The 71,482-nt window shown below is 44.3% G+C and overlaps 7 protein-coding genes across 7 annotated transcripts; 6 read left to right on the forward strand and 1 right to left on the reverse strand.

Moving 5' to 3' along the window:
* The first annotated feature begins 13,084 nt into the window (after nt 1-13,084).
* LOC123347849 (olfactory receptor 5-like) lies at nt 13,085-14,053 on the forward strand. Its single transcript, XM_044985038.1, has one exon. The coding sequence runs from the start codon at nt 13,085-13,087 to the stop codon at nt 14,051-14,053; it is 969 nt and encodes a 322-aa protein (XP_044840973.1).
* A 10,825-nt stretch (nt 14,054-24,878) lies between these two features.
* LOC123347850 (olfactory receptor 11A1-like) lies at nt 24,879-25,847 on the forward strand. Its single transcript, XM_044985040.1, has one exon. It carries the CDS (start codon nt 24,879-24,881, stop codon nt 25,845-25,847), a length of 969 nt encoding a protein of 322 aa, XP_044840975.1.
* Nucleotides 25,848-27,954: 2,107 nt separating this feature from the next.
* Nucleotides 27,955-28,731, forward strand: LOC123347851 (olfactory receptor 5-like). Its single transcript, XM_044985041.1, has one exon. The coding sequence runs from the start codon at nt 27,955-27,957 to the stop codon at nt 28,729-28,731; it is 777 nt and encodes a 258-aa protein (XP_044840976.1).
* A 14,008-nt stretch (nt 28,732-42,739) lies between these two features.
* LOC123347852 (olfactory receptor 5-like) lies at nt 42,740-43,573 on the forward strand. The gene has a single exon (XM_044985042.1). It carries the CDS (start codon nt 42,740-42,742, stop codon nt 43,571-43,573), a length of 834 nt encoding a protein of 277 aa, XP_044840977.1.
* A 7,434-nt stretch (nt 43,574-51,007) lies between these two features.
* Nucleotides 51,008-51,970, forward strand: LOC123347853 (olfactory receptor 2AP1-like). The gene has a single exon (XM_044985043.1). It carries the CDS (start codon nt 51,008-51,010, stop codon nt 51,968-51,970), a length of 963 nt encoding a protein of 320 aa, XP_044840978.1.
* A 4,459-nt stretch (nt 51,971-56,429) lies between these two features.
* Nucleotides 56,430-57,422, forward strand: LOC123347854 (olfactory receptor 6N1-like). Its single transcript, XM_044985044.1, has one exon. It carries the CDS (start codon nt 56,430-56,432, stop codon nt 57,420-57,422), a length of 993 nt encoding a protein of 330 aa, XP_044840979.1.
* An 8,469-nt stretch (nt 57,423-65,891) lies between these two features.
* On the reverse strand, nt 65,892-66,833 carry LOC123348841 (olfactory receptor 12D3-like). The gene has a single exon (XM_044986503.1). It carries the CDS (start codon nt 66,831-66,833, stop codon nt 65,892-65,894), a length of 942 nt encoding a protein of 313 aa, XP_044842438.1.
* Nucleotides 66,834-71,482: the final 4,649 nt, after the last annotated feature.

A 71,482-nucleotide genomic window follows, 5' to 3' on the forward strand; every position in this document is an offset into this window, starting at 1 on the left:
TGTCCAACCTTCTCAGTATGGAATCCCCAATCACATAGACCTGCCTTTGCCTGGTGACAGTGCGGTCTGCTAACCTATCCCCTGTTCCCTCTGGTTGCAAGCTCCTTCCATTCCTATCATCCCTTGTAGACCCCCTTAAGCCATCCTGCATCCTCCTGGGGCCCAAAGTTGGTGCTGTCTCCATCGACTCCTCCCCTCTTTCTATCGGACTAGCCGCTCTTCTCTTCCTCCTTGCCCTCCCACCGTCAGCTACCACCTGCTGTACCCCTTCCTCATTCTCCAAACCTTCAAACCTGTTCCTTAGCTCTATTTCTCCCTCACTGGCCCTCCTTTTCCCCTGCCTGCTTCTCACGGTCACATGCTTCCACTGCCCATGTTCCCCATCCAGCATTTCCCCCTCACAGGCCTTAGCCCCTGCTTCATAGAATCATAGAATCTCAGGGTTGGAAGGGACCTCAGGAGGTCATCTAGTCCAACCCCCTGCTCAAAGCAGGACCAAACCCAACTAAATCATCCCAGCCAGGGCTTTGTCAAGCCTGACCTTAAAAACCTCTAAGGAAGGAGATTCCACCACCTCCCTAGGTAACCCATTCCAGTTCTTCACCACCCTCCTAGTGAAAAAGTTTTTCCTAATGTCCAACCTAAACCTCCCCCTCTGCAACTTGAGACCATTACTCCTTGTTCTGTCATCTTCTACCACTGAGAACAGTCTAGATCCATCCTCTTTGGAACCCCCTTTCAGGTAGTTGAAAGCAGCTAACAAATCCCCCCTCATTCTTCTCTTCTGCAGGCTAAACAATCCCAGTTCCCTCAGCCTCTCCTCATAAGTCATGTGCTCCAGCCCCCTAATCATTTTTGTTGCCCTCCGCTGGACTCTCTCCAATTTATCCACATCCTTCTTGTACTGTGGGGCCCAAAACTGGACACAGTACTCCAAATGAGGCCTCACCAGTGCTGAATAGAGGGGAAAGATCACTTCCCCCGATCTGCTGGAAATGCCCCTACTTATACAACCCAAAATGCCATTAGCCTTCTTGGCAACAAGGGCACACTGTTGACTCATATTCAGCTTTTCGTCCACCATAACCCCTAGCTCCTTTTCTGCAGAACTGCTGCCCAGCCATTCGGTCCCTAGTCTGTAGCAGTGCATGGGATTCTTCCGTCCTAAGTGCAGGAGTCTGCACTTGTCCTTGTTGAACCTCATCATATTTCTTTTGGCCCAATCCTCTAATTTGTCTAGGTGCCTCTGTATCCTATCCCTACCCTCCAGTGTATCAACCACTCCTCCCAGTTTAGTGTCATCTGCAAACTTGCTTAGGGTGCAGTCCACACCATCCTCCAGATCGTTAATGAAGATATTGAACAAAACCGGCCCCAGCACCGACCCTTGGGGCACTCCACTTGATACCGGCTGCCAACTAGACATGGAACCATTGATCACTACCCGTTGAGCCCGACCATCTAGCCAGTTTTCTATCCACCTTACCGTCCATTCATCCAGCCCAGACTTCTTTAACTTGCTGGCAAGAATACTGTGGGACACTGTATCTAAAGCTTTGCTAAAGTCCAGAAATAGCACATCCACTGCTTTCCCCTCATCCACAGAACCGGTTATCTCATCATAGAAGGCAATTAGGTTAGTCAGGCATGACTTGCCCTTGGTGAATCCATGCTGACTGTTCCTGATCACTTTCCCCTCCTTTAAGTGGTACAGGATTGATTCCTTGAGGACCTGTTCCATGATTTTTCCAGGGACTGAGGTGAGACTGACTGGCCTGTAGTTCCCTGGATCTTCCTTCTTCCCTTTTTTAAAGATGGGCATTACATTAGCTTTTTTCCAGTCATCCGGGACCTCCCCCAATTGCCATGATTTTTGAAAGATAATGGCCAATGGCTCTGCAATCTCATTGGCCAACTCCTTTAGCACCCTCGGATGCAGCGCATCCGGCCCCATGGACTTGTGCTCGTCCAGCTTTTCTAAATAGTCCCGAAATACTTCTTTCTCCACAGAGAGCTGGTCACCTCCTCCCCATACCGTGCTGTAGAGTGCAGCTGTCTGGGAGCTGACCTTGTCTGTGAAGACAGAGGCAAAAAAAGCATTGGCTACACTAGCTTTCTCCACATCCTCTGTCACTAGGTTCCCTCCCTCATTCAGCAAGGCACCCACACTTTCCTTGACTTTCTTCTTGTTGCTAACATACCTGAAGAAACCCTTCTTGTTACTCCTAACATCTCCGGCTAGCTGCAACTCCAAACGTGATTTGGCCTTCCTAATTTCACTCCTGCATGCCTGAGCAATGCTTTTATACTCCTCCCTGGTTATTTGTCCAATCTTCCACTTGTAAGCTTTTTTTTGTGTTTAAGACGAGCAAGGATTTCACTGTTATGCCAAGCTGGTCGCCTGCCATATTTACTTTTCTTCCTACACATCGGGATGGTTTGTTCCTGCAACCTCAATAAGGATTCTTTAAAATACAGCCAGCTTTCCTCGACTCCTTCCCCCTGTACCTCTGAGCATTCCCCTTCAGCCACAGCTTGCCTTTACTCCATCAGCTGCTCAAGCCCCCTTCTAATCTCTGCCAGGGTTTCTACCTGCATCTCTAGACCTAGGATCTTTTCTTCCATCAGCTCTATTAGGCGGCACTTCATGCATAGATACCTCTGTTCCGGTGCCCCCACTAGGGCCATGTACATACCGCAGCTGCCGCATGCAATCATCCTCATTGTATCCTCTGCTGCTTGGTTCATGGCTGCTGTTGTCTCTGCCTCTATCAGACTTCTCACCTGAGGAACACAGCACACGCAGCACCGCGCCCCCTGCCCCTTCCAACTCCCCCTCTACATTCCCACTCAAACTCCCCTTTTAGCAGCCCTGTTCGCCGGCTCCCGTGCCGCTGCTCTCAGCTGTGCCGCTGCCTGGCTGGGCAGCCGCTTTTATAGGTCCCTCCTCAGCCTAGCTCCGCCCCCTACTCAGGGCTCGGCTGCCCGCTCAGCAGTCTGCCCCTACAGGCCTCTACAGATAGATACAAGCACTACAAAGACAGATGCAAATACAAATACCTGCTCCTCCAATGGGAACTCCCATTCAAACTCGCCTGTTAGCAGCCCTGTCCGCTGGCTCCATTAAACCTGTTTTGTGACGAAACCTGGGTTTTTGACAAAATGAAAATTGTCATGGAAACTATCTGGTTTTGACTTTACCTAAAGAAATCTGAAAATCAAAACCTTTTCAATTTTCTTGGGAAGGGGGGCGGAATTTTCCCCCACTAGCTCTAGCATTTGTTCCCTACAATCATTGATGGAGCTGTTTAAGCGCTTTTGTTTTAGCCCACAACATACATCATATAAACATACACAGAATGTATAATTGCATTGAAAAGAGCTTGTTTCTAAATCAAAATGCTTTGTAGAGGGGTCAGTCCAGCTATCATCAAAAATATTTGGAAGGTACCTGTCAAAATGACATATAACTACCACACCAGAATATATGTAGCGAGTAATCAACTACACTGTTGGGCCTGTTTCTCATTTACACTCAGGTCACTTGAAACCATTCTGGGGGTGTTAAGGGGCATTAAAATAGGAGAAGATTCTGTTTATGGTATAAAGGGGCCTCACTATAAATGCGAATCAGGATTCTTATGCATTGGCCTCACTTCTCAGATTCTCATATTGGCATTTTGCATTGTTCAAGACGAAAATGTGTGTCTATTGGTCTGTTGCTGCTATTCACATCACCTAATAACCAAAAATAATACACTGCATCATCCAAAGAATATGCCATATGTGCTGAGGTCAGGAGTCCTGGGTTCGATTCCTGCCTCTTAAACTGATCTCTTGTGTGGTGTTGGGCAAATCACTTCCCCTTCCAGTGTCTCAGTTTCCCCACCTTTACATGCCTGTGAGAAGTGCATTGAAAATTCTGGACTGAAACTGTACTGGTCAGAACAAGTATGTAAGTGACGGATGTGTATTTCTATGTGACGGAAATACAAAATGGTTGTGGCACAGAGCTTCACAATGTCTAAATTTTAGATGCCTCCAAAATACCTGGAACAACAATTGGATCCATAAAAGCTGAATTAGCCACCCAGGCTCCCTACGCAGTGTATGGGGCGAGAATAGAATTCACAAAAGCCAGCATGCTAGTCTGGGAGCTGCCTCAGTTGGCCAAATGACCAAAGTCTCACCCTTTCAGAAAATTCAGTGCCTAAGGCTATGTCTACACTACAGTCTATGTTGGCATAATTTATGTTGCTCAGGGGTGTGAATATTCCATAGCTTCTGCTGCTCACAGAGGTGGGTTTTTTTGTGCCGATGTGAGAGCTCTCTGCCCTTGGCATAGAGGGTCTTCACCAGAGGCGCCTCTCTCTGCTTATGAGAATGAGCTGGGCATCAGCCTAACTCCACACAAAATGGCTGGGGAAGGGATTGAGCACAAGGAGCCCCGTGTTTAGGGTACTCCTCTGTAGTGTAATAGATCCAGGTTCATTTTCTGTGTATGCAAAGCTAGGCAAAAGGATTTGAACAGGGATCTGCCACTTCTCAGGAGAGCAACCCAAGAAGAAGACCTAGGCCTGGTCTACACTACGATTTTAGCAGTGTTAAATCAATTTAACCCTAGACCCGTCCACATGACGAAGCCCTTTTTTTCAACTTAAAGGACTCTTTAAATCGATTTCTTTATTCTACCTCTGATGAGGGGATTAGCACTGAAAATGGCCTTGCCGGGTTGAATTTGGGGTAGTGTGGATGCAATTCGATGGTATTGGCCTCCGGGAGCTATCTCAGAGTGCTCCGTTGTGACCACTCTGGACATTGCTCTCAACTCAGATGCACTGGCCAGGTAGGCAGGAAAAGGCCCACAAACTTTTGAATTTGATTTCCTGCTTGTCCAGCGTGGCGAGCTGAGCAGCAGAGGTGACCATGGAGTCCCAGAATTACCAAAGAGCTCCAGCATGGACCAAACAGGAGGTACGGATCTGCTCACCCTATAGGGAGATGAATCCGTGCTAGCTGGACTCTCTTCCTCTAAACGAAATGCCAAAACATTTGAAAAAGTCTCCAAGGGCATGAAGGACAGGGACTCGCGGCAGTATGAAAATTAAGGAGCTCAGGCAAGTTTACCAAAAAAACAGAGAGGCAAACGGTCACTCCAGGTCACAGCCCTAAATATGCCGCTTCTATGATGAGCTGCATGCCAGACTAGGGGGTGCAGCCACCAGTACCCCAACCCTGTGCTTTGACTCCATCAGTGGAGTAGGACGCAACACAAAAGCGGGTTTGGGGGATGAGGAGGAGGAGGTTGAAGATAGCTCACAGCAAGGAAGTGGTTTCTCCAACAGCCAGGATCTGTTTCTCACCCTGGATCTGGAGCAAGTAAATTCTGAACCCAACCAAGGCTGCCTTCCGGACCTGCCAGGCAGAGAAGGGACCTCTTGTGAGTGTACCTTTGTAAATATTAGACATGCTTTAAAAGCAAGCATGTTTAATGATTAATTTGCTTTGGCATTTGTGGCCAGTACAGCTACTGGAAAAGTCTGTTAACATGTCTGGGGATGGAGCGGAAATCCTCCAGGGACATCTCCATAAAGCTCTCCTGGATGTACTCACAAAGCCCTTTGCAAAACTTTTCCGGAGAGGGCAACCTTATTCCATCCTCCACGGTACGACACTTTACCACACCAGCACAGCAGTACGTAGTCTGGAATGATTGCAGAACAAAGCATTACAGCGTATGCTCCCGGTGTTTGCTGGCATTCAAACAACATCCGTTCTTTATCTCTCTGTGTTATCCTCAGGAGAGTGTTATCACTCATGGTCACCTGGTTGAAATAGGGTGGTTTTATTAAGCGGACATTCAGAGGTGCCCATTCCTGCTGTGCTCTTTGTCTGTGGCTGAACAGAAATGTTCCCCGCTGTTAGCCACGTGGTGGGGGGAGGGGTCAAGCCATCAAAATGCGACCTTGTAACGAAAGCACATGTGCTATGTAATGTTAACAGCAAGGTTTATCATGAAAGAGTGTACCCATTGTTCTATAAAATGTGTCTTTTTAACTACCACTCCCTTTTTTTCCTCCACCAGCTACATACGTTTCTCCTTCCCAGAGGCTAGCGAAGATTAGAAGGTGAAAAAAAATGCACTCGGGATGAAATGTCCTCCCACACTGACAAAGCACAGCAGAATGCGAGGAGGCAGACAATGTCGGAGTGCAGGAAAGCACAATATGAACGCGAAGAGAGGTGGTGGGCTGAAGAGAGTAAGTGGCAGGCTGAAGATGATAGGTGGCGTCAGCTTGCTGACAGAAGGCAGGAGTCAATGCTCTGGCTCCAGCATATGGTTGAGCTGCAGGAAAGGCAGCAGGAACACAGACTGCTGCTACATCCCCTGTGTAACCAATCGCCCTCCTCCCCATGTTCCATAGCCTCCTCACCCAGATGCCCAAGAACGCTGTGGGGAGGCCTCCGGCCACCCAGCCACTCCACCCCAGAGGATTGCCCAAGCAACAGAAGGCTGGCATTCAATAAGTTTTGAAGCTTTAAAGTGCAGTGTGGCCTTGTCTTTCCTTCCTCCCCCATCCCTCCCGGGCTACCTTTGCAGTTATCCCTCTATATATGTGATGAATTAATAAAGAAGGCATGATTGTGAAGCCGCAATAACTTTATTGCCTCTGCAAGCGGTGATCGAAGCGGGGAGGGGAGGGTGGTTAGCTTACAGGGAAGTAGAGTGAACCAAGGTGGGAGGGGTTCCAGCAAGGAGAAACAAACAGAACTTTCACACTGTAGCCTGGCCAGTCATGAAACTGGTTTTCAAAGCTTCTCTGATGTGCACTGCGCCCTCCTGTACTCTTCTAACCACCCTGGTGTCTGGCTGCGCATAATCAGCGGCCAGGCAATTTGCCTCAACCTCCCACCCTGCCATAAATGTCTCCCCCTTACTCTCATAGATATTGTGGAGTGCACAGTAAACAGTAATAACAATGGGAATATTGGTTTCACTGAGGTCTATCCAAGTCAGTAAACTGTGCCACCGTGCTTTTAAACATCCAAATGCACATTCTACCACCATTCTGCACTTGCTCAGCCTATAGTTGAACAGCTCCTGACTACTGTCCAGGCTGCCTGGGTATGGCTTCATGAGCCATGGCATTAAAGGGTAGGCTGGGTCCCCAAGGATAGCTATAGGCATTTCAACATCCCCAACGGTTATTTTATGGTCTAGGAAGAAAGTCCCTTCCTGAAGCTTTTGAAACAGACCAGAGTTCCTGAAGATGTGAGCATCTTTCCCGACCATCCTACATTGATGTTGTTGAAACATCCCTTATGATCCACCAGGGCTTGCAGCACCATTGAAAAGTACCCCTTTTGGTTTATAAACTTGCTGGCTTGCTGCTCTGGTGCCAAGATAGGGATATGGGTTCCATCTATTGCCCCACCACAGTTAGGGAATCCCATTGCAGCAAAGCCATCCACTATGACCTGCACATTTCCCAGAGTCATTACCATGGATATCAGCAGCTCTTTGATTGCACTGGCTACTTGGACCACAGCAGCCCCCACAGAAGATTTGCCCACTCCAATTTGATGCCCGACTGACCGGTAGCTGTCTGGCAGTGCAAGCTTCCACACTTCTCAACTGTGAGGGCTGCTCTCATCTTTGTATTCTAGTGCTTCAGGGCAGGGGAAAGCAAGTCACAAAGTTCCATGAAAGTGCCCTTACACATGCGAAAGTTTCACAGCCACTGGGAATCGTCCCAGACCTGCAACACTATGCGGTCCCACCAGTCTGTGCTTGTTTCCCGGGCCCAGAATTGGTGTTCCACGGCATGAACCTGCCACATTAACACCATGATGTGCACATTGCCGGGGCCTGAACTTTGTGAGAAGTCTGTGTCCATGTCTATGTCCTCATCACTCTTATCACCACGCTGCCATTGCCTCCTCGCCTGGTTTTGCTTTGGCAGGTTCTGGTTCTGCATATACTCCAGGATAATGCATTTGGTGTTTACAGTGCTCATAATTGCCATGGTGATCTGAGTGGACTCCATGATCCCAGTGCTATGGCATCTGCGCTGACGGAGGGAGGGGTGACTGACAACATGGCTTACAGAGAATTAAAATCAAGAAAGGGGGAAGCTTTGCATCAAGGAGAAACACAAACAACCATCACACAGAATGGCCCCCTCAAGGATTGAACTCAAGCCTTGGTGTGAGCAGGCCATTGATTTCATGGAGCGGGGAGGGGGAGCAAATTAATACAAAACAAATCGGGTCTATTTCTTGTTTTGATCCACTCCATCTATCTTTTACATCTTAGACTGTCAGCAGGCAGTGCAGTACAACTGCTAGCCATTGTCATCTCCTGGTTGCTCACCAGAATAAGGTGCAGTATGACTGCTAGCTATCATCATTTCTTGGGTGCTCGGCAGAAGATGGGAATGACCTGGCTGAGTCACTCCCATGTCCGCCCAGGTGCCCCTGACCTATCTTACTGAGGTCAGCTAAAAGAGCACCCAGGAGTACGATGATGATGGCTACCAGTCGTAATGCACCGTCTGATGCCAAAAGGCAATGAGCTGCTGCTGTGTAGCAATGCAGTCCCATGTCTGCCAGCACCCAGGAGACTTACAGTGATGGTGAGCTGAGCAGGCTCCATGCATGCCATGGTATGGCATCTGCACAGGTAACCCAGGAAAAAATGCATGAAACGGTTGTCTGCCGTTTCTTTCACGGAGGGAGGGAGGAAGGGAAGGAGAGGGGTACCTGACAACATGTACCCAGAACCACCCACAACACTATTTTTGCCCCATCAGGCACTGGGATCTCAACCCAGAATTCAAATGGGCAGTGGAGACTGCGGGAACTGTGGGATAGATAGCCACAGTGCAATGCTCTGGAAGTCGATGCTGGCCTCAGTACTGTGGATGCAGTCCGCTGACGTAATGAACTTAGAGCATTTTGTGTGAGGACACACACAATCGACAGTACAAAAACGATTTCTAAAAAAATGACTTCTATAAATTCGACCTAATTTTGTAGTGTAGACATATCCCTAGAGTGGTTCTCACTTCTTTTTCTGGACCATTTAATATTTAGTTAAAGTGAAAAAACTTCAGTAGGTGACCTGAATAGACATAGTGCACCCCATTTCAGGGTATCATCTAGTCCACTGCCTAAGATACTCCGCTGACACCTGGGGAGCCTCTCCTCATCAGTCAGAAGGGGGAATTGAATCAAAATCTCCCACAGATGGGTCAGTACTCTCACCACTGGCCTAAAAGTTATTAAAAGGAAGGTCAGCTGCTTCCTCCTCCACTTTGTGTGTAGGTAGCCGTGCTCTGAGAACGCCTACTGGGTTAGACCCAAAGGCAAGATATCTTCCCCCAGTTTGAGAATTGTGTTAGAACTAAGGCATGGAGTAGGTGTCAGGACAACTAGAGTCAGCAGTGCCCATGTTCAGAGGCTGAAATGTAGGATCCTAAGGAACTTTTACAATGGACACTTAGGCACAGAGCGATGTTAGGAGGCTATAGGTTGGGCAGAAGCCAAAGAGGAGTTTTCTAGATCACATGGTGCTTAAATGTAGAACTTGGGTGCCTAAAATTGGGATTTGTAACGTTAAGTGTCTTCTGCGGTTCTGGGCTTTAGACTCTTAGAACAAAAGAGCTTCCATATTAGGTTAGACCATGGTCCATCTTGCCCAGTATCCTGTCTGTAAGAGTGGCCCATAATGGAGCTCCAGGGGTATGCTCAAAACAGGGCAGTTGCAATGGTCCAACACTGTCTTCCATTCACAGCTTCTGGCAGTCAGAGGTTTAGGGTTGCTCCTTCATGAGGTTACATGCCTGACCATCTTGGACAATAGCCATTTATGGACCTGTACTCCAGGAACTTATCCAGTTCTTTTTTGAACCCACTTACATTTCTGGCCATCACAATACCCCGTGACAATGAATTCCAGAGGTATGCTGGGAGGAAAAGTACTTCTTTTGATTTGTAAAAAGCCAGATGTCTATTAATTTAATGGGGTGACCCCTGGTTTTTTTATCATGTGACAGGGAAAATATCACTTCTCCATTCACTTTTCCTACACCACTCATGATTTTATAGGCCTCTATCATATCCCCCCTTCGTAGTAATCACTTTTCTAAGATGAACAACTCCAATCTTTAGTTTTTCCTTTGATGGAAGCCAATCCATACCTTTGATAATCTCCGTGGACCTTCTCTGAACCTTTTTTATTTCCATTTTATCCTTTATGGGATAGGCCAGCCAGAACTGGACCCAGTATTCAAGGTATCTTTTGGCACATACACACACAAGTCAAAACAAAAAAAGGAGATACCCTGGAGGTTTCAATGGGGATTGCATGGGACTTGATGTTTACACTGTTTTAACAAGCAACACGGGATTCGATTCTTCCATGATGGCAAGTTTAGTTGGGTTTGGTCCTGCTTTGAGCAGGGGGTTGGACTAGATGACCTCCTGAGGTCCCTTCCAACCCTGAGATTCTATGATTCTATGAAGTAGCCTCAAGGGAGATGCAAACAGCAGTCAGAGGCAGGATGAGGCTGCTGTCTCCTATAAACCATGTAAGAATCCAGAGCAGCCAGTACTAAGGTTCTGTGTATGTACACAGCAGAGTGCATCCAGCAGGAAAGCAAGAGCAGCTGCAGCAAAATGACGGTGTCTTTGCAGAGAGAGTGAGAGTGCATGAGACACTGAAGGGTGCAGAACAATGGTGAAATCCAGGTCCTGATCCCCAGACCCAGTCACCACTGATGGAGATGTCCCATTTCATGCTGGGGATTAAAGGTAAATCTGATAATTTCTGGGTGAAATCCTGAGGATTTTAGGGAGTAAAGGCTGCACCATTGGGAAGAAGAACAGCCTGAAATGTCTCTCTGGTAAACAATATGCTTGTGCATTTACCAATCTGTAACATTCCTTATTCTCCCCTTGATATGTCTAATATTGCTGAACCCAGACACTACAGAGAGTGTCTGTGAGTAATGCAGAACAGACTTTGCCTACAGTTCCCTGCCAACACACTCACACACACGAGCTGGGTTACAAAATGCAGATGGGGGTGGAATATGTCCCAGGGTTTGTTGGAGAGTCATTTAGGGGATAAGAGTGAGAGAGATCTGTGGAGTCTGCTCAGGAAGTTCCCTTTGTGCATGGGGCAGAGTCTTCTTCTCATCTGTGCTGTTGGTCAGTGTCACTGTGTAGTCTCAGGCACTAGCATGATGCCATCACATACATGTCCCTCGCTGGGGAAGCTCGTGAGTGTGACCCTCACCACCATCACAGCAAGTTTAGGGGTCAGAGTGGGCAAGGAACTCAACATGAGCTCCCTGTGTGCTGCTGGGACAGAAAGGGTTAATGGGATCCTGTGCTGTATAAACTGAGAAGTGGTGAGTAGAATTAGGAAGGTGATGTAACCCATATTAACCATCTGAGACCAAACTGTATCCAGTCTTTTTCTGTGTCCACAGTTTAAAAAGGACATTGAAAAACTGGACAGGGTGCAGGCAAAAGTCATAATAATATGGAGCGAGGATGGAGAAAATGCCTTACAATGAGAATGAAGGAACTGAAACATCATTACTTATCAGAAAGAAGATTGAGATGTGACTTGCTTACAGATGATGAGCACCTTCATGGGAAGAAAATACCAGGGCTGAAGGGCTCTTTAATCCAGGACAAAAAGTTAAAACAAAAACCAGAAATTTTTTTTTGAGGAATAAGGCACACATTATGAATGAGGAAGGTGGCTCACCATTGGAACAAAGTGCTGAGGTAAGTTGTGGATTATCAACCTCCTGATGTCTTCAAAATCAAGACTAGCAGCCATTCTGGAGGATTTGCTCTCATGCTCCATGGGTATGGCTTTCTGTACTTGAACCGTTGTCCACTACCTTGTGCCCAACCCTTTCAAGCGACAAGCCTGTGCTTTCACTTTCACTTTCCTTGGGTGAGATCCTGAGGTCCAACCATTCTTCTAAACCCCGGTTTGCCACCTTTTTAGTTCCACTTGCGTTACCGCAGCAGGTTTAACACTACTCTGGCCCTGCTATAGATTTTCCTCCCTGAGGTGGGACTGAATGAATTTGGACAAACACAGGATCAGCTTCTTCAGAACAAAGTAGTAGTTATTTCCTAAAGGGAACACAGCATTGAGGAAAATGAGTTCAAGCAAAAAGACTCCTAGATGCCTTTTTTCCTACATAAACTAAATTCCTCTGTCCATAGCTCAGGCTATTCCAGATCCCATTTCTGAGTCTGAGAAGTAGTTTTCATCCCCATACACTCTCTCTGTGCTGTACATTGAATCCTTTGCTTAGCCAGTTTCTTTTGATTTTCTTCTTCCCAGGCTTAGTAAAACAACTGCACAACTTTTCTGGCAAATGACCCGATTATTGTATATAAATGTTTGCTCGGAAACTCCTTATCTAGGTTATTGTTTTGCCTTTCCTGTCCAGTTCCCCCAGGAACCCATTTTAATCTTAACCACTTTCAAGCAGTCCATCCTAAAATTAACACACAGGACTATGCAGAGCACTGATACAAAATCATGCAGATATTTCAAGCTTGTTACATATGCTTAACTCAATGCCAAGGTAACTGGAGAAGAGCCATGGCTCATCATATCCAGGACCACAGCCTACATGATTACAGTATTCTCTTCTGGCTGCATTTCTAAATTATATGCTTAAATTAAAAAAGGAATGAATTCAAGGAAATTTTAAGGTCTAAACTACACTCTCCAAGTGACCTTTCCATCTATGCACATGTGAAAGAAAGAAGTTTGGGGCAGAAGAGTGATAAATAACCAGTGTAGCTGGCAAGTGGGGAATCTCTATTCCAAAACCTTGTGCAAAGTCTGGAGGTCAAGGGGGAAGCAGTGTCTGGCTCTCTGAAAGCTTATAAATCACACTCTTCTTACGCACATTGAACTTTTCTAGAATCAAATGGCTGGGAATTTACTGTGTTTGATTGCACAGTAAGCCTTTTCAATGCTCACGACTTTTTATCTGTCACTAGATAAATCTCATGGAAAACAGAGGAAGAGGCAATCTACATGCATGTCATGGGGAAAGGAGAAGGGGAAAATGAAACATATATCACACAATTCATCCTCCTGGGATTTGGGAATCACGCTGAACTGCAGCCCCTTCTCTTCCTGCTGTTTCTAGTGATCTACATTGTGACCATGGCTGGGAACATCCTCATCATTGCACTAGTTGTGACTGATCAGCACCTTCACACCCCCATGTACTTCTTCCTGGGGAACTTATCCTGCTTGGAGACCTGCTACACCTCAATCATCCTGCCCAGGGTGCTGGCCAGTCTCTTCACTGGCAACAGAAACATTTCTGTTACTGGCTGTATCACTCAGTTGTATTTCCTAGATCTTTTTGTGGGAGTTGAATGTTATCTCTTAGCACTTATGTCCTATGATCGGTACTTAGCAATATGCAAACCACTACACTACACAGCTCTTATGAATGGCAGAATCTGCCTGCAGTTAGCAGCTGTGTCCTGGATGAGTGGATTTATAATAATTACCATAATTACATGTTTAATGTCACAGTTACATTTCTGTGGCCCCAATGAAATCGACCATTTCCTTTGTGATTTTACCCCAGTGACTAAACTCTCCTGCAGTGACACCAGCCTGATCACACTGGTGACATTTATATTCTCTTCCATATACACCCTTCCCCTTTTTCTCTTAACCCTGGCATCCTACATTTCTATCATCTCCACCATCCTGAGAATCCCGTCCACAACCGGAAGGAGAAAGGCATTTTCCACTTGCTCCTCTCACCTCATTGTGGTGACAATATACTATGGGACTCTAATAGTTGTTTATATGTTTCCAGACACTGACACACTTAGAGACCTCAACAAAGTGTTCTCTTTCTTCTACACAGTCCTAACTCCCCTGGCCAATCCCTTCATATACAGCCTGAGAAACAAAGAGGTTAAGGCGGCCCTGAAAAAAGTCATCAGGATATGTATGGAGCTTATAGAAATTGAGAAGTAGTGATTGATATGGCAATGAATGAATCCAGAAGAGCTAGAAAGGGAGCATTAGCATTTAGGCTGTCCGTAGCTCATGACAATGGGAGCTTTCTTAGGGCACACAAGGACATGTTAATTTGGGGGATATCTGCGTTCCTGTTTTGTAAGAGTTGATGCTTGCTTCTCCCCTAGTTGGAATCTTAACTTTCCTGTTCTCTGCATTCAAGTGGAATTCAAGGTTTTACTTTAATTATTTTGTTTGCATCTTTGCTCTGAGTTTGGATGCAGGTAAGTGTCTAGGTGTATATGTAAATGTGGCCAGGCCTTAGACTCCTGGCCCACGTGCACACAGGGCATTACAAAAACGGAGATTCCCTGGATGTTTGGGTGGGGATTGCAATGGCCTTGATGTTTATGTTGTTTCAATAAACAAAATAGAATTTAATACCCTCCATGAGAGCTATTGACCAATGATCATTATCAGCAATATCAAAGGAGACACCAATAACAGCCAGGGTGAGTTACTGTTCCCTGTAGCCCATGTAAGAATCCACAGCAGGCAGCACTAAGGTTGGTTGTGATATATCCAAGCATGTTCATCAAGCAAGAAAGCAAGAGCAGTGCAGCCCAGCAGCAAACTATAGGTGTCTTTGCAGAGTGAATGGGATTGTCTGTGACACGGAGGACAGAAGAGCGATGGTGGAATACGGATCCCGATTCCAACACCTAGCCACCATCAATGGAGAAGTCGACACTTCATGCTGAGGATTAATGGTAAATCTGACCAATCCTGGGTCACATACTAGGGATCTGAGAGACCTGCTATATTGGGAAGCAGAACAGACTGAACTGCCTCTACAGTACACAGTTACTTGTGCATTTCAGTGATATATCATTCTGCATTGTCCCCTTGCTATGGCTTATCACATCTCTGAATATCATTGAACTGAGACCCTCCAGCGAGGGGCTTTCATTTCTGCAGCAGAGTCCTCCCACAGTTCCACCCCAGCAAATTCAAACATAAGATCTGGGTTATGTTGTGGCTTGGGGATGGAATGTGTCCCTGGGCTTGTTAGAGAGTCACTGATGTGATAAGAGTGAGTGGGATCTGTGGCGTTTGTTCATGTTATTCCCTTTGTGAATTGAGCGGAGTCATCTTCCCGTCTGTGCTTTCGGTCAGTGTCACTGTCTAGTCCCAGGCACTAGCATGATGCCATCACATTTTTGTCCCTCTCTGGGGAAGCTCATTTGTGTGATCCTCACCACCATCACAGCACGCTTGGGGGTCAGAGTGGACAAGTAACACAACATAAGCTCCTGGTGTGATACTGTGGAGCAAAGGACTAATGCAATCCTACAATGTATAAATAGAGGAGAGATGAATAGGAGTATGGAGGTGATCTGACCTCTATTAGGCATTGTCGAGACAGAATTGTATCCAGTCCTGGTCTATGTGCGCATTTAGAAAAGGATGTTGAACAATTGGAGAGGGTATAGAAAAGTGCCACAAAAATGTGGGGGAGGGGTGGTGCCCTTTGTAGTTACAGATAACAACTTTCTCCACCTTTTTTTCTGGTAGCCTATCAAGTATTTGAAGACCACTATTGTGTACCCCCTTAATCTCCTCTTTTCCAAACTAAACATACCGAGTTCCTTCAGCCTTTGCTCATATGGCCTGTATTCCGTCCCTTCGATTATCTTTGTTGTTCACAGGCAGATTCTGTACTGCAGTACTTTCAGTCACTATCTGTAGAGTGTCTGTTCAGCAACATAAGAAGCAGTAATGAGACATATCATGGAGAGAATGGGGAATGACAGACAGAAGGAAATGAACAAGCAAACTGTTTGCCTGAGAGACTTCAGGGTATTCGTCGTCCCAATATCACAGTGTTTTTCTCTCTAAGACTCTCACAATTTCACCTAGGAATGATCAGATTTAGGTTCCTCAGTTCCAAAAGCTTTCAAAGATATTTAGATTTGTAAGGGACCAATTTTGAAACATTCTAAACATGCAGATAAGTGTCTAGATGTGTATATCTAAATGTGCCCCGGCCTTAGACTCCTGGCCCACGTGCACACAGGTTATTACAAAAAAGGAGATTCCCTGGAGGTTTGGATGGGGATTGCAATGGCCTTGATGTTTATGCTGCTTCAATAAGCAAAATAGGATTTAGTACCACCCACGAGGGCTACTGACTAATTATCATTATCAGGTGTCTCAAGGGAGAGATCAACAGCGACCAGGGTGAGGCTGCTGTTCCCTATAACACATGTAAGAATCCAGAACAGGCAGTGCTAAGGTTCGATGTGATATACTCCATCGTGTTCATTGAGTGAGAAAGCAAGAGCAGCCCAGCCAGCAGCAACATACAGTGAAAGGGATTGTCTGAGACACTGAGCAGAGTGATGTTGCAATCTGGATCCTAATCCCCACACCCAGTCACCATCAGTGGAGAAGTGGCCACTTCGTGCTGAGGACTGACAGTAAATCTGACCAATCCTGGGTCACATACTAGGGATCTGAGGGAGAAACACCTGATATGTTGGGAAGCACAACAGGCAGAACTGCCTTTCCAGTACACAGTTTCCTTGTGCGTTTACTGCTCTGTATCATTCCCCATTCTCCCCTTGTTATGGCTCATCACTGCTCTGAATATTGCTGAACTGAGACCCTCCAGAGAGTGGCTGTGATTTCTGCAGCACAGGCAGTTCCACCCCAGGAGATTCACACACATGACCAGGATTATGGAGTGGGCTGGGGATGTTGGAGAGTCACTGAGAAGAGGAATAAGAGTGAGAGGATCTGTGGAGTCTGGTCATGGCATTCCCTGTGGCACTGGTCAGTGCCACTGCCTAGTCTCAGGCAGTAGCATGATGCCATCACATTCATGCCCCTCTCTGGGGAAGCTCATGTGTGAGACCCTCACCACCATCACAGCAGGTTTAGGGGTCAGAGTGGACAAGCAACTCAACCTGAGATCCGGTGTGATACTGTGGCACAAGGGGCTAATGTGATCCTATAATGTATAAAATAGAAGAGAGATGTGATCCGACCTCCATTGGGCATTGGTAAGACTAAACTGCATCCAGTCCTGGGGTTATGTCCACATTTTAAAAAGGATGTTGAACAATTGGAGAGGGTATAGAAAAGAGCCACAAAAATGGGAGGGGGAGCAATGAGGTGCTGGAGAAAATGTCTTCCAGTGAGAGTAAGGGAGCTCAGACTATTAAATTGATAAGAAAGAAGCTTCAGAGGTGACTTGATTACAGTGGATACGTAGCTTCCTGGGGAGAACTTAGCAGATACTAGAAGGCCCATGAATCCAGCAGAGAATGACAAAACAAGAACCAGTGGCTGGAAGCTGAAGCCAGACGTATTCAGTTTAGAAATAAGGCACTCATGACATGACAATTCCTGGGGGTGATTATCCACTAGAATAAAGCACCAAAGGAGGGGTGGATTCGCCACCTTCAATGTCTTAAAAAATCATGACTGTCTGCATGATTTGCATTCACTTTCATTGGGCAGGCTGCTCCTTCTTGGAACTTCCTCCAGTTTCCCCAGCACAGCACTTGGAAGTCAGAAGCCTATGCTTCCCCTTCTCTTGGGTGGGATCCTGAAATCCAACCATTCTCTGAATCTCCACATTAACACCCCTTTGGTGCCAGCTGTGTTACCCCATCAGGTCTAACTGGAGTTTGGCCTTGCTATAGATTTCTCTAACTCAGATTGTGACAGAATGAGCCTGCAGGACAGAACCATTTCTTCAAAACAATGTGGTATTTATTTGTTTGCGGGAACAGAGCACTGAGGAAAACAAAGAGTCCTTCAGTGGTTTGACCATTAGCCTGCTAAACCCAGGGTTGTGAGTTCAATCCTTGAGGAGGCCAGTTAGGGATCTGGGGCAAAAATTGGTCCTGCTAGTGAAGGCAGGGGGCTGGACTCAATGAGCTTTTGAGGTCCCTTCCAGTTCTAGGATATTGGTATATCTCTAATTATTACCTTTATTACCTTAGCTCAGGTTCTTCTGGATCCTGCTTTTGAGTCTGAGTGATAGTTGAATCCCTGCAGACCCTTTCTCTGTGTCTCATAGTGAGTCCTTTACCTGGCCAGTTTCTTTTAATCTCTCTCTTCTCAGCCTTTGTAATCAACTGTGTATCTCTTCTGGCTAATGAGCTGGCTATTGAGTGTGTGTTTTCTGGGATGCTCCGTATCTAAGTCATTGCTTTGCCATTCCTGCCTGGTTCCTCTAACAGCCCCCTTGGATCACACCGACATAGCAAGCAACCCATCCAAAATTAAAACACAGAGGGAAGCCTGTTACCAATACAAGAGAATGCAGATATATCCTTGTTTGTGACGTATGATTTACTCAACCACAAGTTATTTGGATACATTCAAGGGTAAGTAGGGAAGTGTTATGGCTCCTGACATACAGGAGGTCGGATTAGCTGGTCACAGTGGTCCCTTCTGGTTATTTTTTCTAAAATACATGTTTTAGTTCAACAATTAGGCAATTAAGGGAGTAGCGTGCCCAAGACTCACAGGAATTTACAGGGTGCCTTACTCCTTTGGGCTTGTTCAAAAATCTCAGCCAAAAGCTAGAATTGGTCCCAGAGATATGGGCTACATAAAATTTCCCAGGGCCGGCTCCAGACCCCAGTGCACCAAGCGCGCGCTTGGGGCGGCGTCCCGCAGAAGGGTGGCAGGCGGCTCCGGGGGACCTTCCGCAGGCATGCCTGTGGAGGATCCACCTGTCCTGCGGCTCCGGTGGAGCATCCATAGGCATGCCTGCGGGAGGTCCACCGGAGCCACGGGGCCAGCGACCACCAGAGCGCCCCCCGCTGCGAGTTGCCGCCCTGCTTGGGGCGGTGCAAATCCTAGAGCCCCCCTTGCCCAGAGATATGGGCTACATAAAATTTCCCAGTTTCAGTTTTATCATATTATCTAGACCTGGAACAAAAATTTATGTTTTCAAAAACTTTAAATCTGGACATTAAAATTGTTTGGTTTTCAGCAACTGAATGACAGAATATGCTTGGTTTTCAGTTTTCCAGTGAAAAACTAAAGCTTCATAGGAACATGGAAAAATTTTCCCTAAAGAATTCCATTTAGTCATATACCCAATATTCTGTTGGGGAAAATAAAGATGTTTCAATGGACATTTTTTTTTAATTTCAGCTCTATTTTTATCACATCCTGGCCTGTCTTCACGTATTGTGGAGACTGGCTAACACTGAAGAAAATTGTCCCAAAACTTGGGCCTCATCCAACTCCATTGAACTCTTTGACATCCAAACATCGAATCCTTCTTGTGGTTGTTCCCTGAAACCCTTCTAACTTTTTTGATTATCTTTCTGAAATGTGGCTATCAAGACTACACACAGGATCCCAGTCATGGTTTCAAAGCTGTCATATACTAAGCTAAAACTACCTTCCTGCTTGTACTCTATAGTTCTTTGAACGTCCAAGGAGTATGTTAACCCTTTTGGCTAAAGCATTCCACTGAGACACTACATTCAGGGGTCTAACCACCATGAGCTATCGTTACAATATTTATCTTAGTTGTACACAGTTATCATGCCTATCCCCTTAGTATCTAAGGTCCAGGTTTGTAGAAGTATTTACGTACTTAATGGGATTTTCAAAGCATCTAGATGCCTAATTCCCATTGACTTCAGCATATAAAACAACAGGAATGAGAACAGCAACCAGCTAATGGAGTCACTCTTTTAGCTCAATTGTAGAAGAATGCTCTGTTGTTCTGAAGCTTCAAAGCTGTAAGCTGACTTCAGTGGCAGGTAGGCTCCTGCCTTACTTGGATGCTTTGGAAAATCTTGCTTGTGCCTTTCTGCAACTTTCAGTGCCTGCATCCCAGACCCACAAAAGGGTCTAGGTCCCTAAAGCCCACAGCTCAGTCCCAGACTTAGATACTAATATGATCCACTAAAGCACTGCTCATCTGCCACATAACTTGGTAAGTGCCTAAACTCATTAGGCACCCAAATTTTAGAAGTCCCCATAGCTCGTGTGTTATCATGGGATTGTATGTAACTTGTCTAGAGGACATGACTAATATCACCTTGGGAAATCTTATGAGCCTCAGAGAACACTGTGATTGGGGAGAGGGGAACTGGCCCCAGAGACCTCCTGCTGGAGGCCTCAAGGCCCTGCTACACCCATCTCAGGAAAAGAGTAGTAGAGGAGTCCTCCAAGCTGCACAGAGAGTCTGCATCGGGTGTGGGCAATCAGTGTAGGCTGCATGGGGATAGCCATACAGAGGGTTGCAGGATGCTGTGAAAGGAGCTACAGCGAGGAAAAGAGACAGTTGCAGCTTGGAGCCTGAGGAGTGAAGCTGGCCTTATTAGCAGGTTGAAGGGCTACAGCACCATGGACAGATCAGTGCCGAAAGGGACTGGGCCAGCGAGGACAAATTCATGTCTGGCTGCTGAGCCTGAACACTGAGGTACGGATGAGCTTTGGTGAAGGCTGGAACCACGGAGAAGTGGCCCAGGGAACAGAAAGCAATTTCATTAAAGACATTTGGTGGCACATGGCTGCTATTCTTAGGCTTTCTGGCCTGGGACCCAAAATAGTGGGTTGACCTGGGTCCAACCCATAAGCCACTGGGGAAGTGGCCTACAATTTGACAGTGATCAACCCCCAGAAGGGGATATGAACTATTAAGAGGCTCAGCTGGACAGCTGGGGCCAGAAAAGATCAAAGTGGTTGAAGTCAGAGGTTTAGGATCACCCTATATATGGGGTTGCATCCCTGGCCATCTTGTCCAACAACCATTTATGGACCTGCCCTCCATTAAGCTATCCCATTCTTGGTTTTTTTGGTTTGTTTTAATAATTACAATTTTGCACATCAAAATATCCCAGACAATGAGTTCCACAGGTATGTTGTGTGAAAAAACTAGATACCTATTAATTTCTTTACGGGACTTCTGGTATTTGTATTGTGTGAAAGGGTAAATTATTTCTTCACTTTTTCCACTCCATTCATGAAGGTATAGACCTCTATCCTATCCTGTCATTTTTCTAAGATGAACAGTCTTAATCTTTATTCTCTCCTTGGATGGAAGCCATTCCATACCATTGATCAACTTTGTTGCCCTTCTCCAAACCTTTTCCAGTTTCACTATGTCCCTTTGGATACAGACCAGTGAGAACTGAACACCGTATTCAAAGTGTCAGTTATTGCACACACACACACACACACAATGCCACCCATGGCAAAAAGGGACATTCCCTGGAGGTTTCAAGGTGGATTGCAGTGACCTTGATGTTTACCTTGTTTTAACAAGCAACACAGGATTTATTTCTGCATGAGGGCAATTTTAAAACTCTCATTAGCAGCAGCCTCAAGGGAGATCCCAACAGAAACCAGAGCCAGGATGAGGCTGTTCTCCCATATAACCTCAGGAAGAATTCAGAACAGCCGGCAGTAAGGTGCTGTGTAACACACACAAGAGTGTGCACTGAGCAAGAAAGCAAGAGCAGCTTCAGAAAAAAATGTGTCTTTTTAGAGAGAGTGAGCATGTATGAGACACCGAGGAGAGCAGAGCGATGGAGGAAACCAGCTCCTGATCATACACCCAGTCACAATTAAGGAAAAGGTTGTCCCTTTATGCTGATGATTCAAGGTAAATCTGTTCATTTCCTAGGTGAAACTGTGAGGGTCTTAGGGAGAAAAACACTGTGATATTGGGATGACGAGTACCCTGAAGTCTCTCAGGCAAACAGTTTGCTTGGTAATTTTGTTTCTCTCTATCATTCCCAATCTCTCCATGATATGTGTCATTACTGCTTCTTGTATTACTGAACAGAGACTCTACAGATAGTGACTGAGATTATTGCAGCACAGAATCTGCCTATGAGCAATAAAGAATCGAAGGGATGGAATACAGGTCATATGAGCAAAGGCTGAAGGAACTGGGTATGTTTAATTTGGAAAAGAGGAGATTAAGGGGGTACACAATAGTGGTCTTCAAATACTTGATAGGCTGCCAGAAAAAAAGGTGGAGAAAGTTGTTATCTGTAACTACAGAGGGCAGGACAAGAGGCAATGGGTTAAAACTATAGCTTAGCAGATCTATATCAGTGGTTTTCAACCTGTGGTCTGCAGACTTCTAAGGGTCCACAGACTATGCCTAAGATTTCCGAATGGCTCCATACCTCCATATGATTTTTTTTAGGGATCCACAAATGACAAATGTTTGAAAACCACTGATTTAGATTAAATCTCAGGGGGGAAAATTCCTAATTGTATGAATAGTAGGACAATGGAACAAAATGCCTATGGACGGCTTGGAGTCTCCTTGCCTGGAGGTTTTCAGAACAGAGCCTGGATAGTCACTGATGGGATAAGAGTGAGAGGGATCTGTGGAGTCAGCTTGGTGTGTTCCCTTTGTGCATGGAGCACAGCCATCTTCCCATCTGTGCTGTTGGTCAGTGTCACTGCCTAGTCTCAGACACAAGATTGATGCCATTACATTCGTGGCTCTCTCTGGGCAAGCTCATATATGTGTCCACCACAGCAAATTTAGGGGTCATATTAGACAAGCAACTAACATGTGATGTTATGGCACAAAGGACTAATGCAATTCTGTGATGTATAAATGGAGGAGTGATGAGAAGGAGATTTGGTCTCTCTGCCAGTCATTGAGATTGAAATGCATCCAGTTCTGGTGTATGTGCACAGTAAAAAAAAAGTTCAAAAAATTGGAGAGGGTGTAGAAAAGAGCAACAATAATATGGTGGATTGGAAAAAAAATCCTTACAATGAGAGTGAAGGAGCTCAAACTGCTTAATTTATGAGAACAAAGAATCATGGAATCATAGAATATCAGGGTTGGAAGGGACCTCAGGAGGTAATCTAGTCCAACCCCATGCTCAAAGCAGGACCAAACCCCAACTAAATCATCAAAGCCAGGGCTTTATCAAGCCTGACCTTAAAAACCTCTAAGTATGGAGATTCAACCACCTCCCTAGGTAACCCATTCCAGTGCTTCACCATCCTCCTAGTGAAAAAGTTTTTTTCCTAATATCCAACCTAAACCTCCCCCACTGCAACTTGAGACCATTACTCCTTGTTCTGTCATCTTCTACCATTGAGAACAGTCTAGCTCTATTCTCTTTGGAACCCCCCTGAAAGCAGCTATCAAATCCCCCCTCATTCTTCTCTTCTGAGATTAAATAATCCCAGTACCCTCAGCTTCTCTTCAAAAATCGTGTGCTTCAACTCCCTAATCATTTTTGTTGCCGTCTGCTGGACTCTTTCCAGTTTTTCCACATCCTTCTTGTAGTGTGGGGCCCAAAACTGGACACAGTACTCCAAATGAGGCCTCGAAAGTGCCACGAGAAGGAGTGGATTATCTCCTCAACATTTTCAAAATCAAGAACAGCTGCTGACCTGAGTAGACTGTCCGTTCCTGAACACTTCTCCAGTTCCCCAAGTGGACCCCTTTCAGATGAGAAACCCATGCCTTCACTTCTCTTTGGTTGGATCTCAGGATCTCACCCTCTCCTAATCCCCAGGTTAACACCTCTTTGGTACCAGCTGTGTTACCCCAGCTGGTCTATCTGGAGTTTTGCTTTGCTATAGATTTGCTTCCATGGGTCTGCTACAGAAGGACTTTGCAGTGACACAGGATTAACTTCTTCAGTACAAAGTGTTATTTATATGCCCAAGGGAACACAGCATTCAGGAAAATGGGTTAAAACAACCAAGTGTCCTACACCGCTCTTGTTTCACCTGAGCTTAACTTCTCTCTCCTTAGCTCAGGTTCTTCCAGATCCAACTTCTGAGTCTGAGGGATAGTGTGCCTCCCTGCAGAGCATCTCTTTTTGGGCAGGTCTACATTACCGCTTAAGTGGATGTAATGTACGTCACTCAGGGATGTGAAAAAATACCTTATGTATAATGCAACTTACAGTGATCTAAGCACTGCCCATCCCAGCGCTATGTCAGCAGGAGACGCTCTCTCATGAACAGAGTTTCCGTGACTCTTGGAAGTGGTGTAATTGTGCTAATGGGAGAATGTTCTCTTGTCAGCATAAAGTGTCTTCACCCGACGCCCTGCAGCAGTGAGCTGCATCGGTGCAGCTGCACTGATGTGCTTCTAGGGTAGTGTAGACGACCCTGTGCCTCACAGTGAATCCTGGTTAATTATGAACGAGAGTTTGCTGCAATGCTCCTTATCTTGGCCATTTTTTCTTTTATTTATTTATTTATTTGCCTGTATTGTCTGGTTCCTCTACCAACCTCTTTTAATCTTACCCCATAGCAAGCAATCCATCATAAATTAACAGATTGAGTATGCACAGAATTGTTACAAAGTAATGGCAGTATTTCCAGGTTTGTTACATATGCTTAACTCAACTACATTCTTAACTCAATGAGGGGTTATTGGAGAAGAGTTGTGGCTCATGATATCCAGGGGCTCAGAATAGGTGATTTAAGGATTCCCTTCTGGATGTACTTCAAACATATATGCTCTAGGACAAAGAGGAATCAATTGAAGGAAATGCTATGTCTTACAAAATACTGTCCTGGCTGACTTTCACATCTATGCATCTATGAAAAAGAGCTAGGTCAGAAGAGAGAAAAATTAACTGTGTAGCTGCCATTTGGAGCTTGCAAGTGGGGAATGTCCATTCCAAAACACTGTGTACAGTATGTGATTAAACCAATGTCTTGGCTTTTTGAATACTTATAAATCATTCTCTCTTTATGTAGTTTGAATTTGTCTACAATCAACTAGATAGAAATGTGATTTCAATTGTACTGCAATCTCTTTCAACATTCTCTACTTCTTATCTATGAATAGATACATTTTATGGAAAATTGGGGAAGACGGAATCTATATTCAGCTCATGGAGAAAGGAAGAATCAAACATATGTTACAGAATTCAACCTCCTAGGATTTGGAAATCTCTCTGAACTGCAAATTCTTCTTTTCCCTCTGTTTCTAATGATCTACATCGTGACTGTAGCTGGGAACATCCTCATTGTGGTCTTAGTTGTGGCTGATCATCACCTTCACACCCCCATGTACTTCTTCCTGGGGAACTTGTCCTGCTTGGAGACCTGCTATAGCTCCACCATCCTGCCGAGGATGCTGGCCAGTCTCCTGACTGGGGACAGAACCATTTCTCTTAGTGGCTGCATCATTCAATTTTATTTCTTTGGTGTGCTTGTGGCAAGTGAATGTTATCTCTTATCCATGATGTCCTATGACCGGTACTTAGCAATATGCAAACCACTACACTATACGGTTCTTATGAATGGCAGAATCTGCCTGCAGTTAGCAGCTGTGTCCTGGATGGGTGGGTTTATTGCAACAACCATAGTAACATGTTTAATGTCACAGTTACATTTCTGTGGCCCTAATGAAATTGACCATTTCCTTTGTGATTTCACCCCAGTGATTAAACTCACCTGCAGTGACACCAGCCTGATCACACTCGTGACCTTTATCTTATCTTCTGCAGACACCCTACCCCCATTTATATTAACCCTGACATCCTATGTTTTTATCATCTCCACCATACTGAGAATCCCGTCCACTACCGGAAGGAGAAAGGCATTTTCCACTTGCTCCTCTCACCTCATTGTGGTTACAATTTTCTATGGGACCCTGATGATTGTGTATGTGTTACCAGACACTGAGACACTGAGAGAACTCAACAAAGTGTTCTCTCTCTTCTACACAGTCTTGACTCCCATGGTCAATCCTCTCGTCTACAGCCTGAGAAACAAAGAGGTCCAATGTGCCCTGAGAAAATTAATTATGCACAGAAATTGAGAAAAGGAGTCTCTCCTTTATCTTAAAGGTAGAGCTCTGTTGTGCAGTTCCGAAGATCTCACTTGTGAAGCTGAAAGTTGACCTCAGTGGGAGTTAGGCACATATCCTGCTTGGAGGCTTTTGAAAGTCGCATCTGTGCCTTTATGCATCTTCAGGTCTCTATGTCCCACATCCACAAAGGAATTTAGGTGTCTAAAGCCCAAATATAGGCACTGAAATTCCAGATTGAGCTGCTACTGTGACTCAGATGGTGCCTATCTCTATAGGTAAGCTGTCACTAGGCACCTCAATTTATGCTGTAAAAGTCCCCTTAGCGCCTGGGTCTGGACATATGACCTACTGTCTATGGCAGGCTCCTGGGCAACCCTCTCAAACCTCAACCCTAACACAACCCTTAAAGCAGATGATGTCAGGCATTGTGGAGCCTGTGACAGCGACCGTGATTTCCTGAATTATGCTTGATGTCCCTTATGGAATTAAATTACAATGAATTAAGAGGAAGTGTCTTAGGAGCTCATTGTTTTAAAAATGCAAATGTGCTGGTATTAATATAAGTCTGTATGAAACTTGTCTAGGAGACATGACTGCTGTAACCTTGGGAAATTGTTTGAGCTTCAAAGGACAATTTGAAACAATGGGATCAAATGAGAATGAACTGTTAGTTGAATAGATTTCCTAAGAAATGCTGGGGAGGAGGCAAATGAAAATGACCCACATCTTGGCCAGACCTTTGGAAGCTTTTTCCTGGGGGCGGGATCTTTGACTATAAATTATGTATCCCCAGGATCCAAAGGCCCAACAACATGAAAAAGGGACTCTCAGAGTCCTGGGGGGAGCTTGTTCTGAACAACAGAAGATTGTAGGCAAAGGAAAATCCCAGTGCGAGAGTTGAAGAGCTGTTCAACAGTGAGAGCCCAAGGTTGGAGTTAGGGTGATCTCTGGAAAGTTTAGGGGTCAGAGTGGGCAAGGAACTCAACATGAGCTCCTTATGTGATGCTGGGACAGAAAGGGTTATTGGGATCCTGTGCTGTATAAACTGAGAAGTGGTGAGTAGAAGTAGGAAGGTGATGTAACCCAGATTAGGCATTTGAGACCAAACAGTATCCAGTCTTTTTCTGTGTCCACATTTTAAAAAGGACATTGATAAACTGGAGGGGGGGCAAGAAAAAGTCATAATAATCTAGGAATGGAGAAAATGCCTTACAATGAGAGTGAAGGAACTGAAACATCATTACTTATCAGAAAGAAGATTGAGAGGTGACTTGCTTACAGATGATGAGCACCTTCATGGGAAGAAAATACCAGGGCTGAAGGGCTCTTTAATCCAGCAGAAAAAGTCAAAACAAGAACCAGAAAAAAATCATTTGAGGAATTAGGCACACATTATGAATGGGGAAGGTGGCTCACCGTTGGAACAGGTGCTGAGAGAAGTTGTGGATTATCAACCTCCTGACGTCTTCAAAATTAAGATTGGCAGCCATTCTGCAGGATTTGCTCTCATGCTCCATGGGTATGGCTTTCTGTACTTGAACCGTTGTCCACTGCCCCGAGCCCACCCCTTTCAAGTGACAAGTCTGTGCTTTCACTTTCCTTGGGTGAGATCCTGAGATCCAACCACTCTTCTAAACCCCGGTTTGCCACTTTTTTAGTTCCACTTGCGTTACCGCAGCAGGTTTAACTCTACTCTGGCCCTGCTATAGATTTTCCTCCCTGAGCATGTGACTGAATGAGTTTGGACAAACACAGGATCAGCTTCTTCAGAACAAAGTAGTAGTTATTTGCTAAAGGGAACACAGCATTGAAGAAAATGAGTTCAAACAACAAAGACTCCTACATGCCTCTTTTCCTACATAAACTAAATTCCTCTGTCCATCGCTCAGGCCATTCGAGATCCCATTTCTGAGTCTGAGGGATAGTTTTCATCCCTGCACACTCTCTCTGTGTTGTACATTGAATCCTTTGCTTAGCCAGTTTCTTTTGATTTTCTTCTTCCCGGGCTTAGTAAACAACTGTGCAACTTTGCTAGCAAATGACCCGATTATTGTACATAAATGTTTGCTCAGACACTCCTTATCTAGGTTGTGACTGATCGGCACCTTCTTTCCCCATGTACTTCTTTCTGGGGAACTTGTCCTGCTTGGAGACCAGCCTCAGCTCGACCATCCTGCCCAGGGTGTTGGCCAGTCTCCTGACTGGGGACAGAAACATTTCTGTTACTTTCTGTATCACTCAATTTTATTTCCTAGGTCTTTTGGTGGGAGTTGAATATTATCTCTTAGCACTTATGTCCTACCATCGGTACTTAGCAATATGCAAACCACTACACTACACAGCTCTTATGAATGGCAGAATCTGCCTGCAGTTAGCAGCTGTGTCCTGGATGAATGGATTTATCATAGTTACCATTATTACATGTTTAATGTCACAGTTACATTTCTGTGGGCCCAATGAAATTAACCATTTCCTTTGTGATTTCACCCCAGTGATTAAACTGTCCTGCAGTGACACCAGCCTGATCACACTGGTGTCATTTATATTATCCTTCATAAGCACCCTGCCCCCATTTCTATTAACCCTGATGTCCTATGTTTTTATCATCTCCACCATCCTGAGAATCCCATCTACCACCGGGAGGAGAAAAGCATTTTCCTCTTGCTCCTCTCACCTCATTGTGGTGACAATCTACTATCGGACTCTAATCATTGTCTATACGTTACCACACACTGACACACTTAGAGACCTCAACAAAGTGTTCTCTCTCTTCTACACTGTCCTAACTCCCCTGGCCAATCCCCTCATCTACAGCCTGAGAAACAAAGAGGTCAAGGCAGCCCTGAGAAAAGTCATCTGCAAATGTATGGAGCTTATAGTAATTGAGAAGTAGTGATTGATATGGCAATGAATGAATTGGGGAGAGCTAGAAAAGGAGTTAGCATTTATGCTGTCCCTAGATCATGACAATGGGAGCTTTCTTGGGGCACATGAGGACATGCTAATTTGAGAGATGTATGCATTCCCATTTTGTAAGAGTTGATGCTTGCTTCTCCCTTAGCTGGAATCTTAATTCTCCTATTCTCTGCATTCAAGTGGAAATCAAGGTTTTACTTTCATGTTTTGTTTGCATCTTTGCTCTGAGTTTGGAAAAGTCTAGATTTTACATTGACGTGTTTTTGAATACCTACAGGTGGATTTGGATTATTAAAGTATTTAGTCTCTCACGTTGGTATCAGGTGTCCTATACAATTTTAGATTTGGGTAGATTGCACTGGTCTTCATAATTTTTGTTTGTTATACATGTTGTCATGAAATGTTTAGTGGTGTGTAAGATCCTAAATGCATTCCTGGATATTGAAATAGAACAATTAATTGACATGAATGATTTCTGGTGAGACATCTCTTTACTCTAAAGAACACTTTAATGTCAGGGAAAAAATAATAAATATGTGTGGAGAAACTGCTAATTAATTCATCATTTCAAAATTGAATTTGGAAAAAGTACCTAAATGACTAAAGTTCCCAAAACCCAGTGATTTTCAAAATTATCTGAATTTGTTAGGGACAGAATTTGAATGGTTCTAAAGATGCAGATAGGTGTCTAGGTGTATATCTAAATGTGGCCAGGCCTTAGACTCCTGGCCCACATGCACACAGGGCATTACAAAAGAGGAGATTCCCTGGAGGTTTGGATGGGGATTGCAATGGCCTTGATGTTTATGTTGCTTCAATAAACAAAATAGGATTTAATACCCTCCCTTAGCGAGAAACACCTGCTAAATTGGGAAGCAGAACAGGCTGAACTGCCTCTCCAGTACACAGTTTCCTTGTGCATTTACAGTGCTGTATCATTGTGCATTCTTCCCTCACTATGGCTCATGACCGCTCCAAATATCATTGAACTGAGACCCTCCAGAGAATGGCTGTGATTTCTCCAGCACAGAATCCTCCTACAGTTCCACACTAGCAAATTCAAATACAAGATCTGGGTTATGTTGTTGGTTGGGGATGGAAAGTGTCCCCAGGTTTGTTAGAGAGTCACTGATGTGATAAGAGTGAGAGGTAACTGTGGAGTTTGTTCATGATATTCCCTTTGTGCATTCAGTAGAGTCATCTTCCTGCCTGTGCTGTTGGTCAGTGTCACTGCCTAGTCCCAGGCACTAGCATGATGCCATCACATTTTTGTCCCTCTCTGAGGAAATTTGTGTGTGTGATCCTCACCACCATCACAGCAGTCTTGGGGGTCAGAGTGGACAGGTAACACAACATAAGCTCCAGGTGTGACACTGTGGAGCAAAGGACTAATGCAATCCTACAATTTTTAAATAGAGGAGAGAAGAATAGGAGTATGGAGGTGATCTGACCTCTATTAGGCATTGGTGAGACTGAATTGTATCCAGTCCTGGTCTATGTGCGCATTTACAAAAGGATGTTGGACGACTGAAGAGAGTGTAGAAAAATGCCACAAAAATGTGGGGGAGCGGCGGTGCAGGAAAGTGTTGGAGAAAATGTATTCCAGTGAGAGTAAAGGAGCTCAAACTATTCAATTGATAAGAAAGACTTTTGAGAGGTGACTTGACCACAGTGGATTCATAGCTTCCTGGGGAGAACATATCAGATACTAAAAGGCCCTTGAATCCAGCAGAGAATGACAAAACAAGAATGAGTGGCTGGATGCTGAAGCCAGATGTATTCAGTTTAGAAAGAAAGCACAAAGTACATGACGATTCATGGGGGTGATTATCCGGTAGAATAAAGTGCCAAAAGAGGGGGTGGAGTCTCCACCTTTGATATCTTCAAAATCACGACTGTCTGCATTTCTGCAGGATTTGCATTCACTTTCACTGGGCAGACTGCTCCTTTTTGGAACTTTCCCAGTTTCCCCAGCATGGCACTTGGAAGTGAGAAGCCCATGCTTCCCCTTCTCTTGGGTGGGATCCTGAGATCCAACCATTCTCTGAGTGTCCAGATTACCACCCCTTTGGTGCCAGCTGTGTTACCCTAGCAGGTCTAACTGGAGTTTGTCCTTGCTGTAGATTTCCTTCCCTCAGCTGGTGACAGAATGAGTCTGCAGAACAGAAGAACCATTTATTGAAAACAAAGTGGACTTGCAGGTCAAGTCCTGCACAGATACAAAATTTGTATCTGCTTCTGATCTGCAAAAATGAACCATAGATACAAAGCAGATATCAGCAGATATGGACTGCTTTAGATATAAAATTTGGATCTGCTTCTACCCGTGATCCACAAAAGTGGTCCTTGGATATCCGCATTCACATCTGGAGGTGCAGATAACACCATGTATTTGCCCAACCGAACATAACATTGAGGAAAATGGGTTAAAACAACAGAGTCCTAATTATCTCTTCTCTGAACTGCACCTAACTCCTCTATCCATAGCACAGGTTCTTTCAGATCCCACTGCTGAGTCTGAGGGATAGTTGAATCCCTGCAGACCCACTCTCTGTGTCTCATAGGGAATCCTTTACTTGGAAAGTTTCTTTTAATCTCCCTTTTCTCAGCCTTGGTAAACAACTGTGTAACCCTGCTGACTACTGACATGGTCACAATGGGTGTGCTTTGCCTTTCCTGTTTGGTTCCTCTAACAACCCCTTTTGATCGCACCCACATAGCAATCAATCCATCATTATTTAAAATACACAGCTAGACACTTTACTGATACAAAATAATGCAAATATGTCCCAGTTTGTCACATATGGTTTACTTAACCCCAAGGTATCCGGAGTAAATTCAGGGTAAGTGGGGAAGCATCAATCATTTTTGTTTTCCTTTATTTCCTTGTGGGACATTAATGTTATCTCCTAGCACTTATGTCCTCTGATTGTTATTTAACAATATGCAAACTACTGCACTACACAGGTCTTATGAATGGTAGAATTTGCCTCAAGTTAGCACCTGTGTCCTGGAGGAATGGATTTCTAGCAACAACCATGATAAAATGTTTAATGTCACAATTACATGTCTGTGGCCCCAATGAAATTGACCATTTCCTTTGTGACTTCACCGCAGTGATTAAAATTTCCTGCAGTACCACCAGCCTGATAAAACTGGTGACCTTTATACTCTCGTCCATGTATATCCTGCCTCCATTTCTATTAACCTTGGCATCCTATGTTGCTATCATCTCCATCATCTGGGCAATCCCTTCCACCAGTGGCTGGAGAAAGGCATTTTCCACCCGCTTCTCGTACCTCATCATGGTTACAGTCTACTGTGGGAATCTGTCTATGTGTTACCAGACACTGACACACATAGAGCCCTCAACAAAGTGTTCTCTGACTTCTACACAGTAATGGCCCATGGCCAATCCCCTCATCTACAGCCTGAGAAACAAAGAGGTCAAGGAGGCCCTGAGAAAGGTCATCAGTAAATGTTTAGTGTTCACAGGAACTCTGAAAGAGTGACTGATATGGGAATGAATCAATCTGGAGAATTTTAAGGGAATTAGCATCTAGGCTGTCCCTAATTCATGCCAATGAGAGTTTTCTTGGGGAATGTGAAGATATACTATGTTTTGGGAGGGCAGCATTTTTAATTGATTACAGCTGATACTTCCTAATGCCTCAACTGAAATAATAACTCTCATGTGCTCTGCATTCCACACAGTGGAATTAAAGATTTTCAGTTATGTGTTTCATCTAGTTTGTTACTCTGAGTGTATTGGGAAAAGTCTATACTTTACATAGTTCTGTCCTGGAATCCCTGTGGGTGCTTTCAGATTGTGTACATATTTCTTCTCTCATCGTTTTGTCAGGGCTTCCAATATAATTTGATATTTGTGAAGATTGCACTGGGCATCATATATTTTGTTTGTTACATATGTAATATTGTAATGATCAGAAGGTTTGTAAGATCCTAAATGGATTCCTGGATGTTGAAATAAAATTATTAATTGAGATGACTGATTTCTGGTGGAACATCTCTTCATCCTAAAGGTAATTTCAATGTTAGGTGAAAAGATAGAACTGTGTGTCGAGAAATCGATATTGATTTCTGCATTTGAAAAGGGCCAGGATCTTTCAAAAACACCTAAGTGACTTAGGGTACAACTACACTGTGATAAAAGATTCATGGCAAGCCTAGGTCAGCTGACTCAGGATCATGAGGCTCAGGATACAGGGCTATAAAATTTCCCTTTGAAAGTTTCAGGCTCAAGATGGAGCCCTGTCTCTGAGGCCCTGAGAGGTTTAATGTTGCAGTGTAAATGTACTCTTAGGTTCCTAAGCCCAACTACTTTCAAACATAGTTGGATTCATAAGGACCAGAATTTTAAAGTTCCTAAATATGCAGATAGGTGTCTAGCTGGGGTTTCAAATGTCCCTGACTCCCATTAATTGTTATATGTTTTCATACTTTATTGAAAAGTGCTGGGATCTATCTGAAGCACGTCCATGACATAACTTCCTTCATCCCAATCATTTTGAAAGTGGTCAGATTCCTAAGGGCCAAATTACAAAATGTTCTAAAAATGCAGATAAGTGTCTAGGTAGATTCTCAAACTTACCCAGGCATGTTTCAGAGTAGCAGCTATGTTAGTCTGTATCCACAAAGAAAACAGGAGTACTTGTGACACCTTAGAGATCACCTGGTGGCTGGACTTTGTGACTTTGGCCTCACACACAACTATTTCACATTTGGGGACAATATATACCTTCATGTCAGCGGCACTGCTATGGGTACCCTCATGGCCTCACAGTATGCCAACATTTTCATGGCTGACTTAGAACAATGCTTCCTTAGCTCTCATCCCCTAATCCCCCTGCTCTACTTGCGCTACACTGATGACATTGTCATCATCTGGACCCATGGAAAAGAAATCCTTGAGGAATTCCACCATGATTTCAACAATTTCCATCCCACCATCAACCTCAGCCTAGACCAATCCACACAAGTGGTCCATTTCCTTGACACTACTTTGCTAATAAGCGGTGGTCACCTATACTGGAAACCTACTGATCGCTATACTTACCTACATGCTTCCAGCTTCCATCCAGGACACATCACACAATCCATTGTTTACAGCCAAGCTCTAAGATTCAACCGCATTTGCTCTGATCCCTCAAACAGAGACAAACACCTACAAGATCGCTATCAAGCATTCTTAAAACTACAATACCCACTTGCTGAAGTGAAAAAAACAGATTGACACAGCCAGAAGAGTACCCAGAAGTCACCTACTATAAGACAGGCCCAACAAAGAAAATAACAGAAAGCCACTAGCTGTCACCTTCAGTCCCGAACTAAAACCTCTCCAGTGCATCATCAAAGATCTACAACCTATCGTGAAAAATGATCCCTCGGTCTCACAGATCTTGGGAGACAGACCTGTCCTCACTTACAGACAGCCCCCCAACCTGAAGCAAATACTCACCAGCAACCACAGAACAAAAACACTAACCCAGGAACCCATCCTTGCAACAAAGCTCCATGGCAACTCTGTCCATTTATCTATTCAAGTGACACCATCATAGGACCTAATCACATCAGCCACGCCATCAGGGGCTTGTTCACCTGCATATCTACCAATGTGATATATGCCATCATGTGCCAGCAATGCCCCTCTGCCATGTACATTGGCCAAACCAGACAGTCTCTACGAAAAATAATATATGGACACAAATCTGACATCAGGAATCATAACATTCAAAAACCAGTAGGAGAACACTTCAACCTCTCTGGTCACTCATTAACAGATTTAAAGGTGGCAATTTTGCAACAGAAAAGCTTCAAAAACAGACTCCAATGAGAAACTGCTGAACTTGAATTAATATGCAAACTAGGTACCATCAACTTAGTTTTAAATAGAGACTGGGAATGGTTGAGCCATTACACACACTGAATCTATTTCCCCATGTTAAGTATCCTCACACCTCGTTGTCATAGTGTCTGAAATGAGCTATCTTGATTATCACTACACAAGTTTTTTTTTCCCCTGCTGATAATAGCTCATCTTAATTAATTAGCCTGTTAGAGTGGGTAGGCCAACTCCCACCTTTTCATGTTCTCTGTATGTATATCTATCTCCTCACTATATGTTCTATTCTATGCATCCAATGAAGTGGGCTGTAGCCCATGAAAGCTTATGTTCAAATACGTAAAGTAGTCTCTCAACTACTGTTCTTTTTACCCAGGCACTTAACTCCCATTTTGCTTTATTTAAAAAAAATGAGACCATATATCTGTCTGGAAAGAAGAGTGGTTTGGGGATTAAAGCACTGTGCAGAGATTTCTGGCTTTGGCGCAATCCGCCTGTTTGATCCTTCACAGGTCATTTGGAAGGGAATTTCCAAAACAGTTTACGGGAATAAGCTCCAAATATTTTCAATGGGATTTTTAAGATTGTTTGAAAATCCCAGCCTGGTGCTCTGTTAGCCTGAAGGGAAGGAGCTCAGGTGCTGGATCAGGATATTTGGGCACCAGCTAAGAGCCATTTAAAACAGAAAATAAAAGAATGTAAAATAACGATGCTTCAGGAGTGGGGGTATGGTACAGTGAAGAGGGTACAAGATTGGGGCTCAGAACATGGGGGCTCTAGTTCTGCTGCTGGATAAGCCTGGGCAAATCACTTTTCTGTGCCTCTCTCAGGAAGGTCGACTCATCAGCTGTTGCAGGTAATGCACCTAGGAGAAAGAAAACTCCAGTTTTCAACCAAGATACTCAGCTGTTTTTTAAATGTTATAAATATTGCAGAAGCTCCTTGGGTCTGCACCACTGTCCCTGGCTAATGAGGCAAAGCAAATACATTTCAGTGGTTTGAAGTCTCTTTCTCAATCTCTCGCAGGACTGTAGCAAGGCGGCCTGGCTCCCAGCCACACCTGAGAGGGCTGAGCCAGAACAGCCGCCTCAGTGGGCGGAGTCACCGCCGCCTGTCTCCACCCCCCGGAAGTCAAGGGGCGGGACAGGAAGTATAAAGGCCCGGCACCAGCGCTCAGTTGCCGCCTGGCCACTGGAGAGGACAGACGCTGGTGCCCGAGCTCCTGTTGGACCGAGCTTTCCCCGAGCCCGGTACCCTGAGGAGCTGCCTAAGCGTCCCCTCGCCCCGTGTCCTGAGGAGCAGCCTGACCTATCCAGTGCTCAGTACCCCGAGGATCCCATGGTGTGGGATCCGGCGGACGATGCTAGGGATGGACAGGTACCAATGGAGGGGGAGAATGGAAGTAGCCCGGGGGTAGCTGACTCCAGTCTGGCTGCAGCAGACCTCGAGCCAATGTCAGTGTGTTGCGGTCAGGACCCCACCGACACAGCAGCAGACTGACTGCCGCTGTTAGGGCCCCGGGCTGGGACACAGTGGAGTGGGTGGGCCTGTGTCCCCCCCCACTCACGGGTGGCAGTCTCCCCTCACCCCAATGTTCATGCCTAGGAGCCTGGACTTACCTTCGGGTACTGTTTGTTTTGCTCAGCCCCTGCCTGAGGGTCTGAGCCTAGAACTGCTGTTTGTTGCCCCGCCCTGACCTAGGGCTTGGGCTTAAATTACTGTTTATTTGCTCAGCCCCTGCCTGAGGGTCTGAGCCCAGAACTGCTGTTTGTTGCCCCGCCCTGACTGAGGACTTGGGCTTAAATTACTGTTTTGTTTGCTCAGCCCCTGCCTGAGGGTCTGAGCCCCGGAACTGCTGTGTATTTGCTCAGCCCCGGCCTGAGGGTCTGAGTCCAGGACTACTGCGGTTTGTTGCCCCGCCCTGACCTAGGGCTTGGACTTTAAAGACTGACTGTTTACTTAGCCTTGTGTAGCGAGGCGGCCTGGCTCCCAGCCACACCTTACAAGGACACTGAAACTAATCCTAAAGCTGTACATTGGGGTTTAGGCTCCAGAATCAAATAGATGCCTGCTTGATTTCTACAGTAATCTATTCTGCTAATCACATCAGAAGCCTGTTATTTATGCCAGGATGAGTATGGAGACATTACATGAACCTCAATCAAGTTGCTCCATACTCACATCAAAGTAACTGGAATTTGCATTTGCCAAAGGAGATCAAGGGAGAAGGATGTCCAAGTCTCATTGAAATGTAACAGGATTTGGGTGCCTAACACCTTTAGGCTTGTTTGAAAAATCTCCGCTGAGTCCCAGAATCTGTCCCAGAGATATGGCCTGTATAAAATTTCCTCAGTTTCAATTCTAATGTATTATCTAGACCTGGAACAAAAATGGGTGTTTTCAAAAACTTGAAATCTGGACTCTAAAATTGTTTGGTTTTCAGCAACTTACAGACTGAATATTTTTTGTTTTCAGTTTCCTAGTTAAAAAAAAACAAAAACTCCGTAGGAACATGGAGAAATTTCCCCTAAAGTCAAATACTTTAAAGTCAAAGTCATTTAGTCAAATACCCAATATTCCGTTGGGAAAAAGAAAGATGTTTCAATGGACATTTTTTTCCTTCCAGTTCTATTTTTGTTAGATCCTGGCCTATCTTCACAGTTTGGAGACTAGCTGAGGCTGAAGAAAACTCTCCCTGAACTTGGGCCTGATCCAACTCCATTGAGCTCTTTGACCTTCAAAATCTGAATCTTTCTTGTAGTTTTTCCCTTAACCCTCTCTAACTTTTTTATATTCTTTCTGAAGTGTGGATATCAAGACTACACACAGTATCCCAATCATAGTTTCAAAAGTTTCATATACTGAGCTAAAGCCACCTTCCTGCTGCTACTCAACAGTTCTTTCTACATCCAAGGAGCATGTAAGCTCTTTTGGCCATAGCATTCTACAGAAAGACCATGTTCAGGGGGTTTAACCATGATTAGCCCTAGATAAAATACTTCTCTTAGTTATATACATCTCTCATGCCTGTCCCCTTCATAGATAAGTGTCATAAACAGATAGTTAAGGGTTAATGCCTGTTTTACCTGTAAAGGGTTAAGAAATTCACCTAGCCTAGCTGACACCTGACCAGAGGAACCAATGGGGGAACAAGATGTTTCAAAAGGAAGGAGGGAAGTTTCTTTTGTTTAGGTCAGTTTCAGTTTCAGATGAAGGAACCAGCCTCTTATCAGAGTAGTAAAGTTTTAGAAAAGAAAAAATAGGTTTATGTTTATTTTCTTTTTGTAACATGTCTTGGCATTAGGGGAATTATCAAACTGGGTATTCTTGTGTGTACTAAGGGTTTTGCCCAAGGGAACATCCTGTGTTTTAAATCTATTGTCTGTGAGATCAGCTTGTATGCTATCTCCCAGAGGTTTTTTTCTTTTACCTTTCTTTTCTTTAATTAAAAACCTTCTTTTTAAGAACCTGATTGATTTTTCCCTGTTGTTAAGATCCAAGGGGATTGGATCTGGACTCACCAGGAATTGGTGGGGGAAAGGAGGGAGGATGGTTTAATTCTCCTTGTAATAAGAGCCAAGGGGTTGGGTCGGTGTTCACCAGGAAATTGGTGAAGGAGTCTCTCAAGACTACCCAGTGAAGGGAGTTAGTCCTTGCGAGTAGTGGCAGCCTATTGATCTAAGCTGGTAATTGAGCTTAGGAGGTTCACATGCAGGTCCCCACATCTATACTCTAAGGTTCAGAATGGGGGGTAACCCTATGATAATAAGGTCCAGGTTTTTAGAAGTATTTATGCACCTAGTGAGATTTTCAAAGCATCTAGGTGCCTAACTCCCATTGATTTCTGCATATAAAACAACAGTAATAAGAGCAGCAGCCAGTTAAGGAGTCACTCTTTTAGCTCAAATGTAGAAGAATGCTCGTCAGTTCTGAAAGTTCCATCTTCAAAGCCAGAAGCCTCAGGGTCCTGCTACATCCATCCCAGGAAAAGAGTGGTAAAGGAGTCCTCCAAGCTGCATAGAGAGTCTGCAGGCAGTTGGGGAGAGGCTGCTAGGAGCTAACCAATCAGAGGGTTGCAGGCTAGTATAAAAGGAACTGCAGCTCAGTTGCAGCTTGGAGCCTGAGGGTATGTCTACACTACAGGATTATTCTGATTTTACATAAACTGGTTTTGTAAAACAGATTGTATAAAGTTGAGTGCACGCGGCCACACTAAGCATATTAATTCGACGGTGTGCGTCCATGTACTGAGGCTAGTGTCGATTTCCAGAGCGTTGCACTGTGATTTTAAAAAAAGATAATAATTGGAGGTATACCAATCTCCTAGAACTGAAAGGGACCACTAGCAGGACCAATTTTTACCCCAGATCCCTAAGTGGCTCTCTCAAGGACTGATCTCACAACCCTAGGTTTAGCAGGCCAATGCTCAAACCACTGAGCTATCATAGAATCACAGGGTTGGAAGGGACCTCAGGAGGTCATCTAGTCCAACCCCCTGCTCAAAGCAGGACCAAACCCAACTAAATCATCCCAGCCAGGGCTTTGTCAAGCCTGACCTTAAAAACCTCTAAGGAAGGGGATTCCACTACCTCCCTAGGTAACCCATTCCAGTTCTTCACCACCCTACTAGTGAAAAAGTTTTTCCTAATATCCAACCTAAACCTCCCCCTCTGCAACTTAAGACCATTACTCCTTGTTCTGTCATCTTCTACCACTGAGAACAGTCTAGATCCATCCTCTTTGGAACCCCCTTTCAGGTAGTTGAAAGCAGCTATCAAATCCCCCCTCATTCTTCTCTTCTGCAGACTAAACAATCCCAGTTCCCTCAGCCTCTCCTCATAAGTCATGTGCTCCAGCCCCCGAATCATTTTTGTTGCCCTCCGCTGGACTCTTTCCAATTTATCCACATCCTTCTTGTAGTGTGGGGCCCAAAACTGGACACAGTACTCCAAATGAGGCCTCACCAGTGCTGAGTAGAGGGGGATGATCACATCCCTTGATCTGCCTAGGTCCTTTTCTGCAGAACTGCTACCCAGCCATTCGGTCCCTAGTCTGTAGCAGTGCATGGGATTCTTCCGTCCTAAGTGCAGGACTCTGCACTTGTCCTTGTTGAACCTCATCATATTTCTTTTGGCCCAATCCTCTAATTTGTCTAGGTCCCTCTGTATCCTATCCCTACCCTCCAGCGTATCAACCACTCCTCCCAGTTTAGTGTCATCTGCAAACTTGCTAAGGGTGCAGTCCACACCATCCTCCAGATCGTTAATGAAGATATTGAACAAAACCGGCCCCAGCACCGACCCTTGGGGCACTCCACTTGATACCGGCTGCCATCTAGACATGGAACCATTGATCACTACCCGTTGAGCCTGACCATCTAGCCAGTTTTCTATCCACCTTACCGTCCATTCATCCAGCCCAGACTTCTTTAACTTGCTGGCAAGAATACTGTGGGAGACTGTATCAAAAGCTTTGCTAAAATCCAGAAATAGTACATCCACTGCTTTCCCCTCATCCACAGAGCCCTATCCCTCCCCCTCTAGCTATTGCATAGTTCCTGCAGTCTCCCCTGCCCATTGGAATTCTGGGTTGAGATCCCAGTGCAAAAACAGTGTCGCAGGTGATTCTGGGTAAATGTCATCACTCAGTCCTTCCTCCGGGAAAGCAATGGCAGACAAGCATTTCGCGCCCTTTTTCCCTGTATTGCCCTGGCAAACGCCATAGCATGGCAATCATGGAGCCCATTTTGCCTTTTGTCACTGTCACCATATGTGTACTGGATGCTGCTGACAGATGCTGCTGACAGATCCAGCAGTACTACACTGCTACACAGCAGCATTCATTTGCCTTTGCAAGATAGCAGAGATGGTTACCAGTCATATTGCACTGTCTACCATGTTATTGTAAATTGGCGATGAGATAACGGTTATCAGTCGTTCTGTACCGTCTACTGCTATCATGGGTGCTCCTGGCTGGCCTGGCTGAGGTTGGCCAGGGGCGCATAGGCAAAAATGGGAATGATTCCCTGGGTTATTCCCTTCCTATGTTTTGTCTAAAAATAGAGTCAGTCCAGCCTAGATTATAAAGTAAGTGTACTAGAGAACCAGAGAGCACAGCCGCTCCGTGTCAGAGCCCCAGAGATCCCGCAGAAATTATGAGCTGCATGCCATTCTAGGAGGTACCCCTGCAACAACCCCACCCGTTGCTTCCCTCCTCTCCCAACCCTCCTGGGTTACTGTGGCAGTGTCCCCCCATTTGTGTGATGAAGTAATAAAGAATGCAGGAATAAGAAACACATACTTTTTAGTGAGATAAAATGACGGGGAGGAAGCCTCCAGCTGCTATGATAGTCCAGGCAGGACATTAAAGGGTAGTGGGGGAGAGGAGACCAGCCTTCCACTGCTATGATAGTCCAGGCAGTACAGAATCTTTTCTTTAGACATGATGGGGAGAGAGGGGGGGCTGATGGAGCTCAGCCCCCAGTTGCTATGATGAGGACAGTTACCAGCCATTCTGTACCATCTGCTGGGAATGACCAGGAGTCATTCCTATTTTTACCCAGGTGCCCCCTGCTGACCTCACTGAGGCCAGCCAGGAGCACTCAAAGGCTGATGACAAGAACAGATACCAGTCCTTCTGTACTGTACCATCTGCCACCGGGGAGGGGAGGGAAGAGGATGCTGCTGTTTAGCGCTCCAGCACCCCATCTACCAGCAGGATGCAGTAGACATAGTGTGACATTAAAAATAGGCGAGAAAGGATTTTTTCCCCTTTTCTTTCGGGGCGGGGAAGTGTGTAAATTGACGACATACACCCTGAAACACCCGGGAAAATGTTTTTGACCCTTCAGGCACTTGGAGCCCAGCCAAGAATGCAAATGCTTTTTGGAGACTGCAGGGATTGTGGGATAGCTGAAGTCCTCAGCCCCCCTCCCTCCCTCCATGAGCGTCCATTTGATTCTTAGGCTTTCCGTTACACTTCTCACGCAGCACTGTGCTGAGTCCCTGCTGTGGCCTCTGTCTATCATAGCCTGGAGATTTTTTCAAATGCTTTGTCATTTCATCTTCTGTAACGGAGCTCTGATAGAACAGATTTGTCTCCCCATACAGCGATGAGATTGCAGAGCCATTGACCATTATCTTTAAAAAATCATGGCGATCGGGGGAGGTCCCGGATGACTGGAAAAAAGCTAATGTAGTGCCCATCTTTAAAAAAGGGAAGAAGGAAGATCTAGCTCCCTAATCATTTTTGTTACCCCAGCTGATAGTGTAGACCGGCCCTGTGCCTCTCAGTGAATCCTGGTTAATTATGAATGAGAGTTTCCTGCGATGCTCCTTATGTTGGCCAATTTTTCTTTTATTTATTTATTTATTTATTTATTTATTTATTTATTTGCCTGTATTGTCTGGTTCCTCTACCAACCCCTTTTAATCTTACCCCATAGCAAGCAATCCATCATAAATTAACAGCTTGAGATATGCACAGAATTGTTACAAAGTAATGGCAGTATTTCCAGGTTTGTTACATATGCTTAACTCAACTACATTCTTAACTCAATGAGGGGTTATTGGAGAAGAGCTATGGCTCATGATATCCATGGCTCAGAATAGGTGATTACAGGATTCCCTTCTGGATGTACTTCAAACATATATGCTCTAGGTCAAAGAGGAATGAATTGAAGGAAATGCTATGTCTTACAATATATTGTCCTGGCTGTCTTTCACATCTATGCATATATGACAAACAGGTAGGTCAGAAGATGGATAAATTAACAGTGTAGCAGCCTTTTGGAGCTTGCAAGTGGTGAATCTCCATTCCAAAACACTGTGTACAGTATGTGATTAAACCAATGTCTTGGCTTTTTGAATACTTATAAATCATTCTCTCTTTATGCAGTTTGAATTTGTCTACAATCAACTAGATAGAAATATGATTTCAATTTTACTGCAATCTCTTTCAACATTCACTACTTGTTAATAGATACATTTCATGGAAAATTGGGGAAGACAGAATCTATATTCAGATCACGGAGAAAGGAATAATCAAACACGTTACAGAATTCAACCTCCTAGGATTTGGAAATCTCTCCGAACTGCAAATTCTTCTTTTCCCTCTGTTTCTAATGATCTACATCGTGACTGTAGCTGGGAACATCCTCATTGTGGTCTTAGTTGTGGCTGATCATCACCTTCACACCCCCATGTACTTCTTCCTGGGGAACTTGTCCTGCTTGGAGACCTGCTATAGCTCCACCATCCTGCCCAGGATGCTGGCCAGTCTCCTGACTGGGGACAGAACCATTTCTGTTAGTGGCTGCATCATTCAATTTTATTTCTTTTCTGTGCTTGTGATAAGTGAATGTTATCTTTTATCCATGATGTCCTATGACCGGTACTTAGCAATATGCAAACCACTACACTATATGGTTCTTATGAATGGCAGAATCTGCCTGCAGTTAGCAGCTGTGTCCTGGATGGGTGGATTTATTGCATCAACCATAGTAACGTGTTTAATGTCACAGTTACATTTCTGTGGCCCTAATGAAATTGACCATTTCCTTTGTGATTTCACCCCAGTGATTAAACTCTCCTGCAGTGACACCAGCCTGATTGAACTGGTGGATCTAATCCTGTCATTTGTAGTTATACTTCCTACCCTCCTGTTAACCCTGACATCCTATGTTTTTATCATCTCCACCATACTGAGCATCCCGTCCACTACTGGAAGGAGAAAGGCATTTTCTACTTGCTCCTCTCACCTTATAGTGGTTACAATTTTCTATGGGACCCTGATGATTGTGTATGTGTTACGAGACACTGAGACACTGAGAAAACTCAACAAAGTGTTCTCTCTCTTCTACACAGTCTTGACTTCCATGGTCAATCCTCTTGTCTACAGCCTGAGAAACAAAGAGGTCCAATGTGCCCTGAGAAAATTAATTATGCACAGAAATTGAGAAAAGGAGTCACTCCTTTACCTTAAAGGTAGAGCTCTGTTGTGCAGATCTGAAGATCTCACTTGGGAAGCTGGAAGTTGACCTCAGTGGGAGTTAGGCACATATCCTGCTTGAGGGCTTTTGAAAGTCCCATCTGTGCCTTTATGCATCTTCAGGTCTCTATGTCCCACATCCACAAAGGAATTTAGTGCCTAAAGCCCAAATATAGGCACTGAAATTCCAGATTGAGCTGCTACTGTGACTCAGATGGTGCCTATCTCTATAGGTGAGCTGTCACTAGGCACTTCAATTTATGCTGTAAAAGTCCCCTTAGCTCCTGTGTCTGGACATGCGACCTACTGCCTATGGCAGGCTCCTGGGCAACCCTCTCAAACCTCAACCCTAACACAACCCTTAAAGCAGATGAAGTCAGGCATTGTGGTGCCTGTGACAGCTACCGTGATTTCCTGCATTATGCTTGATGGCCCTTATGGAATTAAGTTAAAATGCATTAAGAGTAAGTGTTTAAGGAGCTCATTGTTTTAAAAATGCAAATGTGTTGGTATAAATCTGTATGAAACTTGTCTAGGAGACATGACTGCTGTAACCTTGGGAAATTGTTTGAGCTTCAAAGGACAATTTGAAACAATGGGATCAAATGAGAATGAACTGTTAGTTGAATAGTTTTCCTAAGAAATACTGAGGAGGAGGCAAATGCAAATGACCCACCTCTTAACCAGATCTTTGGAAGCTTTTTCCTGGGGAGGGGACCTTTGCCTACAAATTATGTATTCCCAGGATCTGAAGGCCCAACAATATGAAGAAGGGACTCTCAGAGTCATGGGGGGCTGGGGCTTGTTCTGAACAACAGGTGCTTGTAGGCAGAGGAAAACCCCAGTGTGAGATTTGAAGAGCTGTTCAACAGTGAGAGCCCAAGGTTGGAGTTAGGGTGATCTCTGGAAAGTGTTTTAGCATCTCTATAGGATCTTCCATTGTTTTAAGCTTTTCCCTTTGGTGCTTTTTACCTTAAGAATAAATGAGCTTGCATCTAAAGTGTTGTGTGGTAACATCTGTGGCAGTTACACTGTTTCTCATCTCTGAGGAGAAAGCAAAGGTGGCCTGCAAGGGCAGCGTGGCTTACTGGGGAACTCAGAGCTATGCACCCTGCAAAAGCCCTGGTCAGAAGAAAGAGAGCTGTGTGTCTCTGCCCAAGAGAGGTGATGCCTAGAAGGTGAGCACCTTTGGCTGTCGATAGAGGGGGGCATACAGGTGCAATTGCCCTGAGCTGTGACACTGTTCATATCTAAAATGTGTTGCTGTTTTTTCTATTCATACTACCTAATAACAAAAAATCACCTCCCACAGCGACCAATGAGTATTCTCCATGTGCTGAGATGAGGAGACTTGGGTTGTAGTCCCAGCTCTAAGCTCTTGCGTGCCCTTGGTCAAGTCTATTCCCCTTTGCAAAGTGGCAATATTAGTAGTTATGTGCCTCTGGAAATTACTTTAAAAATGCTGGAATAAAAATGCAGAATAAGTGGTGTAAGAACCATGACTGAAACAAGGAACATACATGTCTGTGTCACGGACCCAGCAAAAGGACATAGGCATTGTGGAGCCCGGGCTCCATGTGCAATACATGAGACAGGCTCCTAATAATGGGTTCCCAAAATCCAGACAGCTAGGCAGCAGGCAGCCTATGCTAGCCAAGGAGATACACCAAAGATAAAAGCGTGGCCTAAGTCTCACCCCACTCAGGGAGTTTGGTGCCTAAATCTGTGCTGTTAATCCCTCATTACGATCCACAGACAGGATGCCATCTCCTGGAGCCAAGCAGTTTGGGCACCTCAGTAATTTGAGCTGAGAATGAGTTTAACACCTGCCTCAGCCCAGAAAAAAATAGCTGGGGCAGGGCATGAGCATAAGTAGGGCTTGTGACCTTTAGCCTCATGGTTAGGGTACTCATCGGTGATGTGCTAAACCCAGGTTCAATTTTCCTCCATTCTAAGCTAAGAGAAAGGATTTGAATAGGCATTTGCCACTTCTCAGGTGGGTGCACCGACCGTTGAGCTACAAAGTGCTTCTCAGCTTCTTTTTTCTGACTATTTAATTAAATTGAAAGAATTTCAATAGGAGAGAGAGAGACAGAGTCCCCATTTCAGGATATCCTCTAGTTCAGTGGCAAAGGCATTCATCTGACACATGGGGAATCTCTAGTCATATACCTTTTCCAAATCAGTCAGAGGGCAGAACTGAATTGGGATCTCCCATATCTTGTGTTATTTCCCTCAACATTGGGCTAAAAGTTATTGAAAGCGAGGTCATATGCTTCATCCTCTATTATTTGGCGGTAGTCATGCTCTGACCCCACCTACCAGATAGGGCCATGAAGGTGATCTATCTCTTCCCCGATTGAGGGGCAGGTTGAGGCTTAGGAAAGAGGTAGGTGTCCAAACAACTAGAACCAGCTGTGTGCCTGTCCAGAGTCTGAAACATACGTTCCTAAGGATCTTTTACAGTGGAAATACAGGTGCAGAGTGGGGTTCGGCATCTACAGGATTAAGCAGAAGCCAAACAGGAGTTTTCTTGATCACGGTGGTGCCTAAATCTATTAGGAGCCTGAAACTGGGGTTTAGGAATCTAAGTCCCTTTGTTGTCCTGGGCTTTAGACCATGGGTCAGACCATGGTCCATCTTGCCCAGTATCCTATCTCTAACAGTGATCTGTATCAGAGCTCCAGAGGGAGTGCACAGAACAGGGCAGTTGCAGTGATCCACTTGTCTTCCACTCCCAGCTTATGGTAGTCAGAGGTTTGTGGTTGCCTCATGCATGGGGTTGCATCCCTGATCATCCTGTCCAATAGCCATTTATGAGCGTGTCCTCCATTAACTTACCCAGTTTTTTTAACCCACTTCCACTGTTGGCCATTAAAAGATCCCATGACATTTAGTTCCACAGTTGTGTTGAGCGAAAAAGTACTTCCTCTTTTTTGTTTTAAGCCAGATGCCAATTAATTTCATCAGGTGACCCTGCTTTTTGTGCATCGGGAAAGGACAAATAACACTTCTCTATTCACCTTTTTCACACAATTTATGATTTTATAGACCTCTATCAGATCTCCCCTGACCCCTTAGTCATCTCTTTTCTAAACTGAACCGTTCTACTCTTTAGTCTCTCCTCAGACAGAAGCCAGTCCATACCCTTGACCACCTTTGTTGCCCTTGTCTGAACCTTTTCCAGTTTCACTCTATCCTTTTGGAGTTGGGCCAGTGAGAACTAGACCCAGTATACAAGTTGTCTGTTAACACACACGCCACACAAGGCATGACCTAAAGGGAGGATCTCTGGAGGTTTCAATGGGGATTGCAGTGGCTCCATCGTTTACTCTGTTTTAACAAGCAACACAGGATTTATTTCCCGCATGAGAGTAAGTTTAATACTGTCATTATCAGCAGCCTCAAGGGAGTTCCTAATGGCAGCTGGAGCCAGGCTGAAGCTGCTGTCCCATATAACCCCTGTAAAAATCCAGAGCCCCTGGCAGCCTGGTGCTGTGTAACAGACACAAACATGTGCATCAGATGAGAAAGCAAGAATGGCTTCAGCACAATGTAGGTATCTTGGGAAAGAGAGTGAGAGTGCATATGACACCAAGCAGAGCAAAGAGATAGTGGCACACAGATCCTGACCCTCACAACCAGGCACCATCAAGGGGGAGGTTGTCTCTTCCAGCTAAGGATTAAAGGTAAATCTGGTCATTCCTGAGTGAAATTGTGCGGTTTTCAGGCAGGAGAAGCTGTTATGCTGGGAAGAAGAGCAGCCTGAAGTGTCTTGCAGGCACACAATGTGCTTATGCATTTTCCAATGTGGGAGGGATCACTCAGTGGTTTGAGCATCAGCCTGCTAAACCCAGCATTGTGAGTTCAGTCCTTGAGAGGGCCACTTAGGGATCTGGGGCAAAATCAGTACTTGGTCCTGTTAGTGAAAGCAGGGGGCTGGACTCAATGACCTTTCAGGGTCCCTTCCAGTTCTAAGAGATAGGTATATCTCCATATTTTTTTTTATTTTATCCCTCTCATTCCTCATTCTCCCCTGGATATCTCACCACCTCTCCTAATGTTGCTGAACTGAGACATGACAGAGAGTGCCTGTGAGTATTGCAGCACAGAATCCACCTGCCATTCTCCCCCCCTCCGCCCATCCCGCTGCCCCCAACGGACTCAAATGCATGAGCTGGGTGACAGGGTGCAACTGGGGGTGGAATGTGCCCCATGGTTTGCTAGAGAGTCACAGAGGGGATGAGAATAAAAGGGATCTATGGAGTCTGTTAGGGTGTTCCCCTTGTGCATGGGTCAGAATCATCTTCCCATCTGTGCTGTTGGTCAGTGTCACTGCCTAGTCCCAGGCACTAACATGATGCCATTACATTCGTGACCCTCTCTGGGGAAGCTTGGCTCTGTGACCCTCACCACCATCACAGCAAGTTTAGGGGTCATATTATACAAGCAATTCGACCTGACCTCCCCATGTTATGCCATAACACTAGGGGCTAATGAGATCCTGAGATGTACAAACAGGGGCGTGATGAATACGGAGGTGATGTCACCTCTCAACTGGGCATTGGATGTCTACCATTTTAAAAGGACATTGAAAAATTGGAGAGGGGGCAGAAAAGAGCTACAGAAATGTGGGGGTGGAGGCTGGAGAAAATGCTTTTGAATGTTTTTTAAAGGGCTAAAATTAATACATTGATTAGAAAAAACATTGAAAGTTGACTTGATTACAATGTGTAGGGACTGACATGGAAGACAATACCAAGGAATTAAGAGCTATTTAATCAATCTGTGAAAGGCATAATAAGAACTATTGTCTGGAAGCTGAAGCCAGACAAACTCAATTCAGAAATAAAGCAAAAATGTTTGACAGTGAGGGAGATATTAGAACAAAGTACCAAGGGAAGTGGTGGATTCTCTACCTCTTGATGTCTTCAAAACCAAGACTGGCTGCCTGTCTGGAGGATTTGCTTTCATGGTCTTGAGTAGGCTGTCCTTTCTCGAAATCTCCTCCTGTCCCCTGAAAGCAACCCTTTCAAGAGACAGGCCCAAGCTTCCCCTTAACATAGGCTGGATCCTGCAATCCAATCACTTCCCAATTCTCTAGGTATCAACCTCTTTAGTGCCAACCATGTTATTCTGGCAGATCCACCCAGAGTTTAACCTGCTATTGATTTTTCTCCATGAGTCTCTGACCAGAATGAGTTTGCAGTGACACAGGAAAATCTTCAATACGAAGTGGTATGTATTTGCCCAAGGGGACACAGCTTTTAAGAAAATGGGTTAAAAGCACAAAGACTTCTTATCTTATCTAAGCTTAACTCCCATACCCATAGCTCAAGTTCTTCCAGATCCCACTTCTGAGTCTCAGGGATACTTGCATCCCCAGGCAAGTAACCTGGCTGTTGTGTGTAACTGTTTGCTGGGATGGTGCTTATCTAGGTAGTGGTTTTGCCTTTCCTATCTTGGTTTCTCCAACAACTCCTTTTGATCTCATACCATAGTGAGCAATCCACTGTAAACTAACAGAGAGCTATGCACAATATTAATATACAGTAATGCAGATATTCCCCAATCTGACATATATGCTTTTGTTAGCCAACATATATGTTAAACATATTATTTACACCATGTTCATATGTATTAAGCCCTCTGGATGAATATCATATACAGTATATGAATATCTGTCGGTTATGACTGTTAATTATATTTTTTTTCTCCACACATTTTTCTTCACCCATGTCAAGTATCCTACAATTCTGTGCAAAACTGAAGTCAGCTTTGGCATTAGAAAATCAGAAGCCTGTCAAAGACAAGATATGTAAATTGTGTGAGCTAATACAGACTGGGATGTATTTCAATGGCCAATTGGTTTGGAATGAAGACTCCAAAATAGGGACAAGAAAAGTACAAAACAAATGTACAAGTTCAGGAACTGTTACAAACTGCATCCGACGAAGTGGGTATTCACCCACGAAAGCTCATGCTCCAAAACGTCTGTTAGTCTATAAGGTGCCACAGGACTCTTTGCTGCTTTTACAGATCCAGACTAACACAGCTACCCCTCTGATACTTGTTACAAACTGGTGTGTTGGATTTTAATGATGTACAAAGAGTTTTTCACATGTAAAATCATTCTGTAAATACAACTCTCTGAAATACGTATCTCTGAAACACAGCTTCTATGTAAGGAGAACATGCTGCAGTGTATCAGAGGGGTAGCCGTGTTAGTCTGGATATGTAAAAGCAGCAAAGAGTCTTGTGGCACCTTATAGACTAACAGACGTTTTGGAGCATGAGCTTTCATGGGTGAATACCCACTTCGTCGGACACATGACAGATGCTGCAATGTAAGAATTGTTTCTTAAAAAGAGGGTATGTATGTCTCCTTTTCATATTGTACTGTTTTGTCTTTGGTTATTTTCTCTCTTGAACATTTTTAAAAATGAACCACAAGCATAATCAATCAATGCCTACACCTTTTAGTCAATACTTTGCTCAATCAAAAGATATTGGGCTCAATGCAGGAGTAACTGCGGAAGTGCTGTGACATACAGGAGAATAAGCTACATAATTGCAATTATTTTATCTAAAATACATGATGTGAATCAAATAGGAATTAATTCATGCAAGTCCTATGACTTTCAATATATGTAGGATTGGAAGGATTAGATTTTTAATGGTAAATGTCAGCGAGCATCAATTTCACAATACACACACGTCCTGATGAAACTATGTTTCCATAGATAATAATTGAAAATGTACAGTTAGGCAAGGTTTTAAAAAAAGAATTCTGCTTGAGAAATTCTTAGAGTTTCATTTAAGGATAATGAATTTGTATATTTAGACAGAATGTTGGCAATTTGTGTTTTAATGGCTATTAACCTTTAACTTTTTGTATCTCAGCTTCTACTATCATTAAATAATTATTGTCTGACCCACACATTGTCTGATCCCTTGAACATTTTCCTACAACTGTGAAAATTTAAATCAATAAAAGTTGAAAAAAATAAACCTTGATATTATCCATGGAAATTGCTTATTAAAAAAATGTGCCAAGCATAAATATATACCCCTGTCTCAACTTAAAAACTAGCCATCCATGAATGAAAAAAGTTGGAGGCTGAAGACTGACAAATTAATGGTATACTTGCCCATTTCTGCAGGCAAATAGGTAATTTCTATTCCAAAACTTTGTTTAAAGTCTCGTACCAAAGCAGTTGCTTGTCTCTGTGAGATCATGTAAATTATACTCTCTGTTTGAACTTTGAACTTTCCTAGAATTAAATAGATTGAAATCTACCAAGTCCAGTTGCATAGCAAACTCTTCCAATGTTCATTATTTTATGTCTCTTGTTAGAAAATTTCATTGAGAATGGAGAAAGAGGGAATCAATATTCAGCTTATGGCTCCAGGAAAAGGAGGAAATCAAACATCTATCACAGAATTCATCCTCCTGGGATTCGGCAATCTCTTGGAGCTGCAAATTCTTCTCTTCATACCATTTTTAGTGATCTACATTGTAACCTTGGCTGGGAACATCCTCATTACTGCACTAGTTGTGGCTGACCAGCACCTTCACACCCCCATGTACTTCTTCCTGGGGAACTTGTCCTGCTTGGAGACCTGCTACACCTCGACCATCCTGCCCAGGATTCTGGCCAGTCTCCTGACTGGGGACAGAACCATTTCTCTTATAGGCTGCATTGTACAATATTATTTCTTTGGTTGCCTTGCAGCTTCAGAATGTTACCTCCTAGCAGTAATGTCCTATGACCGGTATTTAGCAATATGCAAACCACTACACTACACTGTTCTTATGAATGGTAGAATCTGCCTTCAGTTAGCAGCTGTCTCCTGGATGAGTGGATTTATGGCAACTACCATAGTTGCAGGTTTAATGTCACAGTTACATTTCTGTGGCCCCAATGAAATTAACCATTTCCTTTGTGATTTCACCCCAGTGATTAAACTCTCCTGCAGTGACACCAGCCTGATCATACTGGTGACCTTTATACTCTGTTCCATATTCACCCTGCCCCCATTTCTATTAACCCTGACATCCTATGTTTTTATCATCTCCACCATCCTGAGAATTCCATCCACCACCGGGAGGAGAAAAGCATTTTCCACCTGCTCCTCTCATCTCATCATGGTGACAATGTACTATGGGACCCTGTTCATTGTCTATATGTTACCAGACACTGACACACATCGAGACCTCAACAAATTCTTCTCTCTCTTCTACACAGTCCTGACTCCCCTGGCCAATCCCCTCATCTACAGCCTGAGAAACAGAGATGTTAAGGAAACTCTGAGAAAAGTCATCAGAAAATGTATGAAGCTCACTGAAAATCAGAAGGAGTGACTAATAAGAGAATGAATCAGTATAGCAGAACTAGCAAAGCAGTTAACATCTAAGTGGCCAATAGCTCATGGCAATGTAAGTTTTCTTGGGGAACCTGGGTACATGCTAATTTTGGGATGGCTGCGTTCCTAGTTGATTTGAGCAGACACTTACTACTGCCCCAACTGGAATCATAGCTCTCCTGTGCTCTGAATTCCATGCACTGGAATTCAAGGTTTTAGTTATGAGTTTCATAGTTTCATATGTTTTTTTGCTCTGACTGAGTTGAGAAAACCGCATTGTACACAGCACTGCCCTTGGACTCCAGTGGGTGGTATTGGGTTGTTAAAATATTTTGTCTCTTACCTTGGTACCAGGGCATCATATTGAATTGTATAGTTGGGTAGATTTTATCAGCCTTCATGAATTTGTTTTTTACCTATGTTATCTTGCAATGATCAGAAGGTTCATAAGATCCTAAATGGATTCCTGCATTTTGAAATAAAATAATGAATTGGCACGAATTATTTCTGGTGAAACTGCTCTTTATCCTAAATATCATTTCAATGTCAGGTGAAAAAAATAATTAATACATGTGGAGAAACTTCTATTTAATTTTCCATTTGAAAATTGACAGAATCTTTCAAAACACGTACATGGACCTGAGTCCCAGTAACTTTGCAACTTAGTTGAATTCCTAAGGGTGAGCTTTTTAAATGTTCTAAAGATGCAGATAAGTGTCTAGGTGTATATATAAATCTGCCTAAGCCTTGGACTCCTGACCAACACACACACAGGGCATGATGAAAAGTGAGATTCCCTGGAGGTTTGAACGGGGATTGCTATGGCCTTGATGTTTCTGTTGTTTTAACAAGCAAAATAGGATTTAATACCCCTGTGTGGACAATTGAGTAATGATCATTATCGTCAGCCACAAGGGAGATCCCAACAGCAGTCAAGGACAGGATGAGGCTGCTGTCCCCTTTAAGCCCTGTAAGAACTCAGGAGAGGCAACACTTAGTTTCAGTGCATCATACACAAGAGTATTCATTGAATGAGAAAACAAGAGCAGCACGGCCCAGCAGCAAAATGTAGGTGTCTTGGCAGAGTAAATGGGATTGTCTGAGATACTGAGGAGACCAGAGCAATGGTGGAATCTGGATCCCGATCCCCACACCCAGTCACCATCAGTGGAGAGATTGCCACTACATGCTAAGCATTAAAGGTAAAGCGGATCATTCCTGCATCAAATCCTGGGGATTTTAGGGAGAAAATCCTGGTATATTGGGAAGAAGAGCAGGCTGGACTGCCTATCAAGATCACAGTTCCCTTGAAGTTTTACTGCTCTGTATTATTCCCCATTATCCCCTTGATATGTCTCAGCACTGCTCCTACTATTGCTGAACTGAGACACTACAAAGAATTGGTCTGCAGTTCTCTGCCAGCAGACTCACCGAAATCAGCTGGGTTACAAGTTACAGCTGGGGGTGGAATGTATCCCAGGGTTTGTAAAAAGAACAGGTTTGTAAGTGATTCACTGAGGGGATAAGCATGAGAAGGTTCTGTGCACATGCTCTTGGGGTTTTCCCTTTGTGCACAGGGCAGAGTCATCTTCTCTTTGCTGTTGGTCAGTGTCAGTGACCCCAACCACCATCAGAGCTAACAATAGGGCTTATAGGGGAGGAGAAACTTAACATGAGCTCCTAGTGTGATCCTGTGTCACAAAGTGCTAATGTGATCTATGATCTATCAACAGCGGAGTGATGAGGGGGAGTAGATAGGTGATTTATCTCTCTATTAGGCATTGGTGAGATGTAACTACATCCAGTTCTGGTGTATGTCCACATTTTAAAAAGGACATTGGAGAAATTGGAGAGGCTGCAAAAAAGAGCCACAAAAAATGTGTGAAGGGCTGGAGAAAATGCCGTTCAGTGAGGGTTAAGGAGCTCAAAATGCTTAGTTTATCAGAGAGAAGACTGAGAGACAATTTGATTATAGGGAGAAAGTACTTGCATGGGAAAAAATACCACATACAAAAGGGCTATTTAATCTAGCAGAGAAAGACAGAATAAAAACCACCAGCTTCCAAGCTGAAGCCAGAAAAATTCAATTTAGAAATAAGGCCGATATTATGAGCAATGAGGGTGATTAGTAATTGGAAAAAAGGGCCAAGGGAAGTGGTGGATTCTCCATCTTCTGATGTCTCCAAAATCAAGATTGGCTGCCATTTTGCAGGGCTTGCTCTGCTGGTCTCAGGGCAGGCTGTGCCTTCTTGGACCCTTCTCCAGTCCCCTGAGCAAAACCCTTTCAAGTGACAAGTCTGTGCTTCCCCTTCCCTTGGCTGGGATCCTGTGACTCTCAGGGTTACCACCCCTCTGGTGCCAGCAATGTTACCCCAGCAGGTCTAAGTGGAGTTTGGCCCTGCTATAGATTCCCCTCCCAGAGCCTGTGATAGAGTGAGTTTGCAAGGAAACAGGAACAGCTTCTTCAAAACAGAGTGGGATTTATTTGCCCAAGGAAACACAGAATTGAGGGAAATGTGTTAAAAGAAGAAGTCCCTGATGCTTCTTGTCTCACTTAACCTTAAATCCTCTAGCCATAGTTTAAGCTCTTCCAGATCCCACCTCTGAGTCTGAAGGATAATTTCATCTGCACAGACCCTCTCTCAGTGTCTCATGGTAAATGCTTTATTTGACCCATGTCTTTTGATCTCTCTCCTCCCAACCTTCGTAAAACAACTGCGTGCCTTTGCTGAGTAGGAATCTGGTTCTTGTGTTTATGTTTGCTGGGATGCTCCTTATTGAGGTCATTGGTTTCTGTGCATCATACACAAGAGTATGCATTGAATGAGAACACAAGAGCAGCACGGCCCAGCAGCAAAATGTAGGTGTCTTGGCAGAGTGAATGGGATCCATCTGGTTCTCCTAACAACCGCTTTGATCTCACCTTCGTAGCAAGCATTTCCTTGTACACTATCACACATCTATGCCCAGTACCGATACACTATAATGCAGATATTTCCCACTGTGTCACAAGTGCTTTGTAGAAAAACAAGTTATTGGGCTCGGTTCAAGTTTAACTGGGGAAGTGTTTTGGCTGATTATATACAGGAAGTCAGACTAGATGATCATAGTGCTGCCTTCTGGCTATTTTTTCTAAGAAATGTGTTGTAGTTCAAACAGGAGTTACTTCAAGAAAAAGTTAATGGCTTGCAATATTCTGTGCTATCTGGCCTTTAAACCTTTCTGTAACACTGTACCTTCGGAGAACAGCCTGCATCCCCATGTTCATCCTTATAATATGATTGTTTGGTATCCAATGCAAATTTCATCATGTTGGGTGTCTTTGGAAAGCTCATGATGCACTCATCAGAGCACATATGGGACAAACCCAACCCAGCCTCTCAGGAACAAAGGACATTGGCCTTGGCAGCAACAGAGGATCTGTTGGATTCTTGAGTGAGTCACTCTCCTTTCCTTGGTCAGTTTGGGACTACGATGAGGTAATGCTCACCTGACTCTGAAGGGGTGACAAAGCTAAGGGGGAAGAAAGGACATGATAAAAGGGAGAGATGTTTGCCAGGCTCTCTCTCTTCCATCTCCATCTACAGACACCATCAGACAGCGACTGAAGTGCTGATCAAAGGGGAGAGCCTGGCTGAAAGTGAACCAGCCAGGCTGAGTGAGAAGCATCTAAGTTTGTAAGGGCACTGAAAGTGTGAAGATCATCTTAGAATGTGATTTACTTTTATTTCATTTGACCAAATCTGACTTGCTGTTTGACTTATAATCACTTAAAATCTTTCTTTTGTAGTTAATAAATTTGTGTTTGGTTTGAAGCATGTCAGAGATTCCCCTTGGGACAATAAGCCTGGTACATATCAATTTCTTTGTTAAATTGATGAACTCATGTAAGCTTGCAGCATTCAGCAGGTATAACATGACACTGCAAGATGGAGGTTCCTAAGGTTGTGTCTGGGACCAGAGATATTAGCTAGCATCATTCAGTTACACAATCCAAGCAGCGGCTGGCTAAAAGTGCTCACTCACATAGCTGGGAGCAGCTTACATGCTAGACTTTCTGCGTGAACAGCCTGGGAGTGGGGATTCTCCCAGCAGAACAGGGTGAGACTGGCTCTCAGAGTCGAGGATTGGAGTGACCTAGCTGATCACCTGTCCAGATAAGACCAGGAGAATGTCTCACAATGCATCTATGAATGAAAGAAGTTAGGAACAGAAGAGTGATAAATTAATGGAGTAGTGCACTTTGGACGTGTCAAGTGGGGAATCTATTCCAAAGCCTTGTGTAAAATCTGAGATTAAAGCAGTGTCTTGGATCTGTGAAAGTTTATAAATATGCCCTGCATTTGCACGTTGAACTTTTCCAGAATCAAATGGCGGGAAATTTACCAAGTTCAATTGTACTGAAAGCTCTTTCAATGCTCATTATTTTATCTATCACTAGATAAATTTCATGGAAAATGGAGGAAGGAGGAATTTGTAGACAGCTCTTGGAGAAAAGAGAAGGGGAAAATGAAACATATATCACAGAGTTCATCCTCCTTGGATTTGGGAATCTCCGTGAAATGCAGATTCTTCTCTTCCTGCTGTTTCTAGTGATCTATATTGTTACTGTGGCTGGGAACATTCTCATTGTTGTACTAATTGTGGTTGACCAGCACCTTCACACCCCCATGTACTTCTTTCTGGGGAACTTGTCCTGCTTGGAGACCTGCTACAGCACCATAGTCCTGCCCAGACTGCTCTCTGGTCTCCTGACTGGGGACAGAACCATTTCTGTTAGTGGCTGCATCACTCAATTTTATTTCTTTGGTTTTCTGGTGGCAGTTGAATGTTCTCTCTTATCCATAATGTCCTATGACCGATATTTAGCAATATGCAAACCACTACGCTACACAGCTCTTATGAATGGCAGAATCTGCCTGCAGTTAGCAGCTGTGTCCTGGATGAGTTCATTTCTGGCAACTGACGTAGTAATATATTTAATGTCACAATTACATTTTTGTGGCCCCAATGAAATTGACCATTTCCTCTGTGATTTCACCCCAGTGATTAAACTCTCCTGTAGTGACACCAGCCTAATCACACTGGTAACCTTTATATTCTCTTCTATAGACACCCTGCCCCCATTTCTATTAACCTTGGCATCCTATGTTTCCATCATCTCCACCATCCTGAGAATCCAGTCCACCAGTGGGAGAAGAAAGGCATTTTCCACCTGCTCCTCTCACTTGCTTGTGGTTACAATCTACTATGGGACACTAATCATTGTCTATGTGTTACCAGACACTGACACACTAAGAGACCTCAATAAAGTCTTCTCTGTCTTCTACACTGTCCTGACTCCCATGGCCAATCCTCTCATTTACAGCTTGAGAAACAAAGAGGTCAAGGAGGCCCTGGGGAAAGTCTTCAATAAATGTATGGTGCTCTCAGCAATTCAGGAAGAGTGATTGATATGGGAATCAATCAATCTGTCATATCAAGTGTGATGCATGACCAGGAAGGGTTAAGCATCCTGAAGGATAAATAACTCAAATTCAGCCCTTAAAGACATATGGATAGAAAATGTTTGTGTTTTTGTGTATTTACATATATATCATTAAAGGTCAACAATGTAATCAAACACTCCCTGTCTATGCTGTATTCTGTTAATTCTCAGCTCAAAAGGACATCTTAACATTTAAATAAACTCTAAAGATAGGATATCACTGTATTCATATTTGTTTGAAATGTATATCAAATCATCTGTGAATGGTGGAAAAACAGGCAATTGCTTTATGTTAATCTGTGTGGATAATTACTAGTGATGCTTGAGAAATGGGTCAGCTTCAAATCCCTCATGAGTGCCTATTGTTCATGAAGGACTCCAAGCTGTCACAAGAAGGACTGAAACTGTATAAAGATGTTTGGATCGCAATCCTTTTTTATCTCAGATCTGCTTGAGGCTTCATGCAGGGAAAGCCTTAGCCATAAGGACTGAGATCCCAGTCCTGAGTGGACCACCCTGAATGTAAACATTGGACTATAACCTATGAACTATTTCTTAAATAACGCTTTGCAACTACAAAGCTCACCATCTCTGCTATGAATCTGAACCTCATGAATTATACTCATATCTGTACATATATTGATCTTTTTGCCAATATTCTCTATCTAAATTTTCTTTTTTTAATAAATTTTAGTTTAGTTAATAAGAATTGGCTGTTAGCATGTATTTGGGTAAGATCTGGAATGTTTATTAACCTGGGAGGTAATGTGTCTGATCCCTTGGGATTGGTAGAACTTTTTTATATGATGAAAAATATTTTCAGTAATCCTCATCATATTTGACTTGAATGTCTGGGTGGAGGCTTGAGGCTGGGTCATTTCAAGGGAGCTGTGTTGTTGGGTTCCGGGTAACCAGTAAGGTATTATAGAAGCTTTTTTGTGCTGGCTTGGTAAATCTAAGTATTGGAATATCCACCAGCTTTGGGGATTGTCTACCCCATTATTTGCAGTTCATCCTAATTAAGTGACCTCAGTTGTCTCTCCTGGGGCCCCCGTCACAACTAGCAAGGCAGTTAGCATTTAGGTTGTCCCTAACTCACGCTAATGGGAGTTTCCTTGGGGAAAATGAAGAGATGCTAAGTTTTGGGCTAGCTGCATTCCTAGTTGACACTTACTATCCCAACTAGAATCGTAAGTCTCATGTGCGCTACATTCCACACAGTGGAATTCAAGATTTTAGTTACATGTTTCATCTCCTCTTCTCCAAGCAGGGGAAATGCTACATTTTATATCACACTGGTCTGGGATGCCTTTGAGTGGCTTCTGGTTGTTAAAGTATGTTGTCTTTCACCTTGGTGTCAGGGCTGCCTAAACAATTTTATATTTGGCATGATTGAACAGATCTTCATAATTGTTCCTTGTTATTTGTGTTATGCAGTGATTAGTGGTGTGAATGATCCTAAATTGATTCCTGAATGTTGGAACAAAATAATTAATTGACATGGATGATTTCTGGTGAAACATCTCTTTATCATAAAGATCATTTCAATTTTACGTGAAAAAAAAATAAAGCTAGGATGAGATATTACTATTTCATTCTGGATTTGGAAAGAGCCATGATCTTTCAAAAGCACCCACGTGAGTTAGGGTATGTCTGTGCTGCAATAAAATGCCAGCAGCTGGCCCAGGTCAGCTCACTCATGTTTGTGGAATATGGGCTGCAGGGGTATAAAATTGCAGTTTGGACATTAGGACTCAGGCTGGAGTCCTGGCTCTGAGCCCCAGCGAGGATTTGTATTGCTGTGTAGATGTTCCCTTGAGTTCATAAATCCTAATAACTTACAAAGTTAGTTAGATTCCCACAGGCCAGAATTTTAAAAATTTCTAAAGATGAATATAGGTGTCTATGTGTGTTTTCAAATTTGCCTCAGTGGCTAGCTCTCAATAATTGTAATATGCTTAATTCTGCATTTCTAAAGTGCCAGGATATTTCTAAAGTATTTAAAATACTTCAATTCCTAAGTCGCAATGATTTTGAAAGTGATTAAATTCCTAAGTGCCAAATTATTAAAGGTTCTAAAGATTCAGGGGAGTGTCTAGGTGGATTTTCAAATATGTCCAGACACTTAACTGCCATTTATTCTAATGTGTTTCATTTTAAAAAGATAAGACCACTTGTGTATCTGTCGAGGTAGAAGACTGTTTTGGGGGATAAAGCACTGGGCAAAGATTTCTACTTTCATCTTGTGGCTCTAGTACAAAATGACTGTTTGATCGTTCACAAGTCTATATGGATGGAATTTTCAAAAGGGGGAATTAGGTGCAAATATTTCATTGGATTCTTTAAGCTCCTTTGAAAATCCCAGCCTGGAGCTACATTAGCTTGCAGCAGCTGAAGTTCTGGACCAAGATAACTGAGCACCAGTTAATAGCCACTGAAATTAGTAAAGAATGTAAAATAAATACATTTCGGGGGGAGTGCTGTGGTACAGTAGAGTGGAGCGGAAACAAGACTGTGGCTCAGAACAGCTGAGTTCTCTTCCTGTTCCTGCATGACCATGGACAAGTCATTTTGCCTTTGTGCCCCTATCCGGTTGGTGGGCTCATCATCTGTGGCCAGCAGTGTATCTAGGAGAAGAAAAACTCCCATTTCAAACCAGATCTAGTCAGCTAGTTTGTAACAATTGTGCTATTTGCACAAGCAATATGTGTCTGACCCTGGCTAATGGGGCAAAGCATATTACTTAGCCTAATAACTTTTAATTGATTAAGAATAACTTTTGCTTTTGTCCAAAGCATATCTTCCAGCAACACATCCAGCAATGATCTGAAGCCATCAAGATATGAAGAATCCGCCACTTCCCTTGGTAGTTTATTCTAATGGTTAATCACCCTCACTGTTAAAATCTGTGCCTTATTTATAATCTGAATTTGTCTGGCTTCATCTTCCAGTCATTGGTTCTTGTTTTGCCTTTCTCATGTTTTACTACCCTGTATTTCTACCTATGAAGGTACATATAAACGTGATTCAAATCACCTCTCAAAGTTCTTCTGGATAAGCTAAACCAAACGAGCTTTTATAGGCATATTGTCTAGCCCTCCAGTCACTTTTGTGCACCCTCCCCAATTTTTCAATATCCTTCAAAAATTTTTGGCAAGAGAACTATATGCTGTACTCCAGAATCAGTCTGACCAAAGTGGTATACAGAGGTAAAATCAGCTTTCGGCTCCTACTTACTACTCTCCTGTTTATACTTACAAGGATCACATTAGCCTTTCTTGCCACAGCATGACACTAGGAGCTTATGCTGAGTTGCTTGCGCACTATGACTCCTAGATCCTTTTCGGCATTTTGCTTGTAGGTAGCACACTGCTTTGCAGGATTCAGTCTCCCATTCCGTAGGTCTGACCTGTGCTCCTACATGTATAACTTTGCATTTGGCTGTGTTAAAATATATTTTGTTTGAATGGGTCCAGCTCACACCACTTCACCAACCTTTGTCTCATCCACAGATCATGGATCAGCAGAGATTTCATATTGAATTCCAGCTCATTGGTACAAATGTTCAATAGTATTGGGGCTAGTACTAATCAAGGCAGAACCCCACTTAAAACACCTTCATTCCATGATAATTCACATCAGTAACTAATATTTGAGATCTATCAGCATGCCAGGTTTTTTTAAAATAATGTGTGCTTTATTTATATTATATAGTGCTCAATTTAAATCATAATGTTGTGTCATACTAAGTTAAATGCAGTACCAAAGTCTGTTCATAGAATCATAGAATCTCAGGGTTGGAAGGGACCTCAGGAGGTCATCTAGTCCAACCCTCTGCTCAAAGCAGGACCAAACCCAATTAAATCATCCCAGCCAGGGCTTTGTCAAGCCTGACCTTAAAGACCTCTAAGGAAGGAGATTCCACCACCTCCCTAGGTAACCCATTCCAGTTCTTCACCACCCTACTAGTGAAAAAGTTTTTCCTAATGTCCAACCTAAACCTCCCCCTATGCAACTTGAGACCATTACTCCTTGTTCTGTCATCTTCTACCACTGAGAACAGTCTAGATCCATCCTCTTTGGAACCCCCTTTCAGGTAGTTGAAAGCAGCTATCAAATCCCCCCTCATTCTTCTCTTCTGCAGGCTAAACAATCCCAGTTCCCTCAGCCTCTCCTCATAAGTCATGTGCTCCAGCCCCCGAATCATTTTTGTTGCCCTCCGCTGGACTCTCTCCAATATATCCACATCCTTCTTGTAGTGTGGGGCCTAAAACTGGACACAGTACTCCAAATGAGGCCTCACCAGTGCTGAATAGAGGGGAATGATCACATCCCTCGATCTGCTGGAAATGCCCTACTTATACAACCCAAAATACCATTAGCCTTCTTGGCAACAAGGGCACACTGTTGACTCATATTCAGCTTTTCGTCCACCATAACCCCAAGTCCTTTTCTGCAGAACTGCTGCCCAGCCATTCGGTCCCTAGTCTGTAGCAGTGCATGGGATTCTTCCGTCCTAAGTGCAGGACTCTGCACTTGTCCTTGTTGAACCTCATCATATTTCTTTTGGCCCAATTCTCTAATTTGTCTAGGTCCCTCTGTATCCTATCCCTACCCTCCAGCATATCAACCACTCCTCCCAGTTTAGTGTCATCTGCAAACTTGCTAAGGGTGCAGACCACACCATCCTCCAGATCGTTAATGAAGATATTGAACAAAACCGGCCCCAGCACCGATCCTTTGGGCACTCCACTTGATACCAGCTGCCAACTAGACATGGAACTATTGATCACTACCCGTTGAGCCCGACCATCTACCCAGTTTTCTATCCACCTTACCGTCCATTCATCCAGCCCAGACTTCTTTAACTTGCTGGCAAGAATACTGTGGGAGACTGTATCAAAAGCTTTGCTAAAGTCCAGAAATAGCACATCCACTGCTTTCCCCTCATCCACAGAGCCCGTTATCTCATCATAGAAGGCAATTAGGTTAGTCAGGCATGACTTGCCCTTGGTGAATCCATGCTGAATGTTCCTGATCACTTTCCCCTCCTTTAAGAGGTTCAGGATTGATTCCTTGAGGACCTGTTCCATGATTTTTCCAGGGACTGAGGTGAGACTGACTGGCCTGTAGTTCCCTGGATCTTCCTTCTTCCCTTTTTTAAAGATGGGCACTACATTAGCTTTTTTCCAGTCATCCGGGAACTCCCCCAGTCGCCATGATTTTTCAAAGATAATGGCCAATGGCTCTGCAATCTCATCAGCCAACTCCTTTAGCACCCTCGGATGCAGCGCATCCGGGCCCATAGACTTGTGCTCATCCAGCTTTTCTAAATAGTCCCGAACTATTTCTTTCTCTACAGAGAGCTGGTCACCTCCTCCCCATACCGTGCTGCAGAATGCAGCTGTCTGGGAACTGACCTTGTCTGTGAAGACAGAGGCAAAAAAAGCATTGAGTACACTAGCTTTCTCCACATCCTCTGTCACTAGGTTCCCTCCCTCAGTCAGCAAGGGGCCCACACTTTCCTTGACTTTCTTCTTGTTGCTAACATACCTGAAGAAACCCTTCTTGTTACTCCTAACATCTCCGGCTAGCTGCAACTCCAAGTTGCATGCCTGAGCAATACTTTTATACTCCTCCCTGGTTATTTGTCCAATCTTCCACTTCTTGTAAGCTGTTTTTTTGTGTTTAAGATCAGCAAGGATTTCACTGTTAAGCTAAGCTGGTCACCTGCCATATTTACTTTTCTTCCTACACATCGGGATGCTTTGTTCCGGCAACCTCAATAAGGATTCTTTAAAATACAGCCAGCTTTCCTCAGCTCCTTTCCCCATCATGTTATTATCCCAGGGGACCTTGACCCTCAGTTCCCTGAGGGAGTCGAAGTCTGCTTTTCTGAAGTCCAGGGTCTCTGTTCTACTGCTCTCCTTTCTTCCTTGTGTCAGGATCCTGAACTCGACCATCTCATGGTCACTGCCTTCCAGGTTCCCATCCACTATTGCTTCCTTTACTATTTCTTCCCTTTTTGTGAGCAGCAGGTCAAGAAGAGCTTTTCCCCTAGTTGGTTCCTCCAGCACTTGCACTTGCACCAGGAAATAGTCCCCTACTGTTACATCTATACAGTATCTTTACCAATCAAATTTATAATCTCTTCAAAGAATTAAATCAAATTTCTTTGTCAAGATCTATTGTGCATAAAGCCACATGATGGGCATTAATCATATCCATCATTCAATTCTTTATCAGTTGAATACAGTTTTTCCATTATTTTGTCTGGGATCTCTCTCTCTCTCTCTCTCTCTGGTTGACTGGAAAAAGTGTCCCAGATGACAGGAAAAAGGCTACTGTAGTGCCCATCTTTAAAAAAGGGAAGAAGGAGGATTCGGGGAACTGCAGGCCAGTCAGCCTCACATCAGTCCCTGGAAAAATCATGGAGCAGGTCTTCAAGGAATCAATTCTGAACCACTTAAAGGAGGGGAAAGTGATCAGGAACAGTCAGCATGGATTCACCAAGGGCAAGTCATGCCTGACTAACCTAATTGCCTTCTATGAGGAGATAACTGGGTCTGTGGATGAGGGGAAAGCAGTGGATTGTTATTCCTTGACTTTAGCAAAGCTTTTGATACGGTCTCCCACAGTATTCTTGCCAGAAAGTTCAAGAAGTATGGGCTGGATGATTGGACTATAAGGTGGATAGAAAGATGGCTAGATGGTCGGGCTCAACGGGTATTGATCAATGGCTCCATGTCTAATTGGCAGCCGGTATCAAGTGGAGTGCCCCAAGGGTCGGTCATGGGGCCAGTTTTTTTCAATATCTTCATTAATGATCTGGAGGATGGTGTGGATTGCACTCTCAGCAAGTTTGCAGATGACACAAAACTTGGAGGAGTGGTAGATACGCTGGAGGGTAGGGATAGGATACAGAGGGACCTAGACAAATTAGATGACTGGGCCAAAAGAAACCTGATGAGGTTCAACAAGAACAAGTGCAGAGTCCTGCACTTAGGATGGAAGAATCCCATGCACTGTTACAGATTAGGGACTGAATGGCTAGGAAGCAGTTGTGCAGGAAAGGACCTAGGGGTTACTGTGGATGAGAAGCTGGATATGAGTCAACAGTGTGCCCTTGTTGCCAAGAAGGCTAACGACATTTCGGGCTGTATAAGTAGGGGAATTGCCAGCAGATCGAGGGATGTGATTATTCCCCTCTATTCGACATTGGTGAGGCCTCATTTGGAGTACTGTGTCCAGTTTTGAGCCCCACACTACAAGAAGGATGTGGAAAAATTGGAAAGAATCCAGCGGAGGGCAACAAAAATGTTTAGGGGGCTGGAGCACATGACTTATGAGGAGAGGCTGAGGGAACAGAGATTGTTTAGTCTGCAGAAGCAAAGAAAGAGGGGGGATTTGATAGCTGTTTTCAATTACCTGAAAGGGGGCTCCAAAGAGGATGGATTTAGACTGTTCTCAGTGGTAGCAGATGACAGAACAAGGAGTAATGGTCTCAAGTTGCAGTGGGGGAGGTTTAGGTTGGATATTAGGACAAACATTTTTACTCAGAGAGTGGTGAAGCACTGGAATGGGTTACCTAGGGAGATGGTGGAAAAGTGGTGGAATCTCCTTCCTTAGAGGTTTTTAAGGTCAGGCTTGACAAAGCCCTGGCTGGGATGATTTAGTTGGGAATTGGTCCTGCTTTGAGCAGGGGGTTGGACTAGATTACCTCCTGTGGTCCCTTCCAACCCTGATATTCTATGATTCTATGGTGAGAAAACATTTAGAAGTCTCAGTTTGGTTCTAATGAGGAATGAAAGCAAATGTCAAAGCTTTGATTTTTTTTTTCCAAATGAAATTCTTGTATTCTAGTCAGCACCAGTGAAAACTTACTGCAAGTCCTGTGCTGGCATACCTTGTGGATGTTGTAGTCCCTAAGAGCATAGCATGAGCACAGAAATCTTCTATGTTTCCTTCCTCAAGTATTCAGTGCAGGGCATCAGATGAGAGTGGAGAGAGGACAAGGGAAGAGGTGGACTAGGGTCCTAGAGAGAGCTGGATAAATTTAATCAAACCTGTTCTTCAGACTGGAGTAAGAAACAGAGAGTCATCCAGGTCTTTGACAGATCATTGCTTTGTCCCTACACTGTATTTCCTCCCAATAGTCCCTACGCTATATTCCCTGCATCCAATGGACAATGGCCCCAGACTGTATTGACCAATGCACAATATTCACATTGCCAGTGTAAAATGGTTCCTGCATTACAATCCCTAGTGTTTCATGTATAAAGATGAAATGGTCCCTTCGCTGTGCACCCCAGTGCACACAAACTTATGGTCCCTTCCTTATATTACTCACCACCCAGTGATGCCTTCACCATATTCCCAGCCCCCACAGTCCTCATGAAGAGCAGAGGTAGAGACAAAACATTCCCTTTATTCATATCCTGTCTGGGAAGAGTTTTCTGTGCAGGTTTTTCCTCAGGGCAGACTGCACCTCCTTGTTCCTCAGGGTGTAGATCACAGGGTTCAGGACAGGAGTGACCACACTGTAAAGGAGAACAATCATCATGTCCCATTCAGGGGATTCCCTGGAGGAAGGGGGCACATAGGTCAAGATGGCCGCCCCATAGAATAGAGACACCACAGAGAGGTGGGAGGCGCATGTGGAAAAGGCCTTTCTCCTGCTTTCCCACGACTGAACCTTCAGGAGCAGGAAGGAGATGATGTAGAGGTAGGAAAGGAGCGTGAGAATAAAGGGTATGACCACAATGCCCCCAGTGACGATGTTGAGCAAGGTCAGGTTGAGGTAGGTGCTGCCGCAGGCCAGGCTCAGCAGGGGCTTGATGTCACAGAAGAAGTGGGGGACACAGCTGGGGCCGCAGAAGTGCAGCTGGGAGGTCATGACCGTGTGCATCAGGGCATGCAGGAAGCCGGTGACCCAGCTGGCTGTTGACAGGAGCAGGCAGGCCCGTTGGCTCATGACCAGCCTGTAGCGCAGTGGGTTGCAGATGGCTACGTAGCGGTCATAGGCCATGACAGCCAGCAGCACGGCCTCACTGCTACCCAGGAAGTGGAAGAAGTGGAGCTGGGCCAGGCAGCCTGCAAATGAGATGGTCTGCTGCCCCAAGAGGAAGCCGGCCAGCATCTTGGGCACAGTGACTGTGGAATAGCAGATGTCCAGGCAGGAGAGATTCCCTAGGAAAAAGTACATGGGGGTGTGAAGCCGGGGCTCCATTAGTGCCATGGTTACCATGGCCCCATTACCCAGTATGCTGGCCACATAGAGAAGCAGGAAGAGTGTGAAGAGAAAGTGCTCCAACCCCTGGAGATTGGTCAGGCCCATGAGGATGAATTCTCTCACCTCCGTCCTGTTCTCCATCACTGCGGGGGGGAGGAAACAAAAAGAAAAAAGGAAGCATATGAGCTGGAGGCTGAGGTTCTCAATGGGCCTTAGATATTTGGATGCCCATTTCTTTTATAGATTAATGAAAAATGAACATCTTATCCCTCTTTGCAGCTCTGGACATTTCAGCAGTTTTGCTAGCATTTTTTTGAGCAGATTTCCTCCCTGGGTAACATGAGCCCTGAAACTCCCTGCATCTCTGTGTCAGATCATCTCTACTTTGCAGATCTATCTATCTATCTATCTATTGTATGCAGTGTTGGTATGGCCAGGTGGTCCCAGGATATTAGAGAGACAAAGTGAGTGAGATGATATCTTTTATTGAACCAACTTCTGTTGGCGAGAGAGACAAGCTTTCGAGCTGACACAGATCTTCTTTGGGTTTGGGAAAGGTACTAAGAGTGTCCCAGCTAAATACAAGGTGGAAACATTTGTTTAGCATAAATAATTAACAAATATTTCAAGGGACCTTTCAAAGTGAGGTGGCCAATTAACACCCCACCAGTCATTGCTGGAGGCAGGGACAGAAAGGGAAAAGGAAGACAGATGGGGATGGGGGGATTATTAGTGGCTTACAGATAGTTGTAATAAGCCATAAATTCACTGCCTCTGTTCAGTGCAGGATTTTTAATGTCTAGCAGAGTTATTAATTTATGCTCCCAGGCTCATCTTTTGAATGTGTTGTGCAAGTTCTCTGAGAATGAGTACTGATAGATCAGTGTGTAGCTGGTCTCATCCTCAAAGAGAGGTTGTTCAATAAAAGATATTACCTTGCTCCCCTTGTCTATCTCTCTATTGTGATACATACTCTTCCATGCAACCATCTATTTATTCATGTAGCCATATACTGTACTGCCATACATATTCATTCAACCAAGCAACCATCTATGGTGTTTAAAAAGGTCATCACCATGCTGTTTATGTACCGGACATAATTCAAAGGCATAGATGTCAAATAAAAAAAATATTATCTGCCCTCATTTCCCCAAAGCAGGTTAATGTGACCTGTTTTTTGAGGATGGGATTTTCTAACACATCTAGGGCAGTTCAATTTTGATAAATGCAAAGTAATGCACATTGGAAAACAGAATCCCAACTACACATATAAAATGATGGGGTCTAAATTAGCTGTTACCACTCAAGAGAGAGATCTTGGAGTCATTGTGGATAATTCTCTGAAAACATCCACTCAGTGTGTAGTGGCAGTCAAAAAGGTGACCAGAATGTTGGGAATCATAAGGAAAGGGATATATAATAAGACAGAAAATATCATATTGCCACCATATAAATCCAGGGTATGCCCACATCTTGAATACTGCAGGCAGATGTGGTCACCCCATCTCCAAAAAGATTGGAATTGGAAAAGGTTCAGAAAGGCAACAAAAATGATTAGGGGAATGGAACAGCTTCCATATAAGGAGAGAATAATAAGACCGGGACTTTTCAGCTTGGAAAAGAGACGACTAAGAGGTGATATGATACAGTTCTATAAAATCATGATTGGTATGGAAAAATAAATAAGGAAGTGTTATTTACTCTTTTTCATAACACAAGAACCAGGAGTCACCAAATGAAATTAACAGGGCAGGAGGTTTAAAACAAACAAAAGGAAGTATTCCTTCATACAACACACAGTCAACCTGTGGAACTCCTTGCCAGAGGATGTTGTGAAGGCCAAGACTATAACAGGGTTCAAAAAAGAACTAGAGAAGTTCATGGGGGATAAGTCCATCAATAGCGATTAGTCAGGATGGGAAGGGATGGTGTCCCTTGCCTCTTTTTGCCAGAAGCTGGGAGTGGGCAACAGGGGTGGATGACTTGATGATTACCTGTTGCGTTTATTCCCTCTGAAGCACCTGGAATTGACCACTGTCAGAAGATACTGGGCTAGATGGACCTTTAGTCTGACACAGTATTGCTGCTCTTATGTTCCTATGTTCAGTCACTGACATTCAGTGAGAGTGGTTCGGCTAATTCCCCTAGATGCCTTTGAAGATCCCACATTTCTGAGCATGGCTCTCTCTCTCTCTCTCTCTCACTCTCTCTGGTGTCATTCCTGGAGGAAGGCCCTGTGGTAAAGCTGTGCCTTGTTACTCATCCATAACTACTGAAAAAACACCTCCTCCAGTGTCCATCCAGACCATGGAATCCATATGATGCAGATCATGAAGTGTCTTGTTAGCTGTCGATTACTGGATTTTTACTCAGAAAATTTGGGTTCTCTTTTCATCTCTGCCACTGACCTGCTGTGTGATCATGGGCTAGTCACTGTCCCACCCTGTGCCTCAGTTTCCCCTCCCCCCTCCACCCCTTGTCATTTAAAACTGTTCTTCAATGTAGGGGCTGGCTTATGCTAGGTGTAAGTACATTGCCTACCATAATGAGGTCCTGGTCTTGGTTGGGACCCCAGCTGCTACTGTCATCGAGCGCGCATAAAGCTCACCTGCCTCTCTGCTGAGTGGCAAAGTAGTGAAAGGCTCAGAAATGGGGGATCTGAGAGAGTGAGACGGCACTGCTTTCCTTTGTTTGGACACATGGCATAAACAGGGGCAGGGTTTCTTCAGGGAGCTGTGCCTCAGGAGGAAGGTCAAACTTCCCTGGTCTGTTGTTATCACCTCAGCCCAGAAAAGAGTAATTCCCAGGGGGGAGGTTCCAATAATGTTATGAGTGTCCCACACATCCTGCTTCACAGGAACTGATTTCCCTTTGGTGACTGAATGGCTGATATAAGCTCCCTTCCTGGATCCATAACAAAGAGCTAGCATGACAGACCCCCATTTCGGGCATGACAAGAGGGTTGAACTGGATTCCTCACAAGTTCAGAGCTGCAAACCTCTACTGCTTGAGTCCAAAGCTGCACCAAACGCACTCTGCAAGCCACACAACACACAGACTGGCCAGCAGGTTACATGACAAACGTGCTTTTACCCACACATGCTGAGCTGGCCTCTCCATGATGTAGGTCGGGGCTGCTGTGGGGTCTGATTGTGATTCCTCCCACCCCATCATTGAACAGTGGGTTTTGCTAACTTCAGCAGAGTCCCAGTGGTGGCAGTGGGACTCAGGAGCCCTGGGTTCTATTCCCAGCTATGCTATTAGCCTGCTGGTTGGCTTTGAGCAAGTCACATCCCTGCCTGATGCCTCAGTTTCCCTGTCTGTATAATGGGGATAACAATATAGGGTACATCTCACTTAATCATTGGCCTGTCTTTGTGGGGGTCTCAGTCACTGGAAAACTTCTGTCCCTTCTATTCTTTGCCTGTGGCACATAGTCTAGTCTCCTGTGGGATGTAACATTTTGGTCTAATTTTTGTTTTTGGGTTTAGTGTGCAGCTGTTGGGTGGTGCTGGTGCTCTGATCTACAGAAGGTCAGATTGTATGGCCTGGTGGTTCCTTTCTGGCTTTAAACTTTGTGACTCTTTGAGAACTGCTTGAGACTTACTAATGAAAAGTGCTATACAAAAATGGAGCAGGACAGTCGTTATTCAACAGCCTTCCTGAGGATATCAGCTGTAGGAAATGCTGCAATACCATTCCCTTCAAATAACCTTTCCAGATCAAAATGGCTTTCAAAATGCTGAAACCTCCTTCCCCCTTTAAAACCTCCAAAAAGTGTGTGTGTGTGAGAGAGAGAGAGAGAGAGAGAGAGAGAGGAGGAAGAAGAGGAGGAGGAGGAGCAAGAGAAGAAGACATTAATAAACTCTAAAAATCTCCAGACAAAACAAAACAAACAATTTAACCCAGGCCCAGCTCTGACTCTGAAAAAGGAGACGTATCAGAGATCCCATGAAGTCGAGAGGGGACTTAGCTATGAGTAGTGATTTTAAATGGAAGGTGCTCAGTTACTAGGCTGATGGGTGGCACTATAAATAACTAAACTAGATAGAACATCCTATTCTATTACAGATCCTATACTGTCCTTATTACCATGGGGGCTAGGTTGAGCATTAAGGTAAGGCTGCAGGGGTGGAAAAACTTTTTGGCCTGAGGGCCACATCGGTGTTGCAAAACTGCATGGAGGGTCGGATAGGGAAGTCTGTGCCTTCCCAAAAAGCCTGGCCCCTGCCCCCTATCTGTCCCCACCACTTCCTGCCTCCTGACTATCCCCCTCAGAACTTCCGACCCATCCAATTCCCCCCGCTCCTTGTCCCCTGACTGCCCCCTCCTGGGACCCCCCTCCCTATACAACCCCTGCTCCCTGTCCCCTGACTGCCCCGTCCAACCGCCCCCTTCTCCCTGTCCCCTGACTGCCCCCAGAAACCACTGCCCCTTATCCAACCCCCCATTCCCTGCCCCCATACCATGCCGCTCAGAGCAGCATGTCTGGCAGCTGCGCCACCCGGGCAGAGCCAGCCATGTCTCCGCACTCCCCTGTAGGAGCTCGCAGCCCTGCTGCTGAGAGCACTGGGAGCATGGCGAGCTGAGGCTGAGCGGGAGGGGGGAAAGCAGGGGAGGGGCCGGGGGCTAGCCGCCCTGCCTGGGAGCTCAAGGACCAGGCAGGATGATCCAGTGGGCCGGATGTGACCCACAGGCTGTAGTTTGCCCACCTCTTTAATATTGTCATTTGCCCAGATAATGTTCTTACTTAGATTTGTAATCCCCTTGTGGCATCCCTGTTTTTTATT

The sequence above is a fragment of the Mauremys mutica genome, chromosome 13 (genome assembly GCF_020497125.1).
Source record: "Mauremys mutica isolate MM-2020 ecotype Southern chromosome 13, ASM2049712v1, whole genome shotgun sequence".
Taxonomy (NCBI): Eukaryota; Metazoa; Chordata; order Testudines; family Geoemydidae; genus Mauremys; species Mauremys mutica.

Bases quoted from the DNA above. Each gene is read 5' to 3' on its own strand.
- LOC123347854 (XM_044985044.1), top strand. From the start codon at position 56,430: ATGGAGGAAGGAGGAATTTGTAGACAGCTCTTGGAGAAAAGAGAAGGG.
- LOC123347853 (XM_044985043.1), top strand. From the start codon at position 51,008: ATGGCTCCAGGAAAAGGAGGAAATCAAACATCTATCACAGAATTCATC.
- LOC123347852 (XM_044985042.1), top strand. From the start codon at position 42,740: ATGATCTACATCGTGACTGTAGCTGGGAACATCCTCATTGTGGTCTTA.
- LOC123347850 (XM_044985040.1), top strand. From the start codon at position 24,879: ATGGAAAATTGGGGAAGACGGAATCTATATTCAGCTCATGGAGAAAGG.
- LOC123348841 (XM_044986503.1), bottom strand. From the start codon at position 66,833: ATGGAGAACAGGACGGAGGTGAGAGAATTCATCCTCATGGGCCTGACC.
- LOC123347851 (XM_044985041.1), top strand. From the start codon at position 27,955: ATGTACTTCTTTCTGGGGAACTTGTCCTGCTTGGAGACCAGCCTCAGC.
- LOC123347849 (XM_044985038.1), top strand. From the start codon at position 13,085: ATGCATGTCATGGGGAAAGGAGAAGGGGAAAATGAAACATATATCACA.